This window comes from Phaethon aethereus (genome assembly GCF_964289735.1).
Source record: "Phaethon aethereus genome assembly, chromosome: 2".
NCBI classification, from domain to species: domain Eukaryota; kingdom Metazoa; phylum Chordata; class Aves; order Phaethontiformes; family Phaethontidae; genus Phaethon; species Phaethon aethereus.
Window position 1 is genome coordinate 84,406,090 of NC_138582.1, and position 53,952 is coordinate 84,460,041.

At 40.3% G+C, this 53,952-nt stretch overlaps 1 protein-coding gene across 1 annotated transcript; it reads right to left on the reverse strand.

Moving 5' to 3' along the window:
- Positions 1–6,559: 6,559 nt before the first annotated feature.
- Positions 6,560–41,638, reverse strand: MARCHF11 (membrane associated ring-CH-type finger 11; the record flags this gene model as incomplete). Its single annotated transcript, XM_082014875.1, has 4 exons — positions 40,942–41,638; positions 39,606–39,761; positions 14,004–14,196; positions 6,560–6,882 (listed from the first exon to the last, which is right to left on the reverse strand). The coding sequence occupies exons 1-4, from the start codon at positions 41,233–41,235 to the stop codon at positions 6,560–6,562; spliced, it is 966 nt and encodes a 321-aa protein (XP_081871001.1). The 5' UTR covers positions 41,236–41,638.
- Between the last annotated feature and the right edge of the window lie 12,314 nt (positions 41,639–53,952).

Consider the following 53,952-nt stretch of genomic DNA (forward strand, 5'->3'; position numbering starts at 1 on the left):
CGCAGTTTGCTTTGCAGTCATGGCAGGTTCAATGGTACCTTATGAACGGAGTCGAAAAATTCCCGTGGAACTGCTGTGGCTTGGGCTGGAGTGTAATCAGACTGGCAGAGCTCAGTAAGCGTGCTGCCTATTTCATCGCAGTGCTGTTCGAATTGCTAAATTTGGTTTACACACCAAAGCAGGCTAATATTGATAATACGCAGTTTCAAGAGGAGAATATGTGAAAAGGTTTGCTTTAAATATTGCATGGCTTGTTTTAACAACAAGTTGGGTTTTAAATATAATTCCAGATGAAAGAAATGAGAATTCTATTCTAGTCTATTCTATTCTGTAAAGCTCCCATCAGATTAGCCTTCTGTGGTCAAGAAACTATATGTGAAGCAGCTTTATTTTATATAATTTTTTCTACATTTTTAAAGTCAAAGTGGGCTTTCTATTGGTTTTCTTATTGATATTCAAAAGAGTTCTTGAGTGTGTCCAGTCCAGGGACCTCTGAGCCTGAGTCTGTCTCCTTAAACTATATGCCTCCAAAAGTAATCTAATTGTTATAAAACTGGATTTTTCTACTTTAAATATTTTAAAACTTTGTAGGTACAGCGGTGACTGGAAATGGTTGAGAGCCTTGGAAAACTCTTTCATCACTTACAGTTTTTGGCTAGTGATCTTTAGTTTAAGCAGCAAATGCTGCTGTTCTTGAATGAGCAGAATATGATTCCTCCTTGCTTTCAAGACGATGGGAATGCATGGGCCCTTTCAAGCAGAATCCTTGCTGTTCCCTCTGTGTTCCACAGGGAAACTCCAAAGTTGCCCTTGCACTGCCTGCAGTCCATTGCTTTACTGCCAGTGGGGACTAATACAAGGAAAATGGGAAAAAGGTGACTTTCCAGACGTGGTGGTGCAAAGCCTTCCGTTTGTGCTACACCTTGACTCACTTGCAGTTTTAATATTCAAACAGGATGGCAACTGAAATACAGCTTTTACATGAGGTCTGGTTTCCAGTGCTGCTGCTCTGTCTGGAGCTCCAGGCAAGACCTTGCCTAACTTCATAATCTGGTTCTGTGGTTGGGTCAACGGTGATTTTTTTGGTGTCCATTAAATACATGCTTTTTCCATAACTCAATTAATTCCAAACAAGTTTAATTGTTCAGAGGAGACATTAAATTCTTCAGAAGAGGGGATGTATGCATTTTGTGTACATAGAAATAAGCATAGAAAGGGAAGGGTATTAATTCCAGCCTTCTGCCACCACTAGGAATAACATCTTAATTACTTTGCTGAAGTCATCAAACTCCCTCCGAAACAGATTGGATGTTTTGTTGTTGCCGTTTTCATCGGGAGGCTCTTCCAGTAATTCACTGTGGCACTCCAGGGGAGGCAAGCAGGAAAGACAGGCAGGGAAGAAGCAGAGGGGAGATGCTCTCGTTTGGAAGGGGCAGCTGGGGTGTACAGAGGGACATCCTGTGGGACAGACAAGGGTCTGGTGAGAGCTCGTGGGTCAGATCCAAGGGGAGGCCAGGGAGGGCAGCAGCGTCAGGGAAGCAAGTTACTGACCATGGGGTCAGGGTGAGGGAGGGGACGAAGCCTTCCTTAAACCCCGCAAGGAAGTTGCAGGGAACCTGGTGCTTCTGGGGGCCCTGAACCTCCCTGTCACCTGCTGGAAGGTGCGCAACGGGACGCATGCAGTCCTGGAGATTTCTGGTGGGTGTCAGAGACAACTTCTTGATACAGGGCCTGGCTGGGCTGGCCCATGGGGTCACACTGATAGATCTGCTGTCCCTGCCAAGGAGGCACCAGCAGGAGAGGTGGTGACCCATGGCAGCGTTGGCCATGGTGAGCGTGAGAGAGTGGAGATGAAGAATTTTAAGACCTAACTGCTTAAAGCCCTGAGCAATCTGGTCTGACCTCAGAGCTGACCCTGGAGATTGGAGCAGATATCCTGCCACGGGCCCTGCCAACTTTAATTGTTGTCTGTGGTTCATTATATGAATATTTTGAAACTACCTTGAACTTCCAGCTAAATTTATTTGTGATCTATTTGTGTCCTTGATTTTTTTTTCGCTTCTTAGGCTTGTTCTTTGCGTAAAATAAATTATATTCTGCAACGAATTGAGAACAGTAACATTTGTTCTCAACTTGTGTTAAGTAGAAAAAGCCACGCTCTTCTAATTTCCTCCTCCTTTTTCATCCTGATATCTCCTCTCTGCACCTGTTCTGATTTGAATTCATCTATCTTGCATGGAGGTGATCACAGCACTGCAGTACTGCACAAATCCAAATACAAGGTCACCAAAGAAATATTCATATCCTGCACTAGGCATTCTTGCTACTGAAAACATTCTGCAGTACAATACAGCCATAGATTTAATTTTTTTTTCACAACTGCACCCTGCCCATACTAATCCTGTCACTGTTTATCATCTCCTGATCTTGCTTTATATATATAGAAATATGTAAGTGCAGACATATGCAAAATTATTGTGCTATAGAAATGAGTAATGATGACAAATCCTATTATTAAAAAGCCTTTTCTGATATTTGCCCTAAATAATTCTCTCACTGCTAATTTTCATTACTCTTAATTGGACCATTTTTTTCCCTCAGAAGCTGTTAAGTGTTCTAGACCCAGGTGTCTTTCAAATCTTTCTACACAGAAATCTTGTCCTCTTTTAAATCTATTGATCTTTTCTGGTGAGTCATTTTTTTCCCAGCACCCTAATTATTTGGATGGAAATGAAAAAGATTTCTTTATAACAAAATGTTTTCATATAGTTGTCAGTTTTATTTTTAGGATCCTGCAAGTAGACCACTGAAACATAACTCTGATCCCAATTGGGTCATGTAGAATTGTGGGCCTTCTGGGAAAGCGGGTTTTATTTAAATAGTAATTAAGAACAAGAAATTCCCAGTGACACAGCAGGTTTCCCCAGCCACAGTTTCTCTCATCTTCTGTTTCTGCACTAATTGCTCCTCTGGGAAATTGTTTAAAGCTAATCTGGAAGTGAATTCTCATAGCTTCTCAATGATACTGCCAGTCATACGCCGGTAATTTGTCATGAAATAAATAAATTGGCTTTTTTTGAGATAGCATTTTGTTGTTCGTGGCTTATGTACTGCTTTTCACATTCATTCTTTAAAGAGCAGTAGGTCATCTGTAGATTCCAAGTGTAATTGCAGAAGCCTCATGTGTCTGGTCTCAGCACATGAGCTTCTTAGGACAGGAAGGCATGACTAATTCCAGTGCCATCCTGGTGATCCCCGAGAGGGAATTTTCCAGCCGCAGCACTCCAGCTACTGCACAAAATAACTCCAAATAAGCCATCGGTAACAACTTATTTTGAAAGAGAAGAATGTTTAACTCTGTATTGGGTGCAGGTGTCCAGGTGGGGGGGGCCTGGGGTGGGCGCTGCAGGGGCAGCCTCTGGGAGGAGAGGCTGGGACTGCCCCATGCCAGGCACAGCCAGTCCCAAGCAGAGACTCCCCTGGACCCTGGTGAGATCCTGGTGGAGCGGGTATTTCTCTGTAGCCCCTGGAGAGACCATGCTGGAGCAGGCAGCTCCTGCAGCCCATGGAGAGGACCATGCTGGAGCAGGTATCTGCACTGCAGCCCCTGGAGGAGCCCACACCAGAGCAGGTAGACATGCCCTGAAGGAGCTGTGGCCCGTGGAGAGCCCATGCTGAAGCAGATTTGTCCTGAAGGACTGCAGCCCGTGGGAAGGTCCCATGCTGGAGCAGGGAAAATCGTGAGGAGGAAGGAGCGTCAGAGAGGGGCTGCTATGGACCGACGGCAGCCCCCATCCCCCTGCGCTGCCTGTGGGGCTGGAGGTAGGGGAGTCAGGAGTGAAGGGGTGAAGCTGAGCCTCGGAAAAAGGGGGGATGGGTGGAACAAGGCATTTGAGCTTTTACCTTTGTTTCTCACCATCCAACTCTATTTTAATTGGCAATAAATTAAACTAGTTTTCCCCATGCTGTCTCTTTTTCGCATGTGATGGTAAGTGGTAAATGATGGCCTTGTCTTCGTCTCGAACCACAAGCTTTTTCGTCTTATTTTCTCCCCCTGTCCTGTTGAGGAGAGGGAGAGAGCAGCTGGGTGGGGATCTGACAGCCAGCCAAGGTCAACCCACCACAAACTGTTGTAAGTAAGATAGAGCTCTCGGAGTCATTTCAGACCTACTTTTTCATCTTGATCTTCAACACACTTAATTATTAACTTGGAAATTTTTTCCATTTGATTAAATACTAGAATTTTTGCCATGAGACGAAAACAAAGCAGCAAATTTCACAGCATTGATTAGCTATCATGATAAAGACGAATATTGGCTCATTTTTAATATGATTGGTTACCTGACAAAATTAAGGTTCTGCATTATTTCTATCTAAGTTTCCACTAGGATTTATTATTATTCCAGAAACTGTAATGTACATTTCTTCTTTTTTTTTTTCTTTTTAAATATGGGGTGTCAATGTCCTATAGTTAGAATGGTCCTAGAAATTCACAGGCTACTAAATGCATCACTGCTGCTCGGAAGGTAATGACATTTCTGTGCACAGGCACAGCACCAGCACTATGCAGATCTTAGAGACTTGAGAGGAAGTGCAAGACTCTTGCCCTGCCTGTGTCATACTCGTGTTTGACATCTTGCACACCCATGTGGGAGGGCTAAAAGAACAGTTAGCATCTTCCCTCATGTTTGGTAGCACACCCATTGGACTTCTGCTTAAAACCAAGGGACAATATATCCTTTACTTTCGTTCACATACCTGAACCTTGGTGCCAGGGAAAGTTATGGAGCAGCATATCTTGAGTGCCACCACAGGGCACGTACAGGTCAACCAGGTGATCAGGCCCAGTTATCATGGATTTATGAAAGGCAGGTCCTGCTTGACCAACCTGATCTCCTTCTATGACCAGGTGACCCGCCTAGTGGATGAGGGAAAGGCTGTGGACGTTGTCTACCTGGGCTTTAGTAAAGCCTTTGACACCGTTTCCCACGGCATTCTCCTGGAGAAACTGCCTGCTCGTGGCTTGGATGGGTGTACTATTTGCTGGGTAAAAAACTGTCAGGATGTCTGGGCCCAAAGAGTTGTGGTGACTGGAGTTAAATCCAGTTGGTGGCTGGTCACAAGCGGTGTTCCCCAGGGCTCAGTACTGGGACCAGTTCTGTTTAATAGCTCTACCAATGATTTGGATGAGGGGATCGAGCGCTCCCTCAGTAAGTTTGCAGACATCACGAAGTTAGGCAGGAGTGTTGATCTGCTGGGTGGCAGGAAGGCTCTATAGAGGGATCTGGACAGGCTGGATCGATGGGCTGAGGTCGACTGTATGAGATTTAACAGGGACAAGTGCCGGGTCCTGCACTTGGGTCACAAGAACCCCATGCAACGCTACAGGCTTGGGGAGGAGTGGCTGGAGAGCTGCCCGGTGGAAAGGGACCTGGGGGTGCTGCTTGACAGCCAGCTGAATATGAGCCAGTAGTGTGTCCAGGTGGCCAAGGCAGCCAAAAGCATCCTGGCCTGTATCAGAAATAGTGTGGCCAGCAGGAGGAGAGAAGTGATTGTGCCCCTGTACTCAGCACTGGTGAGGCCACACCTTGAATACGGTGTCCAGTTTTGGGCCCCTCACTACAAGAAAGACATAAAGGTGCTGGAGCGTGTCCAAAGAAGAGCAATGAAACTGGTGAATTCTTATGAGGAGTGGCTGAGGGAACTGGGGTTGTTCAGTCTGGAGAAGAGGAGGCTGAGGGGAGACCCTATGGATCTCTACAACTACCTGAAGGAGGTTGTAGCAAGGTGGATGTTGGTCTCTTGTCCCAAGTAACTAGCAATAGGACAAGAGGAAAAGGTCTCAAGTTGCGCCAGGGGAGGTTTAGATTGGATATTAGGAAAAATATCTTCACCGAAAGGGTTGTCAAGCGTTGGCATAGGCTGCCCAGGAAAGTGGTTGAGTCACCATTACTGGAAGTACTTATAAGACATGTAGGTCTGGTGCCTAGAAACGTGGTTTAGTGGTGGACTTGGCAGTGCTAGGCTAACAGTTGAACTTGATGATCTTAAAAGTCTCTTCCAACCTAAAAGATTCTATGATTATATGAACTGAGCTACAAACAACAAAATACAGACAGAAAAGGAAGAATACTTGACTTGTGTTAACATTCTTTTGCTTTTTAGAAGAAGGTTGTTCAGTTTAATCCTCATGAAAGTGGGAAAAATAACAGTTGTGGATTAAAGCCAGAGTTTAAGAAAATACATTTAAATATATTTTTTTACTTAAAAATTAGTTTCCTCATCATTCAAAGACCTAAGAGTTAAACTATATTGCATACACCTCAGGTACAAATTGCCAAAAGATCTAATAAACCATAATATATAAAAAGCAAGAGACTTTCTTTTTTTCCCAGAAAAATGTATTTGTGTTTTAGCTGACCATATAAAAAGCATTAATTTTTAAAAAAATGTGTATATATTTTTTCAAGTGTTAATGGTTTCACCATTCATTGTAACTACATTCCAAAGTCCTGTAACATCAGGGCACATTATCTGTGTAGCACAGTGAGCATAATCTTTACACTGAGGTCACTCTCATTACTACTTCCCCAGAGCCATTATCTTCTGATGAATCTTCCTGAGGTCTCATGCGGTTGAAGAGATGTAACAATACATAGCCACACTGAAATCTTGGTGAGGTTAACTGTGTTGGATGAACTAAATTTCTGTTTCTAAATGCAGTCAGTGGTAACCACAATGTCCTTCCTGCTGAGGGTTCTCCTCGATTGCTCTCTTCTATGTCTGTGGCTTTATCGTAATTTAACACATCCCAGTGTAGATTCACAGCCCTCCAGCGCTTAAACACTCGATAAACAGATGCACCTTCATGTACTATCAGTCCTGAAATTAAGAAAAAAAATTCGTTTGTACAAAATATCACTGGATACCATTTTGCGACCAAATACAGTTGTAACACATTGTAATGAATCTGTCAATTGCCAGAGCCTATTAAATTACTTGCAACTCTGATAATGCAAAAAAAATTGTACATAGGCAATATAACTGGTTATTCATGTGTTTAAGATTGGGAGTCGGGAACATGTAGAGGAAATATAAAAATGTTCTTAATGAAAGCTCAACATAACCAATACTAGAATAACCTGAGCATGCCAAACTAAATAAAATATTTAGGTTTAATTAAACCAATGTGAAAGAACCTTAGTGGCAGACTTGTAAGTTGACTGTTTATGCTAGTGTTATCCTTCTTCATAGTGAGTACTATTTAGTGAGATTTGTACTAGTGTAATTAGATCTTTAAGTAAGTTAGACCATCTGTAATGAATAGCATCGTCTTAAATTTGTTTAAGAGTATTTTGCAGAATTCAATACAGATACAAACAAATTTAACTGTTAACTGTTTTCACACTCTTAGTTCAACTTGGGAGCGTATAAGATTTTGAAAATCTGAAACACCTGTAAGTATAATGACTTTCCTGTCTTACTTCAGTAGAGCAAGAAGAAATTAAATGTTATTATTAACCATGGTGAACATGGCAAGGATAGTAGGTTTGCTTCTTTCTTTTCAAAATTCAGTAGACAAAAATTGAGAAACATCTTTTTTGTTGAGACCCACGAAATCTTTTAGAAGGTCCCTCAAGGAAAATACAGAGTATCCGGAGTCCTCAACAGACCAATCTACTTATGAGCTTCCACGTAGTTAATATTTATGCTTATTGTAAGCATGCAAGTAATTTATTTACTTAGATGAAAGTCTTCATTTTTTGTATGTATGTATAGATGTGTATATATTTATATGCACCCACTTCATGTGTAAGTATTTCAAATATGGATTTACTGGGGAGACACATGGGGCTTCAGCATTCTTCTTAGCTTTTTTCCTCTGTTCCTCAACCAGCCTGGTATCTTACATGGTTCTGAGCAATGTCACATTTCCTCTGACTCTCTGCTTTGGGAGGAGAGCAATCTGCCTAGCCAAACACATTTATAAATTTTTTGTCCAGTGTGTTTCTTGCCTAAAATGTTCCTATACATGGCCACCCCTATAATATGATTTGTGGTGTCACAGACTATAGTCCTTTATCCAAAGAGATTGTACATCACCTGTTCCTACACAACAAAATTGCAATTTAAGTGTCTGAGGTCTCTTAGAGCGGTTAACTGAAACCAGAAAGGAGACATTCAAAGAAAGATGAGACAAGCAGAAAGGATGATAAAAACATTTATATGAACAGCAAACCTCAGATTCAAGTGCAATGATTTGCAGGTAGCAATGCCTACTCTAACACATTTTTAAAGATCATTACACTGAAAGATGAAGAAACACAAAGATTGATTTCAGAAGGACATGATAGCAAATGTAGCATTGCTGTAAGGCTTTCAAGTTGCCTAGAATTCATCGAAGCATCTAATACAGCAAAACTAACACAGTATAAATTTAATTGTGTTAAATATTCTAGATGTGTTTTGTATCAGCATAGCATTTTAGTGTAAAATTTTGTTGATTGCAAGATGTCTATCTTCACCTTCTCAGATATATAAAACAACCTGTCCTAAAAATTTAGTGGCCTTGTTAATACATAAATGAACTTTCAAGACTGGCTATATTGTTTTAAAAAGGATAAACGCATTTGATCACGTACAAAATCTACAAACTGAATAAGCCATGGTTTTATTGCTGTGACAAAGGTCCCCCCACCTTTTTTTTTCTGTTGGATTTCCTGTAGAATGATAAGGGAGATGAGCATAATTTTCCCTTTATTTGTCACTGGATCATAGTATTCTTTGGCCCAATTTCCCTCCAGACTGTGATGAAGCAAAATTGAGAGAACCTGTTTACTCCAGTGTAAAGATTTTTGACACCTGCCTGCACTCCATTGGAACCTGAACAACTTATTTCAGAAAAGAGAAGGAAGCTGTTGAGAAAGGATTACTGAGGTACATGAAGTACATTTAAACAATCAAACACACCCTCTCAAAATTATGACAGATAAAGTTTTAGGCCTGCTCCTTTTAGGGAACTCCTGGGGTTTTTTTGAGCTTTCAAGATTTACTGAAAATACGTTTTCAAGTTTTTTTCAACAATGGCAAAGAAGATAACTTTTCTTTAAAATAGAACCTGTTATTCACATATGGTCTAAAAGAGCTACTGAAAAAAGGATCAAATATTGCAAGGCTTGAAATAAAGTTGTCAGATTTGGAGAAAAGGAGCACTTTCATAATTCCTCACATAAAAAGCTTTATTTCCTATCTGATAAAACTACAGACTGAAAAAGACCTATGTAGAAGAGGCAAAAAAATTCCAATAGATCTTTTGTCTGTTTGAAAGATAGTTTCCAGGGAGTGGGGAAAAAAATGTCTCAGCACCAACAGTTCCAAGACCACAAACAAGGGGAAATCTTGGTAAGGTTTAAATGCTGGAGATTTTCCAGTTCTGATGCTCAAGATGTAAGTAGTTAGTCACTAAAGTGAAGCTGTAAGAAAATGGAAAATAATCTCTTTTTTTCTTAAGAGTTCCGCCGCAATAAATGAGAATATGAGAGAAAAAACAAGGATAAATCCATAAATAATACTGACTTGTTCCAAATACCATGATTTCATCAGCACAGAGGACATAGTTGCACAGTCCTAGGGAAAAAAATAAATTATTTGTTTACTCAGATGATCCCAAGAGGAAGTGTTAGAATTCACTACTGTTAGCTGTTCTGACATTCTGTATAATTAATATCTACAAGGAAGACAGTTTTGGGATGATGGACCTGGCAAAATGTCCTAAGGCTCTAAGAAGATTTTACCTTCAGGATTTATTTCTAAGATGTAGAGATTGTGGTGGGATCCAGACAATAGGAGTATAGAGAGGCCATAATTTTCTTTTCTCTTATTGCCAGGTACGATGAGATTCTTTCATTCTATCCAAAGGATTTCTTACCCTGAGTTACAAGACCACTTGAAATTTTTCATACTGAATGTCTTTACAAGCAGGCAACTCATCTCAGTTCATTCAGATTTGGTGGTACTATGTTCCAAAGTTGTCTTATTTGTCACACTAATCTTACTTAAAATCATTTAGGAATGGTCCTCCTAGAATCATCACAAACTTTTACCAGGGGATAAAAGACCCTTTTCAGAAACATACTTTACCACTGGACAAAATTCCACCTCTTTATACTATTCTAGGGCCCACAGCTATAAAAAAATGCAATAAATTGCTCAAAGCATTAAAGTGAAACATGTCCGCTCTAAAAATAGCAATATAACTCTTTCTAAACTATTTAGAATTAGACCTAATGTGAAAAAGACTTTCTGAGTAGAGGAGTATTAAGTGCAACTAAATGGGTTCATTATAAGTAACTTCAGCGTTTTTACAACTAAGGACTTACACAAATGTTGCTAGGCATCAAGTTCCTTGGCGAGGAAGAAAGCGGCTTTCAGAGGGCCATTCACACCTCACATTTGACTCCCATCTCTTACTCCCTTGCTGTAGTACTACCGGCACCGCTCATGTTTCCAGTGCAGCGTTACAGTTGCTTTTCACGTTCTAAAGGAGCTGTACTGTTGTTCTGGGATTACAAGTGAGCTATTATTATTTGTGAGACATTTTGTTCATGTTTGTTAGAACCATTTCTGACTAGTAGCTATGATTATATTCCAGTGAGAATATATAAAATTATATGACTTCACTGTTACGAGAAATAATTGCTAGGTCTACAAAGTAGAATGGCAAAGGCTTGGTGTACTGTCCTTCGGTGGCTAAATAAGGGGTTTATATTATTCATTCCTTTCATGTTAGCTCATGAACTCACTCCTTTTGGTAATGCCTACATGGATGGTCTGATCCTAGCACCAGCGCTCCAATAGCTCACTCTGGGTTTTACAGGCAGTAGTTCTACCTGACTGAAATGTTCAAGGTTTGCCTTAGAAAACTTCTACCATCAGCAAGTTCCAAAGAGGACAGCTTAACGTCCAGCTTAGATGCAGAATGTACACACTAGTGACTTGCAGGGTTGAAGCTAACACTGATAAGTAAAAATGATCCTGTTAGGAAGAATTCTGGAAAAATTGAGAGTAGAACAAGGAGAACGATGGATACCAATAAAATATGTGCACTGGAATGAAAAGAACATATTATATTGGTGATCTGTAATCTTTGGGGTATATTTTTTGGTGAAAAGTAAAACAAGAACAAGAATTAAAATACAAGTTACATGTAATTTAATTGAGAAGAAAGTGTGTGGTATGCTATGTATGGTATATAAATTAATCACTGGGAAAACAAATTAATATGTGCAAGTTTTCAAAGATGTCATATAAATATGTCAGTACCTTTAGGCAAACTGCTTTTAAAAATAATGACAACAGAACATTTCAAAAAGTACAGATCTTTACACTTCACAAATGATCAAAAATATTCATATTGTTTATGCAAAGCTATAGGGAGGCATAACTGAAGGCAGTTGGAATAAGTCTTGGTCATACCACCAGTAACTCAAGCACTTGTCTTGAAATACATGCTGCGCAGGAAAACCCATATGTCTGCATAGATTTTTCAATGAAATAAAGAGAGATTCCAGTGGGAGTATAGGTACTCACTCACTGTGAATCCTGGTGAAAACTCACAGAATGCCATGGATGACTAAACACAAATGAGAGGAGAAGAGATACTAAGTGAGAACTGTGGCTGGCTGTGAGCATTACAAGCTTTATGATATGAAATTATATATAATATGCAATGGTAAAATCATATGTTAATGTCTTTGGGAAGTTACTAGCATAATGGACAGTCTTGGGTTTTTTTACATCATTCATCAGTAATAATTACATCCATCTATTAGAGAAATTTATTCATATGTTTTAAATTAAAACTATCAATCTAAAATCCTTCATTTTATGATTTAAAAAAAGACAAAATTCAATAAAGTTTAATATATTAATAAATACTTTCAAGAGTTACAAGAACTCCTGGTCTTATAAGCTTACCGAATGCAGTTTACTTGATATTATATGCAAAATAAGTGGGCTGAATGAGTCTGGATCATGAGAATTCTATAATTACCAAACATCCTTTATACAGCTTTCTGAATTTCCAGATATAGTTTAGTAAATTGTCAAGTCATACCTGCACTGAACTTCATATTATGAAACAGTGTCCAAATATGTTTAATTATAGCCAGTTTTACATAAATTTTTCAATGTATTATTTATGATAGCACTATAAAATATGCATTTATGTAATTACAGGCAAGTCACTTTATCTGGTGGGTGAAGACAGCTGCACGTCCTCTTTGCTCCTGCATGGTGCCACTTAGGCTAGAAGCTCCATAGCCATGTGAGGTACATGTTAGTTCAGTAGCTTCCAGTCCAGAAGTGGCTTGAACCTGGCTGGCTAGAAAGGCAGCTACGTAACTGCACGTATCAATTTACTGAAGGCTCACCTTACAACAGTTTACTTCTATGGATAAATACACTAATATTTCTGATCACCCACAGATGTTCTCGACTGATTTTGAGATTAATTTGGTTTAGGTGTTTCAATAGTCAAAAAAATGGAAAGAAATGGAAATACTTTGAAATAACTGGTTATTCCAACTAGGTGATGTATACCAAAGTAAATTTTTTACAATTGTAATCTCTGTGAAAAAACAGAATTCCATATAAATGAAAAGTTTAGAATGCTTGAAGCACATTTTGTTTTCACTTAATGTTTTTTTAAAGAAAAGCAAAAACCTCGATATTGAGTGTTAAGCTGGAAAAAGTGGTGTTCAGGGATCAACATGTAAGAGGACATGCAGCTGAGCCCTTTTTTTCATTCAAAAGCTGAGCACTTGTCCAGAGTATTAGAGACCTAGATTCTGTTCATTTTTCTGCCTGAGAAGATTTGGGTTCACAGAAGAAAGCCTGTGTTCTGAAATATTCCAGAGCAAGCTTCTCTTAGAAAAAATACAAAATAAACAGAATGTCTGGTCCAGCTGAAATATAAATAGTCTTACTGTAATGGGGTGGTTTCAATAAAAGATGATACGCTTTATGATTGGAGAAAAAGCCTTGATATTAGGAATCACTCTGATTCTTTGCACCATATTGAGCAGAATTCAGCACTGTCTTTCTGAATTCCCAAATATGAAGTTGGGATAACATCAGCATTTATCAGTCAGAAATCTCAAAGCAAACATCAGATAGCATTTTGCTTCTGGATTTTCTTGGAATTGCAATCCTAAGAATGTGGTCTAATGTTTACTGCAATTTATTAAATTTCACCTGCAAATAATTGTAGCTATTCTAACAATCAATTAAAGGTTGTTTTATCAAATACTAAAGGGATTTATATTTAATATTTCTGGGTCCAGTATATTTTCAGAAATTTCAAAACTGGCCAAAATAGCTTTGGAGTAAATTGCATTTTCTTTTATGAGATTTCAGCTAGAGTTAAATGACTGGAGACTTTTTAATAGTATAGTAAATTATTATACTTAACACTATTACATTGTTTCATAACTGTTTCTGATGTACAAAGAACTCATGCCTGCCTTCTCTGTTCTTTTCTATTACTAGCACAGTGACCTATATAAGTCTGTGCAACTTAATTTTGGATATGTAGTTTGATGACATCCTCAAGGGCTGCTTCTTTGTATCATGATGGTACAATCTAATGCAAAGTGGCATCAGTAGAAGACTTGGAAGCATATAATTTTACTAATTATTTTAATAATGTCTTTGTCATTTTCATCTGTTTAACTTCCTGAACTTTTTTCAAGAAATGGAAACTGATCCTGTTCTTACCACTAAGATCTTGGGGAGACACTTTGGTGAATCTGAGAGTAAAGTTTCTTTGGTTCTTTTCTCTTTTCAGTATTTGCAACACTGTAAAAAGCAGTATTTGTCAAAGGTACCAGCTGAGAATAAATCTGCAAAGAACTGGAGTGATCGATTAGAGTGACCAATTAGAAAAATAGATATAGTCACAATCTTAAACCACAGTCTGTGCTGTTTAAAGATTTTGAGCTTACCTATGCATACTAGATCCATAAAACCATACATTCCATAGCAGATTTGAAAAAGGATGTCCTTTCTTTGCCATACTGCATAAGGGCTGAAGGCTGACCATAGAAGCCAAGTCACACTTGCTACTAAGAACAGAGATCCTAGGATTACAGCAACGATCTGCACTTTCTCAACCAGTGTTATAGTAATGCTTTGCCACTAAAAGAGAAACAAAGTTGTATAAGGTAAAAACGTTATTTTCTGTGATTGTACATTCAACTCCACTTTTCTCCTGAAATCAGAAATTATTTTAATATTTATACATATCTTCATATAACTTTACTAATATCGTCAATACTGACATTGTAGGTGAATTTTTTTACCTATTTCACTAAAGTAAAATTAATAGTTGCTTCCCCATTTCCCTCCAGCATCACTATCATTGCCACCTAGCTGTGAACTTCAGAAAACTTAATAGTTTTGTTTTGAATACATAGGCAAAAAAGGATTTAGTCTTAGGAATGGAACTCAGCCTTTCGTGTTTGTAGGCTAATGAAGAGAATAAAAAAAAAGTTGGAAAGACAATCTTAAATATGTTTTCTGTTAGTGTGACAAGTTGAAAGTGACAACTTTCCTTTTCATCCCACGCCCCTCAAGTCTGAAGCCTTTTTCCATTTTCCTGCTGCTCATCATAGAAGTTCCAGGCTATCTCCAGACATTCCAAGGCAGTCGGGTTAACCAGTGTTAACACTACAACGAGACACCCACAGCCTAGTATGGAAGCAACCTGAAGACTCAGGAGAAGCCCTGAATATAGGTAACATGAACATTTCTCGTTCAGTGCACCTCAATGACGTCTGCCTTTCTGGGGAGGGCTGTATCCTCTGTATGTGAGGTGACTCAGATTTATGGTGTGATAAGATTTAAATATAAAAGAGTATGCTTACTGAATTCTGTCAAGATAAGAGTAGAAATAAAACTTTGTTAAAACAAAGAGTCACAAAAGCAAAACACAGCATAAGAAAATAAACATTCTAGATCACCCTTGACATATATAGTCTTTCCTGGACATAATTGTCTAAATTAGCTTGGCAGACTCTCCACTCTAGTGCCATCACCTATTCCAGAGCTCATATGCAGACTTTGTAGAGTGCCATCTTTCCCGTTCCTAACTTTGAATATACCTGCCCCCTTATATGGTTGCAATAGGGAATAAGTGGAGAAAGAGCTACTGAAGTAAGGGCTGTATTACCTCTTTTCCCATCTAGCAGGATTTTTTCCTTTCTTACTTTATGAAAGCTTTCTCTTTTTACCAGCAGTTGGGTACCAGTACTGTATGATCGTAGGATGCTAGAATAACACAGATGGCAAGGGGCTGTGGGAGATCTCTTGTTCAACTTCCTGCTCAAAACAGGGTCAGCGATGAGATCAGACCAGGTTGCTCAGGGCTTTATTCAATAACACCTTGAAAACATCTAAGCATGGAGATTGTTCAGCCTCTCTGGGCAACCTGTTCCACTGTCCTCAGGTTGAAAAATGTTTTTCTTAAAGAATGTTTTTCTTCTATCCAGGCTGATCCTCTGTTATTCCAACTTACACTTTCTTCCTCCCATCAAGTACCACTGTGAAGAGCCTGGATGAGCAATCATCATGGTTTAACACCAGCCAGCAACTAAGCACCACGCAGCCGCTCGTTCGCTCCCCCAGGTGGAATGGGGGAGAAAATCAAAAGGGTAAAAGTGAGTAAAATTGTGGATTGGGATAAAGACAGTTTAATAGGTAAACAAAAGTCACACGCACAAACAAAGCAAAATAAGGAATGTATTCACCACTTCCCATCAGCAGGCAGGTGTTCAGCCATCTCCAGGGCTCCATCACACGTAACAGTTACTTGGGAAGACAAATGCTGTAACTCTGAATGTCCCCCCCTTCTTTCCTCTTCCCCCAGCTTTATAGGCTGAGCATGGCGTCATATGGTACGGAATATCCCCTTGGTCAGTTGGGGTCAGCTGTCCCAGCAGTGTCCCCTCCCAGCTTCTTGTGCACCCCCAGCCTGCTTGCGGTGGGGTGGTGTGAGAAGCAGAACAGGCCTTGACTCTGTGTAAGCGCTGCTCAGCAGTAACAAAAACATCCCTGTGTTACCAACATGGTTTCCAGCACAAATTCAAAACACAGCCCCATACTAGGTATTCTGAAGAAAATTAACTCTACCCCAGCCAAAGCCAGCATATCAATGAGGTGCTGTGCCCCCTTCTTCTCTTTCAGCTTTTTCCATTAACTTGTCTACTGTTGCCTGCCTAATTTGCACATCCGGTGCTGCATGCCTTCTCTTGTTGCAGCCTTCTGAATATAATAGAACAAAAAGATAGCTGTATAACAATTTGTAAATTGTCTTGAAATACTATCCTTTTATAATGAACTTAGTAAACTCATGCTAGCTATTTCATTGAACTTCAGGGTTTGGAATGGGGCTATTCATATTAAATAATACCTTTTTTATGGTAAAGAAACTATGGATACTCATTTCCTTTGTTACAAATTATTTTTATAAGGTCAAGAAAAGTCAATAACAACTGATGCATGACAGAATGATGTGAGCTTCTCATGACTCAGATATTAGTTGTATACAGGATTTAAATGTTAGGATTGAAATTCATAGAACTCTCTTTAGACTCTATAGGGATATGTTCAACAAAATTATTTTTCATTTCTCAGCTGAAGCCACATAGTGTGACTTGGCAGAAAACTGTCAAAAATGCCATTGGTTATGTATCTCTCTCTATCTTCTTTCATTTTCAGTGTGAGACAGACCTGTAATAAATATGTTTGGAATGCCTGAAATCAAAGTACATTTACATGAAGTAAAGCTTTAACTGTCACAAAATATTAAACTGTCAAATTCATGGAGGAAGCTGGTAATAAATTGAAAAAACTGTTATATCACTAAAATAAACAGCATATATTTCACAGTGTAACTTTAGCAATGCAGAAGTTCCTAAACTCACTTCAGCTTATTTAGATTTTCTTTTTTTTTTTTTTAGATTACTCAAATTGTTCTGCAAAGATAGCACTGAACAGAAGGAAGAGTAGTTAAAAAATTTGGGATAAGTAATGTAGCATGCAGTCTAGATATAAAGCCCATCCCTCATTCTGGTACTGTCTGACAATTGATTCCTCTTCCTATCTCCCATTCCCAATCAGAATAACCACTCCTACCATCTTTTTCCATCTCGTGAGGGCTTTTGTTGGCCTACCCCAAATTCTTCTTTCTAAAAAACCTTGACCTTGAAAACTCCTAAGAAACACAGATATGATCCTCACCTCTTCCTAGAATCTTCTCAAGGGTGTATTCCAGTTATTTTGCTATTCTTGTGATCAGATTAATTGTCTGTCAAGAATGCAAGCAATTGAATCTTTCAACCTCAATAAATTCAGTAATTGCAAAGATTCAGCATATTAGCATGCTACCAACCAGGAAGGGGAGCCACCCCACTTACTGAGAAAATGCTCAAGTGTTCTGCAGGTTGTAGTTCCTACCTTCTTTGCCTTTAAAAATCAAACAGTTACAAAACAAAACAAAAAACAACAAAACAACCAAGAACCCCAAAAGAGGATTGGATGTTTTCTTCTATTACTTGTCTACTTTGGCCTTTGTGGTATTCACTGCCTTTCTTCTACAAAAGAAACGGTAGTCCTCCACCTTCCTCAAGATGAATGTCAACAATAACCAATCAATTTAAACATTTTAGGAAGGTTACCTCCTCGTTAGTGTAATCTGTAAGTTAAACTAATTGATGAGCTCTCACAGTAGATAGAGGAGGAAGGATTGTATGCATAAGATGGAAGGCATTCAAGAGGCCCAGAAAGTTTTATGTGAAACTGCTAACTTGCCTCCTACTGCTAGGCAGTCTGCCGTAAAGATCCAACACCATAAGAGTGATAGGGTGGGATGGATTGGTATTAAGCTCTAAAATGTGATCAGTTCAGGGATCTTGGTTTCTGTGTATGTCTCTCCTTAGTGCTAACGGCAAGAAGACTGTGGATCTTCCTGATGGCTAACTTGCCTCAGCTGAAATTTCCTCCTCTTTGCTGCCCTCCAATCAGTTTTGATTCAGAACAGTCTGAGATTGCCTCTTGGGAAATTAATGTCTTGATGTTTTTCCTCTAAGTTTTACTCAGTTTGGGTACAAATTATAAAAAGCAAACAGATCTTTGAGACAGACATATTTTTCACATAATGAAGAAGGTATTCTGTAGTTATAATGTTATACACACGTAAAGAAGGTTGGAAGGTTCAGTCCTTTACTCAGCCATGGACAGTGAGAGGAATTACATAGGACTGTATTGTTTCGTGGCATTGCATTTCATGACAAGGCTTGTGAAGAGGAACTGGAGTTGTGGTGACACTGGTTTCTTCTACCTGACGTCTTACAGCATAATTAATGTTTGTGAGTATATACTCTGACAGACACCCAGGAATGGAAGACTCTTTTTCTAAGAGTATGATTCTTTTTATAGTATCAAAAGCCAGTTAAGCTTTATTTGATTTCTCACAATCATTCACCTTATTGTATGCCCTGTTATGTGTTGTTATAATGACTTCACCTTTTAATGTCAAATTAATGGCTTACAATAAAAAGGTCACAAAAATAAGGTAGTAAAAATAATTCAGTGACAGTTAGTTGAGAGACTGCATTTAGAACTTAACAGACTGAATTATTTAACATTCCAAATTGAATGATCTCATTATTAGTGTGTCATAATTTAAATCCATTCTTTCCATAAAAACATTTCTCATTTTCTTCATATAACTTGTCTCACAGCTCTTAATTGCTTATGATTATAAATTATATTATGACTTCCTAATTTGTTTTTGTCATTTGCTGACTATACATTCCATAATCAGTAACAGTTCTTTTAGCTAAGTATTTTGCCAAGTTAGAAAAGATCTATACAGCGTTTTAGTATGAGTTTCTGTAAAGTGTATGACCCAAAAATACAAATATTATGAGAAAGATCACCATTTTTGCTTAAAAAACTAGAAATTGAAAGAAAATTTTTACTGTTCTGTATCTAGATAATTATAATGATGTTGTGAGTAACTTTTTAGATTCATTAAAAAAATCTCATTTAAATTTCTATGAAATAGGATCCCATTTCATATTCCTTCCCATCATATCTGTAGTGTTATGATGTACCATGCCATCCCTGTTGCCCATGAAAAGAACACATTTTACTTTAATATACAATGATGGTGAAATCTTCCTTTGAAAATGGTGTCTTCATAAACAAAATATAATTCATGCTTCTGACTTTAATGTAATACTGTCTATCCCTGGAAAGTTTCCTACACTGTTACTTCTGCTGACACTTCATTATGTTTGCCTCTTTTAATCTTTTATTTACCAATGGTCTTCCTCTCATGAATCATTTGGGAGTCTAGTACATTAATGTACATTAATGGTACACTATAGTTCTAATGCTGACCCCAGAAACATTGTTCCTCTTTTCTTCTAAGGGCTCTGTCAAGCAGAAATACTGCATAATTTCTCTTTTTTTTGAGCTTGAGACTTCCAGAAGTTGAAAGAAAGATACTATTTTGATGGACTAATTGTTAAAGTTAATACAGTTATATGCATGTCCTTACTAACATAAAGATGGATAGAATATTCAGATCTGTCATATTAACTTGGCTTTTTTTAATAGTGCCTTGTAAAAGCCCACTGATTATCGTAAAATATATGGCAGAAAAATGATCTAAAAAGTACTGACTGAGACTGTGCTTGTACTTCCAATACATTACATGAAAAATATCTGCAATGAAACTACAGGTTTTCCTACATGCTTGATAAAGAACATATGAAATTTCCTTATGGGTCTCCAAATGTGTACCTACTTCAACTGTCCCTGTTTTTAATCCACCAAAATTCCTTAAACCAAAGAGCTGATGGGGGTTACCACACTGCTCTCTCAGAAACACAGCTTAATATGGACACTGCTGACTGAAGCCTCTCATTCCCTCTAGTCATTCTGGAACGCATATTTTATATACAAGTAGCTAAAAATAGCTGGCAGTGACTTATTATAACATAACATGATTAACCTGAAGACGTACCAATTATATGACTTAAAAAGTTTTTGTTAGATTGCTCCAATTGCTCTGATTGCTAGAATCAGACAGCTCTGACAAGAAAAAGTTCTTTCCTACTGTCATTTGCGATGCATACTAGGATTTGCAATCTGTGTACTTATGAATAAAACTCTTACAGAAACAAAAGAACACAATGATTTAGGTCCAACAAACCATTTTTAAAATGCCTGTTCCTTACTTTATTATGTTAGTAGTGTAGATGATTAGATAATTAAGTTTTCTAACATGTTTTGCAGTAAGCACACATTGACTACATGATTCAATATGCAGTGATATTGTTAACTTATTGACCAGCCTGGTCAATAGAAAATGCATAGTTTTGAGTACACACACACACACATAAAAAAACGTTTGAAATGTCATTTTTGGCTATAGGCTTCTATTTTTATGTCTTTTTTTTTTTAAAGAATCAATGCCACAAAAATTACAGGTCACCATTAATGCTTACCTATTTTGATAAATTATTAACACATAGAGTGCTTGTAGTCATAATGCCCGTTATCTTTTCATGTACCAGAGAGCTCATTAATACAGATAGTTTGGCTTGTATGTAACTTCTCAGTCTGCTTGGAAGGCTGTACCAACATTTTACTTGGGACATTCTGAAAGGATAACATTTACTGTGGAGAAACTGTCCCTCTGTGCACTATACAAGCAATTTAGTTGATAGTTCCTGGAAGTCTTGGCTTACTGCAGGTAAATGACTGAGTAGATTCATAGAATCATAGAATCTTTGGGTTGGAAGGCACCTTTAGCGGGTCATCTAGTTCAACCTCCTGCAGTGAGCAGGGACATCTTCAACTAGAGCAGGTTGCTCAGAGCCCCGTCCAACCTGATCTTGAATGTTTCCAGGGATGGGACATCTGCCACCTCTCTGGGCAACCTGTGCCAGTGTTTCACCACCCTCACTGTCAAAAATTTCTTTCTTATATCTAGTAAAAATCTACCCTCTTTTAGTTTAAACCCATTTCCCCTTGTCCTATTGCTACAGGCCCTGCTAAAAAGCCTCTCTCCATCTTTCTTATAAGCCCCCTTTAAGTACTGGAAGGCTGCAGTAAGGTCTCCCCGGAGCCTCCTCTCCAGGCTGAACAACCCCAACTCTCTCAGCTTGTCCTCATAGGAGAGGTGTTCCAGCCCTCTGATCATTTTACACCTGCAGTGGATGCATCTTGGATCTCTGAATGCCCAGAAGCCTGGACATCCCAAGCAATGTATGAAATCTTCACATTCTATTACATTCATAACTTTAAAAATCTTACTATTTATTAAGCAGAATAGTTTAACATTTTATCTTAGGATTTTTAAAATTTTATTAGAATCAATATCTGAGACCACAAGCAGAGCTGTGATGAAAACTGTATTAGTCTTCCATTATTTTTTCTCTGAGAAATTATTAGTAGTTATCTTTTGCTGCTGGCCAAAAAACAAAAGAGATTAAGCAAGACTGCAGGACTGTGTGACCATTTTAACTTTCTTGGAGGCAGGAAGTGGGTATTTATTTTTAATGGTACATGGAGGTGAATTCCCTCTCTACTTTGAGGCATTCAGAGTTTCTGGAAACATCAACTCCTGTTGATTAAAATAAGTATGTTATTCCTGTGTGTTAATCCTCCTGTCTTAAAATAAGGATTCCAGTCTCAAAAGAAAGTCTGGCCCTTTACTAATGAGCGTACTTGAAACAGGAATCACTCCACAGTAACTAATACAGTATTCTCAACACATAAAAGCATATGAAACAAAAATATGAAACCTGCTAAATGTCCTATTTGTACCAAGTAGTATTTTTTTCTAATTCCTGATTTCTGCTTTTCATTAAGAATTGCCTGTCAATCGACCAAGATCAAGTTCTGCCAAAAATATATATCACAGAATACTTAGAAGTCATGGTGTGTTGTAGAGATGTATCTGTGAGAAATATGTAAGGTTAAAGCAAATTTTCCTCAAGTCAGATTTTAAATCATATGAGACTCAAGCCAATTAAGTTTAGCTTAGTGGCTTAGTTTGTCAGTGTTTTCAACATTCCAGGGACATGTATATTTGGTGAAAGCCAGTGAATGAAAATTACCACTCTATGTTAATAAATACTATTCCTACTCAAAAGTAGGAACTGTTCAATTTCTGTTGCAGCTTTACTAGAAATACTGGGTTTCATTACAACCAAGCTGTACTCTTGATAACATTATCTGAAAACTAAATATGAATGAATGGAGGAAATGAGAGCCTGCCATGATTGTTGCATTCTCTGCAACTTAAAGATGATCTGAAAACTTAGCTTAAGCATAGACTGTCATGTTATGGATAGGTCCACGTTCCTGGAAGAACACTGAGAAAAAAACATTTAGTCTAATTACTCAGAGAAAGTAAGTCTCAGCAAGATTATAAACCAGCTGTCTGAAGGAGGTATTAACAAATTTCATGCCATCTAGTCACTTAGGAGTGTTAACCACGTTTTGCTTATACAACTCTGTTCTTCTCTTTGGATACAAACAAGACGGTATCAAAAAGGGTTCCTTTTTCCTTCTCTCCTGGGAGAGAAACTGTTTCTAAATTCTGCCTAAAACTGGTGAATACTTTTAACTCAAAAAAATGCTGAGTTTGAGACTAAAACTGTGCAGCTCATTATGATATTAATACACTCACGAAAGATGTGTAAAAAAATTGCTCAGCACTGAGGAACAGAAAAAGCCTTTTCCACAAAAATGCCCTGGCCACTAGTCAGTATATAGAGGGATCATCTGTTCTTGATCGTCTCTGTTGATATCTTCTTGTCTATCTTCCTTAAAGTATTCAAGTATTAATTCCAGTTCATTTACTGAAACTCACATTTCATCCACTAGCTGGACTTTCCGAAAGTGCTAGCTACTCTTTCTCTGTCTTTTTGACTCTATGAATAATTAAATAATTTTTACAACCCATACAAGAAGAAACAGAGGGTTTATCTGAGAATATTCTATACCCTAATGGTTGGTGCATTTCCTTGTGAGACATGTTGACTCAAACCCATTGTTCACCTGAGTTAAAGCAAGGTTTTAAACTTCCACCCCTAAAGATACTATTTTAATAACTGAGATTTACATGGTATTCAGGATATTCAATAGTAGAACTCCTTCCAAGTAATTTATTGGAACACTTCCAGTTCCCATACAATACATAGATGTTCACTGAAGCAAAGACGAAGCAAAGACAAATCAAATGAAATTGATTCCTCTATTCACATCATCTCCATAAGGATGAGTAGGGAGATGATTTTAGTATGGTACAAAGCATCAGGAACTATTTCTGACACTGACTTATTTCAGTGGTTTCTGGATGCTGAAAAAGAGACCATGGAAAGGCCTTTCCTGGAAAAGAACCATATAAATGATGTGAAGGTGGAAGAAATGCCATATAATGGGAATTTTAAAGATCAAAGCTCCCATTTTACTCAAAGAAGACTGAAGGAGGACTAAAGCATTTAAGTACTGTAAATGGGGTAGAAAATGCTACGTATTAACGTGTTTTTCCACAAAAAATGATGGTTAGATGATATAGCCAGAGAATGTAGCTGTGCAAACAGATTCAATTGGATAAGCATGGTTAAGAAGTTGTAAAGCATCAGTTACCAACATTTTGTTTAAAGTACACAGTATTTGCCACTTTCCATTATCTGCTTCTAGGCAGTCTATGAATCCGAAGACATGAAATCAAGTAGCGCATCACCATTTATTGTCACTGGATTCCCTTGCATCCTGCAGCAACATTATTCACAGCTGAGAATCAGGGACTTCACAATAGTCCTGGCACAAAACAACTCCGTACCCTTGGCTAGGCACAGGATCTGAAGAAGAACCTTCACTGTCCAGTCTTCTTCCTATTACTACATGGCAATGATGTGTTTCAGCAGTGAAGGATACAACCTCACCAGAAAACAACCAAGTACAAATATCAGCCTCTGGCCTTTTTGGTCCTGAACAAAAACTAATTCACAGAATGGGATCGGTGTTTTCATGTGAAAATCTGGAAGATGCACAACATGAGGGAAAAGGCAATCCTGATTTCATGAGCTTCTTTGTAAGATATAAAACAAAGGAAAGTTCAGATTTTGATGGCAACAAAAAGACTAAAGAAACATACCCTGAGTTTAGAGGTAAGGTGTTTCCTTAGGTCTAATACCTCAGCAAGATTATGTGTATCTTGGGCAAAGGTTAAAAGACAGGATGACAAGAATACCAGGGTATTATCTACTAGCATGTAGTCATGAAGACAACAATCCTGGGTTCTGGCTTGTACAAAATCTGGTAGAGCCTGCTCTGAAAGACAATTAGAATGTAATCTATAATTAGATTAGCAAATCAATTTGATTGATTTTGTAATCAATTAAAATAGCAATAAATCTTCACTTGAAGTCATAATGATAAAATTTTAGACTGTGCAAATGAATATAGTAAGTAACATACTGCTTGAAAATTTGGCCTAATGGAAGAGTTAACTTATTTATTATAATTGTTTTATATATTACATATTATGAGTAATAATTAAAACTTTTAATAAAAAGATGTGTGATACATTTATAAGAATTAATGTAATATATTATTACCACAATTATTAATAACAGTTATTTTAAGTATTACATTATTAAAAATCTAATAAACAGAAAATAATTAAAAATCAGTTGCCTTAGTTTTTTCAGGTACTGCTACATAATCACAACTATGAACTAGTAGGTACTGTTGTTTGAATAAGTAATCAAATTTTTTCTAATAGTTTGGGGTAACCATGTTTTTGATTACACAGTTACTTAAAAGACTCCATTTTTAAGATCTGAAAACATACAAGATGTAGTGCTTAATTACAGAAAGTGGCAATTTACATACTTAGTATCATCAAATAGTATAGGTCTATCAAAAAAAAAAAAAGAAAATAGTTGCTTTTATAGTATACATTACACCAGAAACTCTATATTTCTCTCTAACCATATTATGAGTATGTCTGAAATCCCTTGGAGTAATTACATTAAATTGCACCACAGTATAACTGATGCTTTTGAACACTGAAAAGACCCAGCTTTCTGACTTGTTTTATTGTGCATCAGCATTCACAGTACTGCAAGAAGCAATGGTTATAATAAAAAACTGTAATATCCATTCATATAATTGTGTAATTTCAGGTCACTGGTTGAGAGAGTCCCATGGGAGACAGTCCTGAAGGACAAAGGGGTCCAGGAAGGCTGGACAGTCTTCAAGAAGGAAATCTTAAAGGCACAGGAGCAGGCGGTCCCCATGTGCCGTAAGAAGAGCTGGCGGGGAAGGCGACCGGCCTGGCTGAACAGGGAGATTTTGCTGGGACTCAGGGAAAAGAGGAGAGTTTATCATCTCTGGAAGAAGGGGCAGGCAACTCGCGAAGAGTACGAGGATCTCATTAAGTCAAGCAGGGACAAAATTAGAAAGGCAAAAGCCCAGCTAGAGCTCAGTCTGGCCACAGTTGTAAAAGATAATAAAAAATACTTCTACAAATATATTAACAACAAAAAGAGAGGCAAGGAGAATCTCCATCCCCTACTGGATATGGCGGGGAACATTGTCTCCAAGGACGAGGACAAGGCTGAGGTACTTAATGCCTTCTTTGCCTCAGTCTTTAATAGCCAGTCCAGGTATCCACAGGGTATTCAGCCCCCTGAGCTGGAAGATGGGGATGGAGAGCACAATGTACTCCTCATAATCCAGGAGGAAGCAGTCAAGGACATGCTAAGCCACCTGGACACCCACAAGTCTATGAGGCCTCATGAGATCCACCCGAGAGTACTGAGAGAGATGGCGGAGGAGCTTGCCAAGCCACTCTCCATCGTTTATCAGCAGTCCTGGTTAACAGGGGAGGTCCCAGAAGACTGGAGGCTTGCCAATGTGACGCCCGTCTACAAGAAAGGCCGGAAGGAGGATCCTGGGAACTACAGGCCTGTCAGCCTGACCTCTGTTCCAGGGAAGATTATGGAGCCGTTGGTCTTGAGAGTGCTCACAGGGCATCTGCAGGACAACCAAAGGATCAGGCCCAGCCAGCACGGGTTCATGAAAGGCAGGTCCTGCTTGACCAACCTGATCTCCTTCTATGACCAGGTGACCCGCCTAGTGGATGAGGGAAAGGCTGTGGATGTTGTCTACCTGGACTTTAGTAAAGCCTTTGACAGCGTCTCCCACAGCATTCTCCTGGAGAAACTGGCGGCTCGTGGCTTAGATGGGTTTACTCTTCGCTGGGTGAGGAACTGGCTGGATGGCCGAGCCCAGAGAGTTGTGGTGAACGGCATTAAGTCTGGCTGGCGGCCGGTCACGAGTGGTGTTCCCCAGGGCTCGGTTCTGGGGCCGGTCTTATTCAATATCTTTATTGATGATCTGGATGAGGGAATTGAGTGCTCCCTCAGTAAGTTTGCAGATGACACCAAGCTGAGTGGGAGTGTTGATCTGCTGGAGGGTAGGAGGGCTCTGCAGAGGGATCTGGACAGGCTGGATCGATGGGCAGAGGCCAACTGTGTGAGGTTTAATAAGGCCAAGTTCCGGGTCCTGCACTTTGGCCACAACAACCCCATGCAATGCTACAGGCTTGGGGAGGAGTGGCTGGAGAGCAGCCCAGCGGAAAGGGACCTGGGGGTGCTGGTTGACAGCCAGCTGAACATGAGCCGGCAGTGTGCCCAGGTGGCCAAGAAGGCCAACAGCGTCCTGGCCTGTATCAGGAATAGTGTGGCCAGCAGGAGTAGGGAAGTGATTGTGCCCCTGTACTCGGCACTGGTGAGGCCGCACCTTGAATCCTGTGTTCAGTTTTGGGCCCCTCACTACAAGAAGGATGTTGAGGTGCTGGAGCGTGTCCAGAGAAGGGCAACGAAGCTGGTGAGGGGTTCGGAGCACAAGTCTTATGAGGAGCGGCTGAGGGAACTGGGGTTGTTTAGTCTGGAGAAGAGGAGGCTGAGAGGAGACCTTATCGCTCTCTACAACTACCTGAAAGGGGGTTGTGGCAACGAGGGTGTTGGCCTCTTCTCCCAAGTAACTAGTGATAGGACAAGAGGAAATGGCCTCAAGTTGCGCCAGGGGAGGTTTAGATTGGATATTAGGAAAAATTTCTTCACTGAGAGGGTGGTCAGGCATTGGAACAGGCTGCCCAGGGAGGTGGTGGAGTCGCCATCTCTGGAAGTGTTCAAAAAACGTGTGGATGTGGCGCTTCAGGACATGGTTTAGGGAGCATGGTGGTGCTGGATTAATGGTTGGACTTGATGATCTTAAAGGTCCTTTCCAACCTAGTGATTCTGTGATTCTGTGATTCTGTGTTTGAAAATCCCTAAACTACATATTGTTCTTGGCTTAATGGTGCTTATATGACTTAAACATAATCCATGTACCACCTCTTGCAGTACAAATACAGGCATAAAAATAGCCTCAGTTTCTCTCAAATATAAGAAGCACCTAAGAGAATGAAAGGTAAGTACCCGCTGTCCATATGGGAAACACACTTGTCAAAGAACCACTTACTTTTCTGCAAATCGTTGCTTTTTAAGTTTATGACTATAAATGCAGTCACATTTTGTTGACTCTAGACAATAGTTCCCTCTTCACATTCACTAATTATGTATGATGGATTTATTGGTCATCTTTTCAGAACAGCAGCTCCCAGATTGCTCTGTCCTACAGTCAGGACTATTTCTGGATTCCTTAAAAATACTAGCAATAACACTTGAGCTCTGATGAAACTAGTTGAGGGCACTCTTGGAAAAACATCCTAGCGGTCCTACAGGATATAAGTCCTGAAAAAAATTTGCTACTCACTTGGAAAATGGAATGCTGCTCTTTTTGACCTCTCTGGAATGGATAGAAGCAGGCAACTAGGTCTTCAAATAGCCCTGGTTCTGCCATTGTAGTAAGACAAAAATTGCCTGATACCCAAAGTTTGTGAGCAAACTCATCCTTACAAGGGCAATGCCTAATGAAGAAAGCAGCAAAGGTTTTTCCATCTCAGAATTCTCACTCACTCACTAGACTCTGAGAAACACCAAGACTGTAAGCTGAGCATGTATGACTGGTGACTCAGACAGAGCTAATGGAACATCTCAGCACTGTGAAATAGCTAGTGTAAGATCTCGTGGCTCAAAGCATGCAAAAAGATAACAGGCTCAGACATCTGGTAAGGGAAGGACCTAATACTCTTCTTCATGTAGGTTTGCCCAGTCAGACCTGGCTGACTGTTAGTAACTTATCTAGCATCCACCTCTGAAGTAGAGAATATAGACTATGGCTCAATAACCTAAAAAACTGTAAAAAAAAAAAATCAGGAAAATTACCAATATTCTGACACTGACATTAGACAGCTTTTGAGTTATTTAACTTTCTAAAGTAATTTTCTTTTTCATATCATAAAAAATATTCCACAAAACCCTCTTCCCCCTTAAGGGAGCCTACAGGAAAGATGGGGAGGGACTCTATCAGGGAGTATAGGGATAGGACAAGATTTAATGGTTTTAAACTGAAAGAAGGTAGATTTAGAATAGATATTAGGAAGAAATTCTTTACTGTGAAGGTGGTGAGACAGTGGAACAGGCTGCCCAGAGTTGTGTGTTGCCAAGTTGTGTATGCTTCCCCCAGGAAGTGTTCAAGGCCAGGTTGGATGGGGCTTTGAGCAACCTCATCTAGTGGAAGATGTCCCTGCCCATGTCAGGGGTGTTGGAACTAGATGATCTTCCAACCAATACCATTCTATGATTCTGTGATTCTATGATTCCCCTAAACTGAATGTAATCAGGCCTTGATTACGAGAAAAAAAAACCACCAAAACCACAACACTGTAACTCCTGCTGATACAGGTATCTATCCCAAGAATCTTCATGACTTCCATCATAATACTGGAAAAGGAGTAGTCAGCATAGTTGCTGAGGGGAGTAGAAAAATAGTCACAAATTTAACGTCATAACCAAGGGTCACATCCTTAGGGACTCATATGTCAGAGGCAACAATGTTTCAGTACTTAGACAGCCTGGCCAATTCATCAGCAAAGTTAGGGAAAGATGAAAGAGAAGGAGAGTGTGACACTGGGACAAAGACATGGCTTCTTATTCACACTTCAGATATGCTAATTCAGGGTCAGAGGACATAGCACTGTGGAAATCACTGCTAGGTGGTTTTTAAGTAAACAGACATGAAGCCTGTACCTCTGAACCCAAACAAGGAAGAAAGGGACCTTCTGGAGGTTTTCATGAGGACCTGATGCATGAGTTGTACAATGAAGACAATGATTCCCTTCTGTCACATGCTAAACACCAAGACATCTGAGAGTAACTTTGAACTGCTGAAACAACTTTCTCTTCTGAAATAGTCTCGCTAGAAGACTGAAGTCCTTAGATCTTGTAGGTCCTAATTGCTGTGGCTAGGTTCACAGCAATTTTATCAGTGAGGTCTATAAAAGCATGAGGGACAGGCCCAGAGGAAAGGTAAGCTTCTTAAATCCCCACAGCTGTAAACTCTTTCCAGTGAATGCACAGCAGGTTTTCCACAAAATTCTAAACACATTCAAGCATGTGGTAACCATAACAACTCTCAGTGGAGAAGCTCTGAAGTAGACACATTTCCCTAGAATACCCAGCAATTCCACATATTTTCTAGATCTTTTACCCAAGGCTATAGGAAGGAAAGGACAGATGCATTTGTTGGTCCTTCTCCTTATACCAAGTAGTGGAGGATATGAAGATTTTTCCCTGAAGTTTGACAGATATCAGAAGGCATCAGTAATTAATCAGATTAGAATTTGTTGCAAGCATCCAGAAAGCAATGAGATGATATGCAATACTCTGTAAATGCTGCTTGAGGAGGAAGTGACCCTCTTAATAAGTCTCAGGAGGATTTTAAGTCACCACTAAACGGAGCTTCCAATGATTCTTGTAGTCACTGAAGAAGGTCATGTGAAGGACAGTGTTGCAAGTGCAGGAAAACGCTGTGAATGTAAGACTCCTATATTCTATTTGTGTTATTCTGATGTGAACCAGTGAGCTCACATCAGCTGTTATGCCGACTGCTTCAAGTAAAGTATGTCAGATTACTTTCCTCCTATGAAACAGCAGCCCTGAAACTGAGATGCAGAATTTAGTCATCCAAGGAGGAACACAATGTGCTGGGAGTAAACACAAGTTATATGCAGATTGCTCAGATAATAGCAATGAGAGATACATAAAGCATTCCATTAAGAAGTAGACTCTGTCTGTCTGTTCCTGCCCAGTAGGCAGAAGGAGCTTCCTTAGCATGAAAGAAGAGAAGGCATACCGAAGTTCACTCTCATTTTCTCCAGATACTGTTTCCTGGATGCTAATTTTATAGAATTTGCCTTTTTCAAGATCCTTGTAATGCTTGGAATCAAGAATCTTCTGGTATCAGCAGAGTACCTAAATACACATGAAGCTAGCAAGTATTTCATCTGGATAGTAAGGTTCATGACTTTCTGAAACTACTAAGGGATTACTTTTTTTTATTATATCTGGTTTTTGGGCATAAAAGACCAGAAAAAATCAGTTTTATATCATATATTCATCCAATAATATAGTTTGTGTGGTTATCAATACAGTGTATTCCTCTACTGGGAATATACTTGTCACAGAAACGGAAAAGTTTAATACTGCCATGGGTGGAAGACACTACCAGAAAAAAATATGCAAAAATAAGGGGAGGGAGGAAATAAGGGGAAAGGAAACAGCATGTGGCTAAAACTGGAATACTCATTCTCCATCGACTTCACTGAAATGTAAACAAAGGTAGCAGGAAAAAGAAATATAAAAATAAAGAAAATAAAAAGGTGAAATAAATTAAAACAAAGCCCAAAGAACCCTGTGGAAAGACAGTCATGCAGGCAAAAGTCACAATGCAGAGAAAGTGCTCTGACTCAGGCAAGTACTTCAAAAGAACTGAGGTCAAATTGTTCTTTCACTGTTGCACTACTGGGATGAAAGAAGGCAAGCAATGTCGTCCCTGAATGAAATTTCCTCTGCACATTGCTGAAGCAATAAGAGTCTTCCATGTGAATACTAAGCATCCAGTCTGAATCTTCATATGAGATATAGATTAGAAAAAGAAAAATTTAAAAAATGTAAGTGAAATAGGTTGAAAAGCTATCTCCTCAGTTGAACAATTTAAGAAAGAAGTAAGTTAGCATGACTGCCAGTCATGTGGATGAAGCACTGAAGACTTCAGTGCAAACTGACCAACATTCAGAAACAAGAAGCATTAAAAGGAAGTTTTGAAATTATTTCAATAAAGACAACTTTTTTGACAAATTTCAATTGTGGAAAAAACTACAGTGGCACTTCACAGTCAACACAGCATGACTGGTAGAGAAGCCAGGAGATAATGACAGTATTTGGTGCCCAGGGCAGGCTACTTACATTGCCAAATAAGCATAAGCTAAGGAAACATAAACAAGAGGCATAATAGCAGTACGTTATCATTTATTAACAAGTTTTCATATTAAGAAATAAACAAATCCTGCTGAAACAACCAGTACATGGTTGCAATGTTTTTCACTAATCTCTGTTGATAGGAATAAAAGACCTGAATAATCAGGATTTTGGACATAAGATAAAAAGACAAAAATTTGTATTTGAAAAACTCACAAATCTTTCATCACTAAATAAATTTCATCAGTTTTAGGCTAGAAGATCAAGCTATTGGGAAAATATCCAATCAAACAGACAAAAAATGATAAAAAACAGTAGCTAAAAGGTTCCTGAATGTAGATCCCACACTATATCTTAAGCCTTGCACTGTTTACTTAGATGTCCTAGGCATTTTAAATGGCAGTAACTATTTACATGTAGCAACTTTGATTCCAATTCACACTGCCCTTAACTTTTGGATGGATTTTTCTAATGGAATCTGTTGCAAATATGTAATTTATGCTTACAATTCCAGTAATAACTTTTATTCAGCTATTTCATCTGAAAAAAAACCTGGCACCATGTCATGCTTGTCATTTTGCCCTATGAAAATCTTAGGCTCAAAGGAATCCACTTTTTTTCCTGAAGTAGTTAATCCACTATTTAATAGACTAAGATAATGCTCTTTAAATCTATATCTGTATTTATATATCTTACCACTAGGTCAGGATGACACCTTTAGTTTATTTCCAAGTACAGTTCACAGTTTACGTTGTGCTAACTGTTGTTTCACAGCATTCAAGGACTCAAAATGCCCTGAGCACAATTTGCACTTTTCACAAAATAAAACAAGAAAACAATTGATTTTTTAATAAGCTACGGGAAACAAGAGAGTAACCTATGAGGATCACACAACTATGTACCTTTAATGTTATTCTTTTTTTAAAACAAGCTATGTTTTATTTTATGTAGGTACTTGATTACCTTAGTATACACATTAGAAGTCCAACAGAACTGCCTAAGTGCATACAAGAGAACTAGTCTAAAATCACTATCCATATGTTATTATAAAATTGTTCTGTATGCTATAATCACCATTTCTTTGCCTAATCTATTTTTTACTCATAATTCCCTATCTTAAATAGACAGATGTGAGCACCGGAGTGGCTTGTCTAGCTCCCTACACGCTGTAGATGATGCTCTGACAAGTATAACACATTTCCTGAGTTCTATCACTTGCGATGCCAACTTTGACCAAATGTTCCATCTAGCAAAACATGAACACACAGAGAATCAGGAAAGCAGATCTCAGGCATTTGCTGGTGCTACTCCAACCATTGCAGCAAAATCCCAAATATTAACTACACCTTCTAGGTCATCTCTTCAATCTTCATCCATTCCAACCAGTGAGAAAGCATTATTTTTGTCATACAATGTTAAAAATCCTCACTAGCCTAGGAATATCAAAGTTTCTGAGCTGAATCATAGGTTTGAAACATTTGGTTTCCCATTTTTGGCAGTTCTGACCTAAATCTCCTCTCCCCACTTCCTCACTCTCAATTCTTTCATAGGACTCTCTAAAACAAAATCAATCTTCTTCCCCTCTGCCAAGGTTCTATTTTCTGTGTACTTAACCCTTTTGTACTTGATCCTTCCAATTTCAATTTTTAACTCTATAATCTCACGTGTTCCTCCCTGATGGCTTCAGCTCCCATGTTGATGACCACTCTGACCTCTTAGATGAATATCATCTCTCCTCACTGGACTAACAAATATGGTTCAGTGTTTGTAGTCAACAAAAAGGCCATTCAGTGCTTTGATGAGATTTTCACCTAGGTCTATATCTAGTCTTTTGTTATTAGTTCTTCTTTATCCCTACTCAACTACCGCTGTGATATCACTGTGATAGAATCAGTTCATTTGTTCACATATTATTATTCATTATTTCATGACTTTCAGATCATTGGTATTGATAATTCTTCTATCCCCTGTTGCCTCTTACCTGTCACTAGTTACCAATTGCCTCCACCCTTCTAAGGCTTCTACAGTTTTGATCATGCTTTCCACTGTAATGTCCACCTTGCACTCCTTCAGCTCTGTACGCTAACAGCCGTGTATTTTGCTTCTAGGATGCTAGTAGTGCACTAGTGGCCTGCTCACTTGCTCCATGACAAATTTGTTCTCACCTGAATGGCTAACCAAATGTGTTTCTCAAACTTAACTGACTTTTGTCTCCACAACTTTTTCCTGCCTTTATTTTCCAAGTCTCTACTCCTTTTATCTCTGAGTGTCTCTGTGCATTAATTACAAGAAAACAAATAAAAGGTAATACAACATCAAATTCATTATCCCCTTAGCATTTTCTCTCTGTTGCCTTCTTATTTTTGCAATTCTGTCCTTTTGGTCAGTGGTGAAATTTTTACTGTCCTTTCTTCTTCTGTAATCTCTCTACTTTGGCCCAGTGACAACATTTTGTCCTTCCTCCTGATCCACTCACTTACCGCCATTCACTTTTTCAGTCTCTCATTCACCTACAGATCTTTCCCAGAACGTACACAGGAAATTTATTTTGTCTTTCCCACCACAGAAAAAACCCACAACCTTGACACCACTGGCCTCTCCAACAGTCCTGATGATAGCCTTTTGTTTCTAAACCCATTAACCATGCTACTTAGAACCAATCATGATCACCAGCTTCCACCCAGTGCATGTCGCTGAAATGACTCAGAATGTATCAAATCAAAAAGTCTATCTAGCCTAGTAACTTCTCCCCAGAAGTGGCCAAAAGTAGACACTTAGGAAAAGGAAGTGTGTGAGAAGCACAACTACTGTATCTGTGCTGATAACTGACAGATCTACTTTTCTGTTTCAGATTTCTCTCTCCTGTCAAAACTAAAACATTAATCTGTTTCTACCACCTTTTGTAAGAATCTTTTAAGTTCATTAAAATCTCTAGGATTTGCATGTCCCAGCCTTCCTCAAGCAGTACAGATTCGTATGGATTATCCATACGAATTGATTATCCATTGGATAGTGGATTCCAATCCATTAATCTGTTCTGTAACCCAAGAATTATCTTAAATTTAAATATCTATTTGGATCTTCCTGTTCATAATATTTCTAAAATTTAAGTGTGTTTTCCATGTAGCATATCCAAGACTATTCATATATAAAAATTTAATTTCTCATCATCACTTTCATCTTATGTCTCAATTACTGTAACACAGCTTTTAAACTCATGACAAATGTAATTTTCTCAATGACCACAAACTACTTCAAACACTTTTTTTCAGTCCACTACTTTGACTATGTTACTGCCCTTTTTTCTCCACTATGCTGGTTCCTCTCTTCCCCATCACATAAAATAAAAAGACTTGACTCGATTTTTAAAGTCCTTACAGGCTTTCACTGACACATTACCTTCTAATGACTACTCACATTGAATCTCATCTCTGTTCAGTTCATGATACCTATCTCAGCCAAGTATTTTATTTTCTAACAGCCCTTCCATACTGCCTTCACATTCAAAGTGTGCCTGCCAAGGTTCATTATTCTATTTTCAAGAGGCATCTTAAAACTTGTCCCATTTGAGATGCAAACACCTCAATAATAGTTAAAGATGGTTAGTGTACAGAGACTAAAGATGGTAGTGTACCGGTTTTATATATCCCCATAGACTTGTCCCTTACCTCCTGTTCAAGCTTCTTTGTAAATTGTCCAAGGGTGGGACAATCCTTTTTGTTCTTTGTTTGTGTTGACACAGTGAATAGCACAATGTATCCTCCTGGATCTTCATTACAGACAGTGTAACAGCAGCAACATTAGTGGATTGTTATTAGTACGTAGCATAGTTTAAAAAGCACAATTGGAGATTTGAGTCTTCTCCCTTTCCCCTTCTCAGTTATGCCTACAAAAAGTAAATGCTTTCATCCAGTTGAGCATAGCCATTAGTTATAACTTTTACTAAATACTTTTTTTCTGGACATTGGCCTCCATACTGAAGTATCTGAAGAACTTGACTTTTGCACTTTTTAATATAAAATGCATATATATACATGCAGCGTGCTACATAGTCTTGCTCATGCTTATCTAACTGACACTAGTGAGATTACTCAAATGAGTGAGGACTACTCACATTAACAACACTGGAAAAATTGAACCTGTAATTCACAAAAACTGTTGAACATAGGAATTTTTATGATGAATATCTCAAATGTTAATAACCACAGTCTGGACCACAGAAAACCACTGAACTCATGAGCCACATTCCACCTCCAATAACTACACAATTGATTAAATAATACTAAGTACAACCTTAATTTTTTTGTTTATATTAAGAAATCAGACCTAAAACCTAAGAATTTACTTTTTAAAATAACTGTTTATTTTGTGATTTTCCTCATGTCAGAAAAGGTGTTGAATTGCCATGCAATTAGCTTTTAAATTAGCACACCAATCTACTGTATTACTTTTGGAATAGATCCAGTTCACCTAAAGTACCAGAATATAACATTTTAATGAACACAAACACAGGGTATATTAAACATCTAACATAATAGTATTTTATGACAGACTAGAGTAACAGTCTAGAAAAGGCTATTCTCTAAATATATTTATCACTCATTTTTATAGAAATGATGGGGTTTAGCGCCAAATTATATTTTGGTGCTCAACCTTTGCATGACTATATTCCACTTTTAAACATTATTTCTGAGTCTTACACGAGAATTGACATTCTTCAATATATGTTCATGTTTAACTGCAAGCCGAGTGAACTAATTTGTTAACAGCTTAATAATTAAATAGCACCAATAAAAAATAAAGCACTTCATTTATATTTCCTTTAGGAAGGAAATCTGTACAAACGATAAAGCTTAACAAAACAATATAAAAATATTTGTTTGTGCTTTCTTTCTCTTTGTTAAACTAAAATTTAATCCTAAATCAGTTTAATTTCCAAGTCAGATATTTAAAGTTTCTCAGTCTTTTTTAAGTTGTTTCAAAAACCTTCCAAAACTCCCTGCCCAAACCAATATTTGTTCCATCTCCCCTCATTATAGTTTTTCTTTTTCTAGTTATTAACATAACCTTGCCTATTATCGGATCAAATTCCACCCTGCCCTAAGAAGCAAGTCCAATGACATGAACATATGCTTTCAGTAATGGACTAGTGCAAGGTTAAATGTCTTTCTGATATGATCCTAAGAAGGATACTGAAAAAAATCCACATTTGCATTTCTCTGTGAAACACCATACCAAACATCATCAATTTGTTTGTGTGCTCATCTTCCACTGTTACCCATTGGTTAATTAGTTATTTTTATGTTTTAAGATCTTCTTATACTAAAAGTCTATGTGTTTCCAGAATTGGGTTCTTAAAAGTGAGTTAAGTAGTAGTTGCTGAAATATACAAAGTGACGCTGGAAAAATTCTATTGGAATTGTCACTTACCATAGCAAATTTTGTTCTGTGAAGGTACTGCCTCCAAAGAGGCCCCCCTTTGGGATTACTTTCCTTGCCATGAAGCAACAGAAAACATAGAGAATATTAGATATTAAATGGAATATTCACATCTATTCCAATGTTCTGGAAGAAAATACAGAAAAAATCTCCTATTACTTAACTCCCTAAGCACTGTTACATTCCATAAATAACTGAGGTAAAAGTAAACCTGAGGAGCTGGTGTAAATCTGCACAGGCAATTCACTTGAGAAGAAGTTATTTTGGTAAATAGCATCCTTTTTCTCTCTTATGACATTGCCTACACAGATCTAATAAATAAAAGACTAGTAGAGACAATTCTGAGAACCTGGACTGAGGCAGACTACTAGTTATAGGGAGAGTGAACTACTCCTGTCCAAATATTGTATCTAATGTAATGCAAGAAGTCTTGCTTGCTTGGGAACATTTAAGTACATTCCCTACCTCTAGTAGTAAACTACTTCTATATTGAAATGGTCTAACCCTTAGCTTTTTACCAAACCTGACCAAAAAGTTACCTTAAAAAAGGCTTTTGTGTAGTCAAGCAAATGATTCAGAACCTGTCCAAAAGCTTAAACCAAGAGTCAATGCTATTATAGTCAACAGTATGGGAGAGGAGTGAGGGCATTTTAAGACTGATCACCCTTATAAAAATACACAGATAACTGCAATTTTGAGAGTTTCTTTTAGATTCTGTAACTACAAGAGGAATATTCCATATAGGAGAATGAGAAAGGTACCACCGAGTCCCTCCAAAGAGATGCGTGACCTTTTGGGTGTCAGGAGTTTAAACCTAGGAGTATATGTGTAACTTATTATTTGAGTATGCAACTCCATGAAATCTTTTTGTACGCTGTTTTGTCAAGAGTAAAAAAGGACAGACTTAAATAATTGGCCTAAAACATTAAAGATAGGGTTAAGAATAAATGAAGTATTTTTTAAGCTATTGAAGGAGAAACATTAATCTAGTTCTGTCCCTCCACGAAAAATACGCCATAATTCATGAAGAGAATGGCATTTAACTTTTCACTCTTCGGTTTCTTTCTACTTCACTTGTAGCTTAGTCAAACACTGTTGTCCACTGTGTCACCAACTGACTTTCTTCTTTGCTTCTGCTTTCCACAGAAATTGAATGGTTGTTCTTCAAATTGGGGCTTGATTCTGTTGTCCACAGACAGGTCTCTAATGACATTTCAGATGTCCTTTAATATCCCACTTGGCCTCCAACTGCAGTTCCAAAGTCTCTTGTAAGTTGTGTCATACCTGCTATCCTGTCTAGATGTTTTGGCTACCTTGGGACACCTCAAATAGTACTAGATGCCTTTTTGCAGGAAACTGTGTCATGCCCACGCTGCCAAACAACTATTTTCAGAGACTCATTGCAAACTGTTGATATATATATACAACCTTTGCTATGAAAAGGACAAGATTGCTGTGGATATAAAGGAAATATAGATTTTTGAATGGTTAAAAAAAGCCAAATGCATCAAATAGAATCCCATGCCAAACCACCAGGTAGTCCATGTAGAAACAGAGTCTACCACCTTTGTTTTCTGGACCGTTTTACAAATCTGTGACTTTTTCACATCATAAAGGATCTATCCAGGAAAGCTTATCAAAAAGTTTCCTTTGTGGATTCATAAAGGAAAAACTTGAAGTCACAACTGGCTCTGAAAGTACTTGCACCTAATCTGAACACCTATAAGAAAATACTCCAGAAATCATACATCCACAGAATGCTTATCATGCTCCCACAACTGCCATTACCATCCAAGCATGTCTTTTCTATGAAACTCCAATCAAACTCAGGCACAGAAAAATGACCTGAGTGCTCTAGCCTTTGAGAGCTCCATCATCTCTGAGCTCGTAGGATCAAAACTAAAAAAAAAGATATAATTATCTTACTAAATGCATTCCTCAGATGCGTGAAATACAATTTCTAGGATGGAGTTTTAAGCCTTTAAAGAATTGTGGTGTGCAAAGTGGTATTAAGGCTTCCCTAACAGATCTGCTAAAGCATTGAGTTCCCCCTGCCTACTCCCTGAACATGCTACCACTATAATACTCTAACTTCCAGCTGTATGTTGTGATGCTGTTAACAGGGAGCTGTGAAAAATATTACTGCACTTATCAGCTTCTGAAACAATTATTGGTGGACAAAACATAAAGAGCATTCTGCTACTCTGGATTGTGCCAAGACAGAAAAGTCACCTCCTTTTACTTTTTTACAGTAGGCGAATACACAGGCAACCGAAGTTTTCTCTGCCTCTCTTCTCTGGACCCCAAGCTTGAAGAATGAGTGAAATCAACCTTTGACTGATCCTTTAACAAATTATAAAGAGATGTTTAAAGTTTAGAAATTGAACCAGGGAGATCCAAGTTCTGTCATGTCTCAGTGTGACTTAGCTAATTACAGAATTTAACCATTTCTGAAGACCATTTCTATGGCAAGCCAAAACTAGAGGAACATAACAGAATCAAATGACTGCATGTTTTAATGTGTAACTGGTCTTAAAAACTAACTTCAGGTGGGTGCAAGTGCTAACTGGTAAAGCATATAGGCTGGTACCATTTTGTTTTTAAAAGTGACTGGAAGAACATAACTTTTTAAACAAACAAACAAATTACCTGGCAAGGCTTCTTCATTTTAATTGCTATAACATGGTATCTGTAGCAGCAGAGTTCACAGGTCCATGACCCTCTTTCACTTATCCACTTTAACAGACAAAGCTGATGTGTGTATCGTACTGACCCATCACAGCGGCAAGGATTTAACAATTCACCCTGGAAAGGCAACACAGAAACGTTAATTTTAAAGGAATCTTTTATGTACATGTATACTCAATACCAAAATATTTACAGGTCTGTAACAACGAACTGGTCTCAATTTCAGTACATGAAAAAGCATGTATTTTTAGCCATAAAAACACTTAAAAATTAAACTGTCTTAAAAACATCTAAGTGCTTCCAATGAGATAAAGGCAGGTAACTGTCTACACATATATGTGTACATATGTGAAACAAGTAAAAGATTATCATGCATCAAACAACAGTAGCATTAACACTTTCAAATACCTCAAATTGTAGTGAAAATGGTTAGATGCATTTCTCCAACAGTTACGTGCAGTCATTACTAGGAAAGAAATAGGTGACGTCACAGAGAACCATACTCTTGGAGCAGGGTTCTCTGCTGTTCAGCCAGGCAGCTGCCAGGCAGGACCTCAAATAATGTAACTAAAAACTTCCCGCAGTAGTTCACATATTTCTGTATTATATAAATCAGCTATTCTCTTCTTCCCTTGAAAAGGTTTTTTTCTAGCTGAACTACAAGACAATCTATAAAATGCTAGTTTGGGATCCATGGCTGATACTGTCCCCAGTAATGTAATGACAGCGAAGATCCCTGGAGGTCTTCTCAACGCTACCTGTAAGCTAACACTCTCATTTTAAAGTCTAATAGAAACCCGAGAAATTCTTACTGTTTAAAGTCCCTGAGGGGAAACCCAGCAGGCGTGGCGGCAAGAAGATATAGTGTGCAAGCCAGGCACAGCAAATCTCTGATTGTTCCCAAAATCAGTCTGCGCCGACTCAGAATTGGCCCAAGCGTTTGTCACAACCATCTCGTACAGCAGCTGAGGCTCGCTACACCCATTTCGCCGCCGACACAGCGGAGGGTCCCGCCCGGGCGCCGGCCGCCGCTCAGCGGGCAGGTCTGCAAGGGGGCGACGGGGCTCCGCGGCCGGCAGCCGCGGGCGGGGCCCGGCAGGAGCGGCGGCGGGAGCCGGGCGGGCGCTGCCGAGCCCTGTCCCTGGTGCTGACCGCTCCCCTCGCCGCCCCACCCGGCTCCCGCCGCCGCCCCGCCGCCTCCGGGAGCGGAGCCGGGGGTGTCTGTGTGAGAGGGGTCGGTCCGCCTGTGTGAGAGAGCGGGAGCCGCCCGCCCGGCCGCCCGCCCCGCTCTCCTCACCTGCTCGAGGCCCTGGAAGCAGATCTTGCAGATAGGGCCGGCCCCGCCGGGGTGGCTGCCGCTCTCGCTGCTGCACACCGAGTGGGTCTCGGACTTGTCGCCGGCGGCAGTCGCCGCTTCGGCGTGGCCGCTCTCCGAGCCGCGCCTCCGGCCCTCGCCGGCGCCACCGTTCTCTCCTTCCTCTGGGGTGTCCCCGCTCGCCTCCCCGGCTCCGGCCGGCAGCTCCAGCGGGGCGGCGGGGTCTGGCTGCGGCTCCCCCGGAGGGACGACGACGCTCCCCCCGGCGCAGCTCATGCCCGCGCCGGCCCGGGGCACCCGCTCACCCGGGGCGGGGACGGCCCACAGGGACGGATGGCGGGCGGGGACGGACGGCGGCGGGGGCGTCCTCCTCGCTGCCGGCGGCCGGGAAGGTGACCCGCCGCGGCCGCCTCCTGCCGCCCTGCCTCCCTCCGCCGCGCTCCGCCAGCCGGGTCGGGAGCTGCGCCGGCGGCGTGTGCGCGTGAGTGAGCGTGGGTGCCTGTGGGTGCGCTGCGTGTGCGGGGATCTCGAGGCGGCAGGGCGGAGCGGAGAGGGGCAGGTCCGGCACGCGCCGGGTCGGGCCCAGCCGCCAACAGTCGCCCCCGAACGCCCGGAAGAGCGCGAGCGAGGGACCGTTACTCGGCGCGAGCCGCGGCGGGGGGGGGAAAGGGGGGAGGGCGGGAGCGAGGACCGCGCGAGTCAGTCACCGCAACCGCCGCTGGCCCGCAGCTGCCGAGGCGCCTTCCCCGCCCCCCTCTCCCCCTCCCCGCAACCGGCACGGTCAGCCCCGCTCCGGGCCGGCGGCGCGGCGGGGAAACCGCCACCCTCGCCAGCACCCCGGCGCCTGCCCGGCCGGGCGAAAACCCCTCCCCTCCCCCGGACGCCACAGCCCCACCTGCCCTCCCGCCGCTTCCCTGCGACCTTCCCCTCAGCACCGGCTCCCCCCACGCCTCAACGGCTGCGTCCCGCCGGCCGGCCGCCGCCACCGCGGCACCCTCCGGCCCTAGGGGAACGGCTTAGCACTGTACCCCCGTCCCTTCACGGGAGCGTCGCCGTCCTCCTTTCCCCCCTTGGCCTTGGGTCCGGCCCCAGCCATGAGCTGCGGCGGGTTGGTTTCCTCCCCTCGCCCGTGCGCAAACCCGGCTCCCGCGGCCAGTCACGGCAGCCCGGCCCTCGCAGGACTCCTCAGCCCTGGCACTCCAGCGGAGGACCCGACCCTTCAAGGGACACTTACAGACCTTTTCCCTTTATTGGCTTGTTCATTGCAAAACACCGCACTTGTAAAAGCTCAACACAACGAATAGTCAACAGTTGTTCTTCGGGCGTGAAACTGTAGTCCTAGTCTTTTGTGGTTGCCTTTTTTTTTTTCCAAATTCATTACATCATCTCATTTTCAGAATGAAATCTGCTAAAAGCATTATGATCAAATATCTTCTAAAAAGCCCCCAAAACCTACTCATAGTGGTTAGAAATTCTTTACAGTTTGGCTGGGGCCGCTAAAGAAAAGTATGTGTGAATTTCAGCATCAAGTATAACACCAGCGCACATCTGCAGGAAAACAGCAGCCCCATATTGCAGGAGAGTGCCATTCAAACCAATTGGGGCGAAGCGCAGTTAAAGCCCTTTCGGTCCTCCTACAGTCTGCATCTATTATGGAGGCCGTGTGATGGATATATTAAGGACAAAGAACAACACCACTGTTTACAGCATTGCTCTAAAAAAGTGCACATTCAGAGGTTATCTTCCTATAGTGGAACAAGAGGTACCATTATAACTTTTCTCATCACCCACTAGTGCCCATTCTCATGAAAATCTTTGTTCTGATGGCTCTGCATTAGCTAAGCCAGCACTGGCCATTTAGCTTGGCATTAGGACAAGATGCTCCAACCCTAACATTACTTTTGTTCACAAGACGGTTGTTAAGTAGGTAAGTAACATGAATTCGTCCAGATTTGGTAATGTAGACCACAAAATGTCACACTGACAGTGACATTTTGATGAACTGCAGATGCTTTGGAGTTAAGAAATTCTTCTACATACAATTTTTTCATAGCAAAGTAATACCTGAAGGGTTGCCAAAGAGACTAAACAGAATTTGGAGACAGAATTAATCGACTAGACTGATTCTAGAGAAAGAAGGGGCAATCGCAAACAATGAAAAACCAGGAAATGTCAGAACAAACAGATGAGTCCAAAATACTGGGTAGAAGAGAACTAAAGCAGAACCAGACAGAAAAGACAGAGGAACAAAAGTAGTGAAGTGAGAAATTAATGCTAAAAAGTTACTCATGGAATACATGAGTATATAATACATACAGAGGAATACAGCATGCTCTTGCCATTTGCTGCATGTGGGGGTTTATGCCATTTTTCTTTCAAATCCTTTTGTTTGTCAGCAAAAATACAATAAATAGCATGGCTTTTGGAAAAGGATATAAAGAGAAGATAAAAATGTCAACAGAGAAATAGAATGACTTCTTCATGTCAGGAAAAGAAAGAAAGATGTGACTATAGAGAATAATAATGTATTAAGAAGGACAATCTTTTCTACTTAATCTTGCCCAAAATATATGTATAACATGACTCTTAAAAGGGAACACATCTAATGCAAATTAGAAGAATGCTTCTTTCACACTTATGTAATTACTTTGGAGAGCTGATTGTGAGTGGATATTTCATAGACATGAGTTTTTTAACACATCACCTGTCTGCATGTCTACCAACGACTACTTGCACGCTAGCTAAAATAAAATCTTGTACATTAGAGTTGTTCAGCATGCTGGGGGTGGCATGAGATGCCGACAAAAGAGCAGAAGGGGCGGAGAGCATTAAATAACACAGCCTCCAACCGAAGCAGCATTCAGCCTGCTGCTGAGCGAGAGAGGGGGACAGGAGCCAACACCAAAGATCGAAAGAGAAAGAAGAAAAATTTAAAGCAGGAAAGGATATTCTGTTTCATAACAACAGTGGTGTAGGTGGTTGGGAGAATGAAAAAAAAGGTAAGCCAAAACCAGGAAGAATTAATTTGTGATTAAGACAGTGAACTGGAGCTCATGGGATTTCTGTTCAAGCACAGCTGTGCTCCGCACTCCTCAAACAACCTTGAGCAAGGGGCCTCAAGTGGGCTGAACACAGGCATGCGGTTGCCTAAGCCCAGGCAGCTAGTCCTACTCCCAGCCGGGTGTCCCACAGCCTCCGGAGGAGCGTGGCCATCACATCTGCCATCGCTTTTGGGAACAGTGGGGCGTTCAAACTGGCATGAGGATCCCAGATGCAGACACACCTCCCTTATTCTCCCTCTGTCTTGTTCTTGATGTAAAATTGAAACAACAATGTTTTCTTTCTCTGTGCTTATTCCTGCCTCTTCCATTAGAATTTGCAATATTTTACTGGCAGATTCAGGCCATATTTGTACAGTCTTGATCTTGGCTGAGGTATCTAGGCGTTATAACAAGACAAATACCAAGGAACAGCGATACAGATAAAAATAATACCAAGGTAATAAGACTGTGGGACAGTGAAATTAATTGCATTTTCAGCCGGCAACGGAAAAAGCAGAAGTACAACCCCTGAGGGAATGGAAGTTGTCTCTCTCTATTTTCCTCTCAGTTCTGCTCCAGGTACATTCTTTTTCCCACCATGCCAGCTCAGCACTGTGCAATTTTTTCTTCCAAATAAACTAATGGAAACTGAAGCCTGGTTTTTTACCTGAGGATGATCACCTGTAGGTAGAACATCCAGGAAGAAAAAACAGAGGAAGGCATTTGAATGGTGGGGAAGTGTTCAGGTAATGGACAGAACATTTTTTTTTTTTAATTATCATCTATCAAGATAAACACTGCAAGTAAAGCTTTATGTATAGAAGAGGTTGCACAGGAATAACGTATGCAGGTAACAAACTACTCGGGGCATCCTATAAGAATGGAAGGACTGTGTTACTGCACATTTAGAAACCAACTGCTTCTCTTCTTTTTTCTCAAAAAAGTTTCTGTAATGCATTGGCCTGTACCATAAATACAGTAACAGAACAGCTCAGTGATGGGTTTGCTCCATTTTGCTGCTTCCTGTATCTCTGAGGAAAACAAGATGGTATAGTTTTAAAATATTAATAAAGCAGTAAAGAGAGTCATTGCCAGCATATTACATTCAAAACAAAATACTAATGAGATAGTAGAAAGTGAAATCTACTTAAATAATAATACAGACACGCTATTATTCTGTTTACTGAATATCATGTATATGTCCCTTTCAGAATGAAACTCAGGTTGGTGGAGATCACCTAGAAACAAAAATAAGGCGTTTTGGCTGTAAGCAAATGCTTTAGTTTAATTTGAAATGCGCTTTACATGTTTAATGCGACATAAAATGTGCTTCTGAGTAATATCCCCATCTGTTAAATTTCCATGTTCAACTTCATTACACTAAAAGATCTGTGCAGATGGTTAATAGCCATGCTAGTGCCTGTGTATTATTTGCTGGTTCACTGAACGTGCCTGATTTTTGTTATGAACACACATTCATCCTGCAGTTGAAGCTTTTTCAGTTATGTCAACCAATTAAAATCTCAGGCAGACAGAAACCTATTGTCTAATGAAAATCTTTATTTTCACTTTGCTCTCTTGCTTTTTTGGAAATGCATACCGAGGTTCCTACCCAACCCAGTGTCGCTCAGCTCTGATCCATCTCTACATAGCAAAAGCGTCCAGTCTTAGCAGCCATTGGTGACTCTTCCTCAAACCTTCACAGGGATTTCCTGTCCACGTTGGGTCTCTGAGCACATCCTCCCTCCCGGCGGGCTAGCTCCTGAGGCTCAGGGCTAGCTCAGGGACAAGGCAACCACAGGCTGTCCCCTTCCTCCCTTCCTCCCTTCCTCCCTTCCTTCCAGCCACAGGCAGGGCCATCTCCTACCCATGGGAGTTGCTTTTAAGCTGAGCCCCTGCCGTTTGGCCCTCACCTGAGGTACAGCTCCCATTACGTTGTAGGTCACGCCTGGCCATGGCCACACCAATTCAGGCCCACCCATGGGCCCACGTCCCATCTTGGCTGCATCCCCATCCCCAGGGAGGTGCCCAATGCCCACAGCTGGGCCTGCCCCCGTGTCCCACGGCTGCCCTGGCTGCCAGGCCTTGCCGTCACCCACCCGGCACTCCTGGCACAGGAGGCGGCGGGGCCCTGACAGTTCTCTAGCAACTTTTCTTCTGTATTGTCCAAGAAATGGTGATTGGCATCCTTTTCTTTTTACAGGAGACTTACAAAAACATGCATCTATTAATTACTTTAATGTGCTTTCAGATGCTTACATGGATGATGATATTAAATTTTCAAATTTCTATTTTAATATCATTTCTCTTCTTGGAATATTATCATACCATTCATAATAACTATGTTTTATTTACTGACTTCCTGCCTTATTTGCCAGTATGCTGTTTTTCTTCAGAGCTGCTAATTTATTTTTAAAACATTTGAAACTATGATTAATTTTTTCCCACCCTGAAATATAGTTGCCTGTGAAATACAGCCTCCCTTTTGATCTCTAACTGTTTAGAAGAATTTTTTTAACATTTTTCCTTGTACCAGTTGTTGAGGAGGGGAAAAAAAGCTTAGCATGGCTTCCAGAATGAGGTAGTCTTTGTTTGCAAATAAATTTAGTTCCTTGGTTTATTTTGGAAATAGATCAGCTGTCACGGATTCTAGAGGGCGGCATCACTGAGTTCAGTTTATTGAAATAGAAATGACAGAATGTCAATTAGCTTTTCCATTACATGTTATACAAGCAAAAGCTACTGTGCAAGGCCAAAGTGATTTTATTTTAGTGTCAGCTGCACAGATCCCTTTTTATCTGTTTACAAATAAAAGAAAAATAAGCCTTTAATAAGCATTTCCCTTGGATTTTCTGACCTATAAACATCAGAATGTCTGTAATATGCAGTAGAGGCAACCTCAAACCTTGAAAAGTAGTGGTGAGACATCAAAAATAATGTAAGAGCTTCCCAAATCCTTACCATTGGCTTTTAGTCCGTTCTGTACACCTCCGGTATATGTCTGACAGCTTAGAAAGTTGCAAACTGTCCAATGTTTGTGGCAAGGCAGTGAAATGTGGCTTCACATTTCTGTGGGGAAAAAAAAAAAAAAACCCAACAAAAACTGGCTGGATGGCCGAGCTCAGAGAGTTGTGGTGAATGGAGTTAAATCCAGTTAGCGGCTGGTCACAAGCGGTGTTCCCCAGGGCTCAGTACTGGGGTCAGTTCTGTTTAATAACTTTACTGAGATCCGGATGAGAGGATCAAGCGCTCCCTCAGTAAGTTTGCAGACATCACCAAGTTGGGTGGGAGTGTTGATCTGCTGGAGGGCAGGAAGGCTCTGTAGAGGGATCTGGACAGGCTGGATTGATGGGCTGAGGTCAACTGTATGAGATTTAATAAGGCCAAGTGCCGTGTCCTGCACTTGGGCCACAACAACCCCATGCAGCACTCCAGGCTTGGGGAGGAGTGGCTGGAGAGCTGCCCAGCAGAAAAGGACCTGGGGGTGCTGGTTGACACCCGGCTGAACATGAGCCGGCAGTGTGCCCAGGTGGCCAAGAAGGCCAACAGCGTCCTGGCCTGTATCAGGAATAGTGTGGCCAGCAGGAGTAGGGAAGTGATTGTGCCCCTGTACTCGGCACTGGTGAGGCCGCACCTTGAATCCTGTGTTCAGTTTTGGGCCCCTCACTACAAGTAGGACATTGAGTTGCTGGAGCATGTCCAGAAAAGGGCAATGAAGCTGGTGAGGGGTCTGGAGAACAAGGCTTACGAGGAGTGGCTGAGGGAACTGGGCTTGTTCAGTCTGGAGAAGAGGAGGCTGGGGGGAGACCTTATCGCTCTCTACAACTACCTGAAAGGAGGTTGTAGTGAGGTGGGTGTTGGTCTCTTCTCCCAAGTAACAAGCAACAGGACGAGAGAAAATGGCCTGACGTTGTGCCAGGGAAGGTTTACATTGGATATTAGGAAAAATTTCTTTACTGAAAGAGTGGTCAAACATTGGAACAGGCTGCCCAGGGAGGTGATCGAGTCACCATCACTCAAAGCCTTCAAAAAACGTGTGGATGTGGCCCTTCAGGACGTGGTTTAGGGAGCATGGTGGTGTTGGGTTGACGGTTGGACTTGATGATCTTAAAGGTCTTTTTCAAACTAAATGATTCTATGATTCCACTACTGAAACTCTTTCTGGGGGATACCACCATGATCTGAACCCTGGTGTGGTCAGCACTTCAGTACACACAAGGCAGGAGAGAGAACTTGCCCTAAGTAGTTGCAGGTAAGAAGGAAACACAACAGTGAGTTTGTGATGGAGGGAACTAGAGCTCACCATACTTAGATCATGGTGTCCAAACTCACATCAGATACTCATTAAATGAGAATGGATGTTTTTCTTGACAAACCAAACCACAAAGGTCAACAAAATATGAATTTTGCTGAAATATTTTACTGCTCTTTATGTGGCAAAAGCAAAAAGGCGTGCATCCAGATTTGAGATGTTCATTCCTGGCTGAGGAAGCATTGGTCTAGTTGTTCCCCACAAAACAGGCATTTCTTGACTGTTTTGTCTCCAAGGGCTCAACCTCATTCTGGAAGTAAAGATATGAGCCCCTGTTATTTGAACTAAACACCAGTTTTTCCACCCTCGATGCAGCAGCAGTTATAAACCTCTTTGTGTGGTCTAAGCTGCAGAAGGTGTCAAAGCTATGATGAATCAGTGTCACTTACAGAATTACCTAATCTAGTAAATGTTGTCAGAGAAACTGTGTGTCCTGGTTTCAGCCAGGGTAGAGTTAATTTTCTTCATAGAAGCTAGCATGAGACTATGTTTTGGATTTGGGATGAGAAAACGTTGATAAGGTGCTGATGTTTTGAGTTGTTGCTAAGTAGTCAAGGACAGTCCCGCTTTTCATGCTGGCCTGCAGCGAGCAGGCTGGGGGTGCACAGGAAGCTGGGAGGGGACAGAACTGGGACAGCTGACCCAGGCTGGCCAAAGAGATATTCCATACCTTATAACGTCATGCTCAGTATATAAAGCTGGGACAAAGAAGAAGGAAGGGGTGGAGGGACGTTCGGAGTTATGGCGTCTGTCTTCCCAAGAAACCATTACGCGTGACGGAGCCCTGCTTCCCTGGAGATGGCTGAACACCTGCCTGCCCGTGGGGAGTAGCGAACAAATTCCTTGTTTTGCTTTGCTTGCGTGCGCAGCTTTTGCTTTACTTATTAAACTGTCTTTATCTCAAACCATGAGTTTCCTCACTTTCACTCTTCCGATTCTCTCCCCCGTCCCACCGTGGGGGACTGAGCGAGCGGCTGCGTGGTGCTTAGTTGCTGGCTGGGGCTAAACCACGACACTGTGCAAGAACACAAACTGTCAAGTTTACCTCTGGTTGGACTGAGAGTTTTGCAGCTCTGCCAGAAGTGACCTGTGGAAGTTATCAGTTATCTGGTAAATAGCTGCTACAAAAGAGACCAACTCCTGCAGATACGGAACTTTGCTTCCTAAAGGGTTCCAAAACATTGATGTGAGTTGATAGAAGAGCTGGAGATAGAATTTTTAATTTCAAAGTTGCAGCCTGAGAGTGCTTTTCTGTGAAATAATCTCTTGTTCTCTTTATCTTGCTACCCGCCAACCCTCTCAAAAAGAAAAAAAAAAAAGAAAATACCATCTCATGAGATTGCTCATGTGTATCAGGAGCCAAAATTCTGTTTCTTGTGATAAATTTGTAAAAAAAGTATATAATAATCACCACAGACCTTGCTGGATTAGATTAGGAAGGTGTTACATCACTGAAGAGGGTCTTCTAGTTCCTACAAAATCCGCTGTATTTGCCAGTTCAGTAATCTTATTTCAGAAACACAGTTTCATAAACCAGAAGAAGTGACATCTTTTAAGCTTCTTAAAGGGGAAACACTAAATACTCTGTTCTTGCTGATCCCACAGTCCGGACAGATGACCACCTTAGCAAACAGAGCCATTAGCTAAATCTGTTATTTTAGCTCTTTTGTCTTCATTTTCTTCCTCTGAAGACACTGGAGAAAATGTGAGGTAATGCAGGAGTGTGTCATCTGGTATGGGAAAGGAAAATGAAATGGTTGGTTTTGGTGGAAGCGTGTAAGTGTTTAATCAAGGTGTGAAATCTATAGTAGAGGAAATGTAGGATTTCTTGTGCATTGGTGATCAGTCCTGGAAGTGTGTGTTGAGTAGAGGTTTATGCAGAGAAGTGAAGGATAGTTTTTAGGAAGGATTCTTTATTCATGGCACTGTGATACTTTGCAAGCAAGGTAGGACAGGGCAAGGACAGAAAGTGAACCGCAGACATGCAGTAACACCCGGAGCTGGCATGTGGCAAGAGTTACCATCTTTCACTGAACTTTCATGCGTGTACTTCCACAATATGCCAAGCACGCAAAGGGTAGAGCACAAATCTGTTGGGTACCTGCTTCCTTCACCACATGCTTTTCGCTTTCATTGCAGGAAGGCATGCCAGAGACAAGTGTTCTCACCAGCGGATACAGCTTCACACTCAGAGTCTGCAAGGTCACTGAGGTTACTGCAAAGAGAAATTGGACAAAATACGCTAAAGAGCTGCAGAACCAGTGGGTCATTAACTGCCCCTCCCTGTGAACTGTGCGTTGTCCAACCTGAACCTGAACACTGAATTGAATAAAATCTGCTGCAGAGATGAAGGCATGTGCTAACTACATATGTGATCCTTTTGAAGCACAGCTGCAGGAAACGGATAGACTGCAGGTTAGTCCTGCAACCAGTTTGAACATTCCCTGACTGCTAAAACTGCAAAATGAAACATGCCTGAGTAATTTTGGACATTGTGGAGGCAGTGGGGCAGGAGTGGCTTCAGATCCAGTGATAGACACTTCAGCGAAAACTTTAAGTGTGCTTATCTGAAATTTGTGCCCTTCAGACGCAAGCTATCATTGCATTCCCCTGCGACATTCCCACAGAGCTTGCAGATACGTCATAGGACCTATAAGAAACCTATGCTGTTGTAGGGCAGCATCTGGAGGTCTGGAGATCAAGCAGGGTACCTAAGGGCATTCAAAATGTCACCAAATACCTATCTGCATGCAGCTAATTAAAACCTGAATCAATCACCTCTACAGAAATGGGAGTGGGGCAAAGTCACGCTGCACTTTGCACACTGCATCTCAACCTCTCACTATTTCTCTAGACTTCTTGAGAACTGAAGCATTACCACTCCCACTTCTGTTTTGGCACAGTTCCTCTTCTCTCTGTCATCTGGGGTGGCAATGGTAGAGAGAGAGATACGTAAGCAATGCTAAACTGGATGAACAGATCCTGGACACAACTTTAAAACATTCCTAGATTAAGTCTATTGCTAATCATGAATCTACAATTAGCGAACTTGACACTTGTTCTCCTGGTAACAAACACTTCTTTCTGGAACAATTGCTTGAAACAGCACGCAATCACCTTCTTCTGTACATTTGATTACTAATTTCTTACCAGAACAATAAAAAACAAGTCACTTCTCTTCCAGTCCTCACATTATAATTGCATTTCTGCTGCCAAAGCATGCCTGGCTTCTGCTTTGTATATTTGATGTGCAGCTGTGGTAGGAAGCCACAAATAGCAGCACAGCATCTTTAAGAGCTGTGCTGCCAAGGGTAAAAGGACCCTGCAGGGCAGCTATTCTGAGGGAGCCATCCTAACTGTTTGGAAAGTAGCAAATCATGTGATGAGAAAGGTGCAGAATTAACTAGAGAAGTGTTCTTTTTCCAACTTTTCCCATTGCAGGGAAGAAAGTGGCTTCTGGCCAACATACACAAAAGAAATCGGTACCCTTCCTCGCTAGTTTGAAAGGCAGCCATAGGCTGCTCTAGCTGCATGATATAGTTAGGGAGGCATGACGCAGTACGGAAGTATTACACCATATATTGCTGTTTATTTTTTTACCTGCTGTGGTAGGTGAGAGATGCTTACAAAGCAATCATTCTGTAGGATGCCTTAGGATTAACTAAAAGGGTTTTTTTTTCATAATTTACAATAAGGATGGATGCATGGCATTTGTTTAACTGAAGAACTTTATATACTCAAGAGAGGAAGGGAAGTATCCTTCAGCTGTGCATACTAGAAACTAATTGCTATCCTTTATTGAATTAGAATGCATGAATATGCATGGATGGCTCTATCTGTCTTCAGGTGAAGCAGGGCAGCCTTTATAAAGTGTACATGAGCTTTCCAAATTCTGCATGTCCCAGAGCCTCCTGCCTCTTTTTAGCCAAGTGCTTGAAGCATAGTACTACTCGAAAGATAAACCTGGGTGTTTAATTAAAATTTGAAGATATTTGAATACGTTACCTTAAATTTCAGCCCTGTATCTATTTTCTTCTCATGGATGCTTCTGCTGACAGCATTGGCTCTTTTGAAATCAGTCTGTCCTTGTTTATTTGTAATAAGCATTCCCAACTCTCTCTTTATAATATTGCAATGTATCATTCAGAGAGTGGAGTGAGTTGGATGATTCGGTCCAGAGTAAATGGTAATACCCAGTGATTTTTATCTTTTTATGTCTGGGTCATGTTCACCTGAATCACAGGGAAAATAAGTTTTAGCATCTTTGATAAAAAATGTTCCCTTGGGATGTATACTCAATTTGCAACGATTGTCAGTTACAACAGCTGATACAGATATGAGAAGTTACCAGCTAACCTTAATTAGCACTTTAAAGCTGTAGATCCTGGGAACAAAGTTAACTAGTACAATTAACTGATCTTTCTGCCTATTTATGTACTTTATCTTCTCATGCCCATACACATTTACTAGTAACTTTGATATAAAACAAAAAAACATTGTGCATACATTCTTATCCAACTGCATACCATTGTTGACTTTTTATGGAATTTGATATTGCATTCTGAAGAAACATGAAACTGCAGCATAAAGTCTCTAAGAGATTTCAGGGCAAGTACATGAACAGAAGACATTGGTAACTTCGAATATTCATTGGAGCGTAGGTTTCAACAAGCCGTAAATGATCAAGAATTTAAATGGTGAAATGTCCTGTCTCTGGCAATGGTCTTTAATTATCCTTCAAAGAAAGTTTATGTGGCTTATTTTCACACTGGGTCAAACCTATCTGAGTAAAAATGTATGTTCAAATGCCAGTCATATGGGTAATCTGCTTATGCACTAAAGTACTAGATTTGCTTTTCGAAGTCATTCTAATATGAGTTTGCTCTTCTTATTGCTTTCAACCATGCTCCTTTAATCTCATCTTTGATACTCAGGAGAAAAGTCAATCCAAAAAAATGAGATTCCTTTAGCTAAGTGTTTCCACATGATTTCCCTCTGTTTATATATTATTTGTTTTTCATTAATTCGCTGTCTTCATTATAGGACATGAAAAATTCTAGTGACAGAGTTTAATTACTGTACCTTTTCTCAAGGGATCTTCATTGTAATCTGTATCTCTACTATTACTGCCTTAACTAATAACTAAAAGAGGTCATGTTTTAGGTTAATAGCCTGCAGCTGCAATGTAGAGAACTCTGCAGTACTAAATACTGCTATCTAAATACACTAGGTGTAGCTAACAGTGCTACCCAATGGTGATGAGTATTTGCACACAGATGTTGACTTTAATCTCAAGTGCCAGTTCATTTCACTGTACTTAAGTTTATTGTATTTACATCTACATTGAAAAACTAATCAGGTCTGGTTGTGTGGTTTAATCTGGCAGGCAGCTAAACACCACACAGCTGTTCAATCACTACCTCCCAGTGGGATGGGGGAGAGAATCGGAAAAAAAGTAAAATTCTTGGGTTGGGATGAAGACAGTTTAATAGGACAGAAAAGGATGGGAAAATGATAATAATGATAAAAGAATATACAAAACAAGTGGTGCACAATGCAATTGTTCACGACCCTCTGACCGATGCCCAGCCAGTCCCTGAGCAGTGGCCTCTGCTCCCCAGCCAACTGCTCCCAGTTTTA